The following is a 72,089-nucleotide window of genomic DNA, read 5'->3' on the forward strand; positions in this document are numbered from 1 at the left end:
TTTTTGGAACCGTAATAAAGTTAAACATTTTCCCAAAAGTGCAATTTGAAAATGGATGAGACATTTAAAAAATAGCGTGTTGTTATTATGCTCTGTGTAGATGGAGTTCAATAGATGCGCTGCTTATGTTGTGCTACTTGATTGCCACCTTTAAAATTAATTACTTTTTGTTTATACTTCTTCTTCTTAGATTACAATATATCGTGCCATTCATGAAAGTTCTTGCAGAGACTTAATTGCTTCTTTGAAAGGTTTGGCAGATACATCAAGCTAGTTCATTAATGCACAGATGATTCCTTCACATTAAGAAAGACACATTGGAGCACCATAAATGTCAAGGCAGTTATTATGCACAAAAAGCATAAAATGGCAGCCATCAGAAGGTGAGCCCTTATTCAGCTGGGATCAAAAATAAAACTGGAGTAATTCCTCAGTGTAATAAGGGAGAAATATTAGATTATTTTAAGGTCAAGCAAGGAGATTCTTTCATTTTTCAGCTCTGTCCCTTTCAGGAGAGGGTTGTTTCTGTCTCACGGGTCTCTTCACACATCAGCATAAAAGGAGCAGCAGATTTTACCAGTGTAGTGCTTGGATTTCTGTGACCAACATTTACTGACTCTGTATTCATTCTGAGCACATTTACATGTGTTTCAATCCTTTTAGTAATTTAGAGTTTAGTAGGAAGGATAAAAATTCAAATGTTATATATTTAAAAAGTAGACAAAATTTACCGATAGCAATTACAAAGGGTTAAACATAGGAGTTTGAAAATTCAGAATTACTTCTAGCTCTGAATTCTGAGTGGAGTCAATGTAACATATTTCATTAGTCATAAGAAAACTTTCCAATTATTTCTCAAGTGTTTAAGCTGTCACTTAATCATTGATGTGTATATCTGGGTATGTGATCCGCCTTTAACTGAATAAATAATGAATTTGATTTGCACGTAAATGGTTAATTAAAATGTGGATCCTTTTTTTTTTTTTTTTTTTTTGTAGAGACAGAGTCTCACGGTACCGCCCTCGGGTAGAGTGCCGTGGCGTCACACGGCTCACAGCAACCTCTAACTCTTGGGCTTACGCGATTCTCCTGCCTCAGCCTCCCGAGCTGCTGGGACTACAGGCGCCCGCCACAACACCCGGCTATTTTTCTGTTGCAGTTTGGCCGGGGCTGGGTTTGAACCCACCACCCTCGGCATATGGGGCCGGCGCCCTACTCACTGAGCCACAGGCGCCGCCCAAAATGTGGATCCTTTTAACAACTTTGAAAAAGATAGATGACTACCACAATATCACTTCAAACTTATTAATTATTATGTGTAAAACATTTATTTTTTTCATATACCCATCAGCCACATGACTGGAGTAAAATGATATCTCCTTGTGGTTCATTGCATTGCTCTGTAATTAATAATTATGATCATTTTTTAAAATATATCTCTTGGATTTTTACATGTATTCTTTCAGAAATTATCTATTCTCATCTTTTGCACACTTTTAATGGGATTATTTGGGTTTCTCTCTTTCTTTCCTTTTTTTTTTGAGTCAGAGTCTCATGTTGCCCTCAGCGGAGTGTTGTGGCGTAACAGCTCGCAGCAACCTCCAACTCTTGTGCTTAAGTGATTGTCTTGCCTCAGCCTCCCACGTAACTGAGACTACAGGCATCTGCCACAATACCTGGCAATTTTTTTGTTGTTATTGCAGTTGTCATTGTTGTTGCTGCACTGTAACCACTGTGCTATGGGTGCCGAGTCAGTATTTGGGGCTTTTTCTGTCACTATTGTTTGAGTTCTTTGAACATTTGGGATATTAATAACTGGTAAGATGCACAGTGTGCAAATATGCTCTCCCATTCTACAGCTTGTCCACTTTGTTGATTCTTTTACTGTACAGAAACTTTTACAACAAATTTATCTATTTTTGTTTTTTGTTTTTGATGCCTGTGCTTTTGAGGTCTTAGTCATAAAATCTTTACCTAGACATTTGCCCAGAAGAGATTTACATAGGTTTTATTCTAGTATTTTTATAGTTTTATGCCTTGTATTTAAGTGTTTAATCCATCTTTGGTGTACTTTTGTATATGGTAAGAAATAGTGATCCAGTTTCATTCTTTTGCACATAGCAATCCAATTTCCCTAGAATAATTTATTGAAAAGGGAATCCTCTCTCTAGTGTATATTCTTATGAATTTTGTCAAATATAAGTTGTCATAAATAAGGACTTTATTTCCAGGTTCTCTATTCTGTCCCTTTGATTTATGTGCCTATTTTTGAGTGAGTGGAGTAGAAGAAATATTAATCAAAATATCTTGATGACTTGTATGCCAAAGATACACCAGAAACACAGCTAGCAAAAGGCTTTTATTCCAGGTTGGAATAAAACTTGGATTTTTCTCACCTAGTGAGAATAGAAAGTAAACAGAATAAATATGGAAACTATAATTTAAGTTAGATTGGGATGTATTTTATAGAGAAAATAAATAAAAATGGCAAGAAAAAATGAGGGATTTTAAAGCAAATACAGTTTTATATCGAGTGGTATAGGACTACTTCCCTGAAATTGTGATCATTGAACATAGCCATAAAATTTCAAGTGGAAAATGATTCCAGAAAAAAAAAAAATCTTAGAGCTCCTGCAAAGATTCAGTGGTATCATAATTCTTATATTGTTCTATGAAAAATGATTAATTTTATTGGAGCAGCTTGAATGACATGCAGAATAATAGGATTAAGGTAAATAAATTAACTGAGAGACAATATCATGAGTTTTAATTCAAGCCATATTTTTGGATGGCAAGTTAATACTCACATATAACTCAATTATTTATGAGGTTTTATCAATTAATTCTTAAAAAGTATAAAGTAATAAAATTTGGGTAGAAGAGGAGAGGGCGAGTTGGCCAACTAGGGACATTGGTCACCACATCATGCCAAATTCATGAAAAAATTCTAGGTAAAAAAAAACAACATACCCCAGGTGAAGTATTGAGGAATGGTGCTAGAACATACCCTTACTAGAGACCCCACAGCAAGAAGTTACAGAGCAGAAGAAGACGTAACACGATTTTGGCAAAATCCCCCTGAGGGATTTGGAGTTGGGTGAAAGGTAGCTGGAGTGTTTGCTTTTCTGCCCTCTTACCTGTGCAATTTGTTGATTTCCTTTCTGCCTTGACAAATCCAGGTACATTGGCAAATTGAGAACTTCTTGGGAAGTCAGTAACATGTAGGGTCACTTCCACCACAGACCTGAGCAGAGATGGCAAGTGCCATATTGTCTGCTGGATGCCTCCGTCCTGCTGGTGAAGTCACAGCCTCCCATTCTCCATCCCACTGGATCCCACGTGAACATTCCTCAGTACTCATGTACACTGTGAACATCGCAAAAGATCAGGGAGCCACAGGAAAGCAGCCAGATTCCTGGTGTTCTGACCCACAGGCTAGGCTGTCTGAAGTGGACTCGAAAGAATACAAATGATTTATAGGACAGAGGAAAATGGATGTGCACTCTTCTGCACCAGAAAACTTGCAAAACTCCAGACTTGTGATCCGAAGTTGTCTGCACCACTCTCAAAAGAGACATGAATGCAGAGAAGTGTCCATAGGGTAGAAGAGTGTCCCCAAGGCAGAACAGATGCAACAGCAGAGCCCAGAAAAGGAAGGAAGAACGTGGAGACAAGAACACCCCTCTTCCAACCACGCAATGCTGCAGAGAGATAGCCTCCTCTGCTCCCAAGCAAGAGTGTTTGGTATGAGTGAGCTGCAGGTTGACCAGTTCTAGCCAGGTGGGGCTCAGAAGGAAGCACCCCCAATGGTACTCTGCTCACTGGTCCAGTGTTCTGCATGGAAAGTGTGGTGCATTTCCTTGTGTGCAGACAATCAAGATTTTTATTTTTATTTTTTGTAGCTTTACCAGCCCAGAAATCTTAGCCCTGAGTCCCTACATTGCTGTACCCACAGCAAACACCCAGCAGCGCCTACTTAGACCACAGGAGCCTTAGACTTCCAGTGGGCCACAGAGGAACTGCGAGTCTTTTAGTGTGGGCTTTCAAGGTGGAGCACTTGCTGTTGGGAATAGAATGAAACATACCAGAGGGACCTGTAGGACAAAGGGGACTAGAAAAACAGCTCCTCAGTATTCAGGGCCCTGTCCTTTTTACCACCACCAGCTGCTGCTGCAGCAGCCACTGCAGCAGCCACAGGTGAAATGCTCAGGGCGATAAACATATTGGTGCTGTCTGTGAAGAAACATCTCAATGATCTCAGGAGCACATCTGGCTTTATTGAAGTTAACAAATTCAACTTTTTAGCCAACTACAGGCAGAATACAAAAATAGGAAGGGACGAACTATCTCTAAAAGTAGGTGTCTGACTTTTGGGTGGGTGTTTTGTCAGGGTCTGGGAGGAGCAGTTGCTGATGGTGAAATTGGTTGGATCATTGTAGGCCTTTGACAAGTTCATCCCCCATATCCAGAAGGGTCTCAAAAACACACCGTGTTCGACTGCCACTGGGGCCTTGTATGGCCAAATTTGTAACCACGGGGAACTTCGATGGGGGCACCAGCTGAAGGATATCCTGCCTGGGGACCCAAAACTACTTTGAGAGGTGGGTGTCCAGTAGAGACAACACAGTTCTAGGATTTGGACTGCCATTAGGTGCAAGTGTGCATCCTGTGGTCTGCTTTCCTCTGCAAAGCCCCGTCTCAATTTAAATTTCCCTGAGCACTCATTTTCTTACTCCGTTTGTTTTCTCTAGCCAGCCACTCTACTCAGTGTTTCCAAACCTGTCTTGTTCTTCTCTTTCTTTCCTTATGTTGCTCATCACTCAGGTCCTAGTCACCTGTCGCTGTTGTAATGTTCAGTTCAGATTATGTGATATTGTGCCCTTCCTGGTTAGCACACAAAGCAAATTTACGTTACAGTCATATAGCCCTTATTATCTGCGCCAGATATAAACATTCTGTCCCATATATCTCTAACCAGATTGTGAGCTCCTGGAGTGTGAGGACAATGCCTTTCAGTAGTGTGGTTTATAAGAAGAATCCACTCAATAAATTACTTGTTAAAAAGACCAAAAAAAAAAAAAAAAGTAGTGATATAGATGTATGAATAATGTACTTCTGTGGTATCTGTTTTAATGTCTCCTTTTGAATTTCTTATTCTGTCAATTTTTTTTGTCTTTTTAAAATATCAACTCTTTGTTTTTTCTGTTCTTTATCTATAATCTCTATTTTCCAAATATTTCATACACTTTCATTATTGAAACTTGTGTCCTTCCCCTTCTCATACAAATTTCTATTTCTCTCTTAAAAACAAACCAGATATCTTCCTATGTGGCATTAACTCATCTCACCTCACATTGCACTTGTTTTTAAACCCTCATCTAATAAAATCAATGTAGTACATTCTGAATCATCCAATTTATAAGTGCCCACATATAAATTTGCTCTTGAATTGATAGTTACTTCTGAGTAAAGTAAATGTCAAATGAGGTCAAGAGTGACAACATAAAGGACATTTCACAGCAGTTTAAATAGGAACAAATATGGTGAAATTAAGTTATTGTAGGTCATGACTTAGAAGTACATTTGGAACAGGGCAAAATTATTTAAATGGTTTATTGATTGGTAAAGTCACAAGAAGAGTATATGTATTGCTTACTTTATGTTTTTATACAATTAGATTCAATCACAAATAATAATTAAAAACATTCTAAGAAATTTAAGCCCTTCATATTGTATTATTTGGTACTTTATTAAAGGCATTAATTCATCAAAGTGATTCACATGTAGTGAAGATACTTCACTAATATTTTTTTGACATGCTTATTTTCTTTATATACCTAGCCATGAGATGCTGGTTCTATTTTACTATTTTGAGAAACCTCCAAACTACTCTCTGTAGTGATTGCCTTAACTTACATTCCCACCAAGGGTACACAGGTATTCCGTCTTTTCCGTATCCTCTCACCATTTGGTATTGCATGTCTTTTTTATAAAAGCCATTTTAACTGGGGTGAAATGATATCTCCTTGTAATTTTGACACATACTTTTTGATGGCTAATGATGTTGAGCATTTTTCATATGCCTGCTGGAAATCTGTATGTCTTCTTTTAAGAAATATATATTCAGATCTTTTGCCCATTTTTAATCGCATTATTTGTTTTTTTTTCCCATTGAGTTGTTGGTGTTCTTTATATCGTAAGACCTTCAAATCTTGTTAGATGGGCAGTTTGTAAATATTTTTTCTCACATGTGATTTGGTTGTGATTTTGTACCTAGGAACTTTACTAAATTTGTTTATCAGTTCTAATTTTTTTTTTTAATGGAGTGTTTGGTTTCTTCAGATGTAAGATTTTATCATCTGCAAAAAAGATAACATGACTTATTTCTCAGTTCAGATCCTCTTAATTTCTTTCCTTAGTCCTATTGCTCTAACTAGAACTACCAATACCACATTGAATAACAGTGGTGAAACTGGGCATCCTTGTCTTATTTCAGAGGAATAGTTCTTTAGTAACCTGTTACTGGTTAATTTGGGCTTTGGATTTCTTCCTAGTTCAATATTTGTAGTTTGTATATCTCTAAGAATTTGTCCATTTTGTCTATGTTTTCTAATTTATTGGCTTGTAATCACTAACAATATTCTCTACTTTTGGATTTGTGCAGTATCAATTGTTTTCTCTTTTTTCATCTCTGATTTTGTAAGTTTTGGTCTCCCCTCCCACTTTTTTAGTCTGATTAAAATTGTTTATATTTTATTTATCTTTCCCAAATACCACCTTTTTCATTCATTGATCTTTTGTATTTTTTGTTTCCATTTAATTTATTTTTGCTCTGATTGTTATTATTTCTTTTATTCCACTAATTTTGTGTTTGGCTGGCTCTTGTTTTTCTCTGTCTTTGAAATGCATCCTTCTGTTGTTTATTTGAAGCTTTTTATATTTTTGATGTAGACGCTGACTGCTATAAACTCTTTTGTTACTGCCTGCCCTGTATTTCATATATTTTTATATGTTTTTTATCTTCATTTATTGTGATATATTTTTAAATTTCCTTCTTAACTTCTTCATTGATGCACTGGGCATTCACTAGCATATTGTTTAATTTCTAGGTATTAATATCCTATGTTTCTTTTATTATTGATTTTTTTTTATTTCAGATTAATATGAGGGCACAAATGTTTAGGTTACTTCGTTTTCATTTTCAAGGCAAAGTTCAAGTTGCAGTTGAGCCCCTCACCAAGGGGACCTGCTGTACATCCTCACATTGTGGACATTAGGTGGGATCTGCCAATCGTTCTTCCTCCTCCTAGCTCCCTCTCCCTCCATTCTCCTCCCCCTTGCTAGACTATGCTTGTGTTTTTTCTTTGTTGTGAATCTGTAGTTGTTTATATATTGATTTCATATTAGTATTGACTACACTGGATACTTCCCCCCTACCCCATTCTTGAGATACTTTACCAAGAAGAATATGTTTCAACTCCATCCAAGAAAACACAAAAGATGTAATGTCTTCATCTTTTCTTATAGCTGAATAGTACTCCATGGTAAACGTATACCAAAGTTTGTTAATCCATTCGTGGGTTGATGCACACTTTGGCTGCTTCCACGTCTTGGCAATTGTTATCATTGATTTCTAGTTTTATTCCCTTGTGATCAGAGAAAATACTTGGTATAACTTCAATTTTTTTTTAATTTTTGGAACTTGTTTTGTTTCTTGGCATATGTTCTTTGCTTGAATAATCCATGTGATGACATGAAGAATGTGTATTTTCTACCTTTTGGATGAAACATTCTCTAACTCTCTGTTAGGGCCACTTTGTCTACAGTGTAGATTAAGTCCAACATATCTTTCTTGATTTCTGTGTAGATTATCTATGCAATGCTGAAGGTGGGATGCTGAATTCTTTTTTTTGGCCGGGGCTGGGTTTGAACCCACCACCTCCAGCATATGGGACCGGCACCCTACTCCTTGAGCCACAGGCGTCACCCAGGATGCTGAGTTCTTAAATGACATCTCTCTCTTTAGCTGTGAAAATATTTGCTTTATATGTCTGAATGTTCCAGTGTTGAATGATATATGTTTAGAATTGTTATATCCTCTTACTGAATTGACAATCTAATCATTTGATAATGACGTTGTCTCCTTATACAGTTTTTGTCTTAAAATCTATTTTATCTGATAGTAGTACAGCTACTTCTGCTCATTTTAGTTTTATTTAGATGGAATATCTTTTTCCATTCCATTATTTTCCATCTGTATATGTCTGTGTAGGTGAAGTGAGTTTCTTGCAGACAGCACAAGATTGGGGTTTGTTTGTTTGTTCGTTTTTTACAATGCATATACTCTATTTCTTTTGATTGGTGAGTTTGTCTATTCACCTTCAATTTTATTATTGATAGATAAGAACATGCTATGGCCATGTTGTTACTTGACTTCTGGCTACTTTGTATTCCTCCCTTTCTCCCTTCTTTCCTTCCTTCCTTCCTTCTTCTCTTCTTTGTTAAAGGTAATTTTTAATGGTGTTATCATTTAATTTCTTTCTTTTTATTTTTTTGTGCCTCCATTGTAAGCTTTGAGTTGTGGTTATCATGAAGCTTGCAAAAAAATTTATGATCAACTACATTAAACATATTATTAGTTTATAATAAAAAGAAAAAGAAGCAAAGAAGAAACTACAAGAAATTTTACATTTTAACTCCATCCTCTTTCTTGCTTTTTAACTTTTTGTTGTTTTTATCTATATCTTTTTGTACTATATATCTCTCAAAAAGTTGTTGTAGTTATTTTTAAAACACAAAAGATAAGTGTTTTATACTCCACAATTACAGAAAGAGATTATTCTGTGTCCTTATTGTTTCCAGTGACTTTATACATTCACAATATTTTTTATTGTTCGTTAATGCCCTTTTCTTTCAGCTGGTAGAACTCTTTTTAGCATTTCTTGTAGGACGGTTATAGTATTGAAGAAATACCTCAGCTTTTGTTTGTTAGGAAAGTCTTTATTTATCCTTCATGTCGGAAAGATATTTTTATAGGATAAAATAATCTGGTGTTAAGTTTTTTGTCATTTAGCACTTTGAATATGTCATGCCACTGTCCTGACCTATAAGGTTTGCACTGAGAAGCCTGCTGCCAGAAGAATTGGAGCTCCTTTATATTTTTTTCTTTTATCTTGACCCTTTATACCCCTTTTTAAAATCCATAGCATTTGGGAGCTTGATTATTACAAAATTCTTTAATACAGTCTTTCTTTTAATTTTTAAATTATTTTTTCTTGATGTAGTCTTATTCAGGTTAAATCTACTTGGTGTTCCATGACCTTCTTGTATCTGAATGTTAATATCTTTCTCTATGGAAATTTCTCTGTGATTATTTATTTGAATTAGTTTTCTACCCAAATCTCTATCTCTTTATGGCCAATAACATTTTTTTAAATAAATCATAGCTGTGTACATTAGTGTGTTTATGGGGTACACTGTGCTAGTTTTATATACACTTTGAAATACTTACAACAAACTAGCTGACATAGCTTTCACCGCACTTTCTTAATTATTGTGTTAAGACATTTATACTCTACACTCAGTAGATTTGACATGTGCTTTTGTAAAATGCCATGTACTCTGATTGCTCATGTGATTTCTAGTTCTACTAAAGGTACTTCTTTAAGTGGATGGTTGTTGAATTTGATGTTTGTCCAGAGATGATCACCACAGGTTTCTATTTGGCCATCTTGCTCTTCCCCCTACTCAATTGTTTTAATTAAAATATAGCTTATAAATAAAAGATGTAAATCAAAATGGAAAAGAACCTATTATATTTAGAAAATGTTGAATTTTATATTTGTTTATAGTTTGAAACATATAGAGATCTATTGTCATTATTATTATTATCATATGTTTTCTCCATAACAAATAATATTGGATTAAGACTATTCCAAATCATTGTGAGCTCAATAGATATGGAAGATTGAGATTTTTTTCTTGATTGAATGTTCAAAAAGAGAAAAATGTTACAGTAAGTTGTAGCTACAATATAAACAGTATTGGGAGAACATAAATATAAAATTAGAATCACATTTAAAAGTCAACCTCTGGTAGCAATTATAATCAAAGTCTTTATGCCTATCTCTATAAATAATTACAACATTTATTTACTGATAAAGAGTACCATGATTTTAAACCAGGTAAGAAGAACATTTTCCTTACACTTCTGTCAAAACAGCAAGCACACAAATGCACACTACTTAGAAATAAGAACAAAAACTTAATGTAATCTGTGGTATCTCTTCATAAACTTGAGTGTAAATAAAATGAAAAAAATGCACTGCAGAGATTCATACAGAATACCATTATTTCCAGGAAAAAAATGATAGAGAATTTTCTAACATTCCTATCTTTCCCTAATTTAAAATTATTAAAATGAGTCAACAGAAAAGGAAGTAATTACAATAGTTACACATTCTTAGGTTGGAGATATTTGTCAAACCTTTGATTTATTTATTTATTTTTTAATTTTTTACATTACAGAGTTTATTCCACACAGTACTAAGATGGGAGATGAGAGGAATTTCTCAAATCCAATTCTCTGAGAATTAAGGAAACTGTTTTTTTCTTTTTAAATTTCAGATGAATATGAGAGTAAAAATGATTAAGTTGCGTTGTTCACATTACTAAGGTAAAGTTCAAGTTGCAGTTGAGCCCTTGACCCAGGGCATGTGCTTAATACCCTTACATTGCACACATTAGATGAAAGTTTACCAATCCTTCTCTCTCCTCCCTTTTCCCCTTTCCCTACTCTCTCCACTTGAATATAATTGTGTTTTTCACTCATGTGGGCATATAGTTATTTATCTATTGGTTTTATATCAGTATGGAGTACATTGTTTTTGGAGTGTATTGTGGGCATATAGTTATTTATCTATTGGCTTTATGTCAGTGTTGAGTACATTGCTTTTCCATTCTTGTAATACTTTGCTAAGCAGAATGTGCCTCAGCTATATCTAGAAAAATAAAAAGTATGTAAAGTCTCTATCCTTTTATGGCTGAATAGTATTCCATGGTCCACATATACCACTATTTGTTAATCAATTCATGGGTTGATGTGCACTTGGGTTGATTCAATATCTTGGTGATTGTGAATTGGGCTGTGGTAAACACCCTGGTGCAAATGTCCTTATGATAGAATGATTTTTTTTTTTTCTTCTGGGTAGATACTTAATAATGGGACTCCAGGATCAAATGGAAGGTTCACTTTTAACTCTTTTAAGATTCTCCATACTTCATTCCATAGAGGTTGTATTACTTTGCAATCCCACAAATGGTATAAAATATCCCCTTCTCTGCACATCCACACCACCTTCTGCAGCTTTGGAATTTTGTGATATGGGCTATTTTTACTGGGGTTAGGTGATATCTCAGAGTGTTTTTGATTTGCATTACTCTAATAATTATGGAGAATGAGCATTTTTTCATATATTTCTTGGTCATTCATCTATCTTCTTCAGAGTAGTTTACATTCAAGTCTCTTGCTTACTTATAAACAGGATTTCTTTACGGGATTTGCTGACTAGTTTGGGTTCTCTGTAGATTCCAGTTATCAGTCCCTTTTCATACTTATAGCAAGCAAATTTCTTCACCAATGCTGAAGGTTATCCATTTGTTTTAGTTGCTGTAACCTTAGCTGTACAGAAGCTTTTTAGTTTGGTCATGTTCCATGTATCTATTTTTGGTGTTGCTGCAATGTGAAGGGAATCTTCTCCATAAATTCTTTTCCCAAGGCAATAGCATCAAGAATCAAATCAAAGACACAATACTCTTCACAGTAGCTTCAAAGAAAATGAAATACTTGGAAATATACCTGAAAAAAGACTTGAAGGATCTCTACACAGAGAATTGTGAAACACTTTTAAGAAAAAAAATAGCAAATGGAAGAACATACCATGTTCATGGTGGGGAAGAATCAACATTATTAAAACGTTCATGTTACCAAAGCAATCTACAGAATCAATGCAATACCCATTAAAATGCCAATGTCATACTTTGAAGATCTTGAAAAAATTGTACTTAGTTTTGCATGAAATCAGGAAAAAAAACCTTAATAGTTAATGCAATCTTAAGAAATAACAACAAATCAGGCAGCACCTGTGGCTCAAAGGAGTAGGGCACTGGCCCCATAAACCAGAGGTGCAGGGTTCAAACCCAGCCCCAGCTAAAAACTGCAAAATAATAATAATAATAATAAATAAATAAAAGAAAGAAAGAAAAAACAACAAATCTGGAGGCATTATGTTCCCAGACTTGAGGTTATACTAAAAGTCTACAGTGATCAAAACAGCATGGTACTGGGACAAAAACAGAGATTTAGATCTATGGAATAGAATAGAGAACCTAGAGATGTACTCAGACACATATCACCATTTGAACTTTGATAAATCAAATAAAAGCATACATAAATGGTTCCGGAAGAACTGGTTAGACATACACAGAAGACTAAAACTGAACCCACACCTCCTAGCACTTATAAAAATTAACTCTCCTTGGATAAAAGATTTAAATTTAAGACACAAACAATATATTTATTGCTAGAAGAAAGAATGGGACAACTATCCAACCTTTTAATTCTTCAGCTGAATGTAGCAAAGCAAGTATACACGTACATGAAAGTGTGGAGTGGCACACAGTCTATAAATATAGAGAAACTGTATTCACAGTATCAGAATCACACCATACTGAAAATTATATTTCTTTAATATTGATTGTTATTGTTATAAAACAGACCTTAAATTCAAAGGATGGTACATGATTAAACACCTTGGAAACTAAATATTGATTTCTTGCTCTAGTCTCAACCTAAAGGATAACTTTGATTTAATTTGAGTAAATTCAATAGGTCATTCTTACATACCTAGCACATCATAACTTCACTGTAATAGACTTTTCATTGTTATGTTGAGAAAATTTTTCAACATAGATAGAAAAGAAGCTTCTTGCTTTTTTTTTTAGTTAATTTGCTTTAAGAATTGCATATGAGAGGAGAAGAAGAGTGAAAATAATACAGATGAGAGGCAGATGAAGTGATACACAGAAAGAACAAAAACAACCAGAAAAAAATTTGGTTAAAAAATTTGTCAGGCTTATTTGTATTATTGCAACTATATAAGAAAAAATAGTCTGTCTTAAGTAGTAAAAACTATTAAATTATATTCAAGTTATAAAGTTTTATAATTCTATACATTGCAAGTTCTTCCAAGAGGAAGCCAGAGCTCAGTTTAAGTTAAGGAATGGTGGATAAATGCTGTTAGTGTTCACATTTACCATAGGGTTAAGCTTTAGCTTGTTATAGGAATATTCATATTACAGGAAGTGTGACTTATAAAATTCATCTCACCTACTATAAGATTATAGCTGAATTTAGCAAAATGCACAGTTACCGTGTGCCATATAATTACCATTAAAATGATTGATGTAGGTCCAATTCATAATAAGATCTGTGTATAAACAAGAAGCCCTTCATCAAATATGTGTAATGGCAATTAGAGAACTTGGTCAATGGAGGCAGGTTGATTTTTTTTCATAATGTCATCTGATGTTTCTGTTTCAGTTTCGTGTAGTTAAATGTGAACTCACATAATCTAGTTAAAGGAAGCATAAAGAAAGGTAATAAGTTGCTCCTATTACTCTTAAATCAACCTTGAAAGAATGACCAAATAAGGAATAATCACTGTGATTTGATGTACAGGGTATTTTGAGAAATCAGCTTCTGATTTTGAGTTTAAGGGCATGAAGATAAAACAGAAGGACAATGAACTCTGTCCTCAAGGTAGTATTCATTCATATTTCAGTATAATTCCTTGTGTTTTAGGATGTTTTATTTTAAATGATAAAAGCAAATGTCTTGTGAACATTTTCAGTCATTAAGAACAGTAGGCTTGTTATTTTGGTTGAGCTTGTTTGATCTTTGTCCTCTCATTAACCTCTTTTCATAGTTACTCACTTGTGTTGCAACTGATGGTTTCATAATTTATTTTTCATTCTCTTTTATCTGGCCACTTGAGAAAAAATTAGGTCAGAGAAGAAAGTTAAGCTTTTGATGTTGTTATAATAGGATAGAGTTTGACAGGTGAAAAAACCAAAGGAGGTCTAATTCAAATTCATAGCGTATCTGACTAAAGCAAAATATAGGTTTAGCAGAGAAGAATTCAGACTAGTAACCAAATATCTTGGCAATGCATATTTTAGACTATGATTAAAAATGAAAATGCCCTGAAGGAATTAGATCATCAGTAAGTACTTGTTTTGCATACTGGTGAATCCATTTGATTCAACTTGTAGAATCAATTTTTGTGTATAATATTAAAATTATACAAAACATGAAAAATTCATGAGTTAAAATGTACTTTAAAATACTAAATTCTATCACAAAAATATGGAATTGACATAAGTGTCTGTCAATTGATGAGTGGATTACATACATGGAGTACTAGTTAGCAGTAAGAATGAAATAATGTCTTTTGCAGCACTTGGATAAAACTACAGGCCATTTTCCTACATGAAGAATCTCAGGAACGGAAGATTAAATGTCAGACATGTGGGAGCTAAACTATGGCTACACAAGGGCACATAGTTGTTATGAATGACATTGGAGACTCATAAAGGGGGAGGCTAAGAGGAGATGAAGGACGAAAAATTAAGAGTAGGGAACAATGTACACCTTCACTGTGTAATATATATCTATAACTGAATTCAACTTGTACTCCCTTAATCTATTAAAATTTTAAAAAATGTAGAAAACTGTTACAATTATCTATCTATCAGTTGATGATAGGAGTAACAATTTTTATACATATGTTTTATACATAGTTTATACATTATAACTATGTCTTTTATTTTTTCTACTTTTTGGCCTATTTAACACATACATGGGAATATCTATTCGTTTTTAGCTATTAAAAATGATGCTTAAAGGGTGACGCCTGTGGCTCAGTGAGTAGGGCGCCGGCCCCATATGCTGAGGGTGGCGGGTTCAAACCCAGCCCCGGCCAAACTGCAACAACAACAAAAAAAAATAGCCGGGCGTTGTGGTGGGTGCCTGTAGTCCCAGCTGCTCGGGAGGCTGAGGCAAGAGAATCGCGTAAGTGCAAGAGTTAGAGGTTGCTGTGAGCCGTGTGATGCCATGGCACTCTACCCGAGGGCAGTACAGTGAGACTCTGTCTCTACACAAAAAAAAAAAAAAAAAAAGAAAGAAAGAAAGAAGGAAAAAATGATGCTTAAAATTAGTGGCCCTAATGTTATAACAACTATTTTTATCCACAAATTTGTTGATCATTTGGGCACTCTTGACAAACAGTGATCAGGTCTAGGTGTTCTTGTTTGGGCTAACTTGTATGTCCATGGTAAGCTGTTGAGTTATTTGGAGTGAGGCTGTCTCCAACAGAGTCACTGGCATATCTGGTGGTTGCTCAAGCATTAGTTAACATGACGAAGTGGCTGGGTGCTGCATTTCTTATGATGGGATTCTTGCAGACCACTCTGGACTTGTTCCTGTGGTATAGCAGTTTCAAGATGGCTAGCAGAAGTGTGTAAACTGTGTTGATACCCAGGTTTAGAATTAACACACTGGTATTTTGGCTGCAATATATTGGCCAAACCTAGGCACACAATCAATGTGTGACTAGGAATTGCCAAGTTAAATGGCAATGTTCTTTCTGTTCTACAGACACAGAAAGGGGAATTGAGATGTGATTATATGTGTGGGCATGTTTTGTGCCTTTGTGATTCTATGTGAATACATGTGTTAGGGCTCCTGTGAATAAGTGAATAATTGTATAGGATAGGAGGAGGGAAAAGGCCTTCTTCTCTCTCATTGATATTCAACTTTAAACTTCCACCCAGGACACAACTATGCCAGTTAATGTCACATGACCCAGTATTTATGAGCAGATACTAAAGGTTATACCATCAGAAATTAACTAAGATAATATTAATAGAAATCTCTCAGGATACCCAAGTGGCTCCTGTGGCTCAGTGAGTAGGGCACCGGCCCCATATGCTGAGGGTGGCGGGTTCAAACCCAGCCCCGGCCAAAGAGCAACAAAAAAATAGCCGGGCGTTGTGGCGGGCACCTGTAGTCCCAGCTGCTTGGGAGGCTGAGGCAAGAGAATCACCTAAGCCCAAGAGTTACAGGTTGCTGTGAGCCATGTGACGTCATGACACTCTACCAGAGGTGGTACAGTGAGACTCTGTCTCTACAAAAAAAAAAAAAAAAAAGAAAGAAAGAAATCTCTCAAGATAAAGATTTCCAGTGATAGAAATGTTTATTCTTGGGGATGGGTCCCTCTAAATCTCTCTGCCATCTAACATATGTGTTTTTGATATAGTGCCTATTTTGGGGAAAAGAAGATACCAAGAGACATGAAAATTTGAGCGTTATTATAATTTGGAAACTTAGGAGACTTCTTTGAAGTCTCAGAGTCAGGTTTTGGCCTTAGGGTAGACTGAGTACCACAGTGTTATAATTTCTCCAACCCTTCCTGTATTTACACATTACAATTTTACCCTGCAGTTTCTGCTTTCAAGTGGTGGACTTTATTTCTATACTCTTGGGTCTTGTGACATTTTTCTACAATAAAATGTGGCAGAAGTTACACTGCCCCAATTCTGAATCCAATGTTCATATGCTATGAACATTTGCTTTCTTTTACTACCTCGCGTCCTCTATGTGAACAATTTAAACTAGACTGCTTGAAGATGGGAAATCACAGGGATGAGAGCCCAGTCAGTCCAGCTTGGTGTAGACAGGACCAAAACTTATGAAAGACCAAGTAAAGATTAGCATAACTAACTATACATGCACAAAGAATCCCAGCCAGCTACAGAACTATGAGTTAAGGAATTGGTGTTAAGTAAGTAGGTGTCGGATGTATTTATGAGTAGCAATGCCTAACTAATAAATACATTTAGGAACAGTGATCTACTTTAACTTATTTTCAGAAGTTATATCAACCAAATTATCTCTTTATATTCTTAGGTTCTTCAATTACAGGATGATAAAATTATGACAACATTAATAAAAATATGATCTCATAATTATATGTTTATATATGGTCAATTTAAAAGAAAATTAGGGCCTAAGGAAATATTTTTATTAAGTGATTGCTAATGAACTAATACATATTAATTAAATACAAAATAGCCAACCTGTCTCTGATTCTGTGACGAAGATAATGAAAATACACTTTATGGTTTCATACAGATATAACATATCCTTAAAATGTTGTCACCAAATTAATTTTATACAAGGCAGTATGTCTTCTGAATTTTTTATCAATATTAATTTAAATTTAGAACTTCTATCATTAATTCTATTTTAATTTAAATAAACTTGCTATCATCTTGATACTGCTAAGGGCTTGTGAATAATTCTTTGTGAAGTATCTAATTTTATTACAGTACATGATTTTTTTGTTATTAAAATAAACTTAATCTATGTCACTGAATTTTTTAAGAATTATGAGACCAATTTGGTGACATGGATTTTAAATAGTTCTAGTAGTTTTAAAACAGTTAGAAAATAGTCTAGGTACAGACAAACATTTCAATAAGAAATAAGGATATAAAATTGGAATGATAATATTTTCATAAAATATATATTGTCGATGTATATTCAATATTAGAAGTTTATATTTCAAGGAGGTGGTTATTTTGAACTATTTACTACTCTCACTGGAATGCCTATCAACCAGGAAAAGAACACGTTTGGTGAAAGTATAACTACCCAATTCTAGGTAGAATAATTCCCATCGTAAAGACTAACTTAAGTGTATTCGGCACGTGAAATTTATCTGCACTTTTGAATCCTATTAATCAAATGAAGTTACTAATTCTCTCCAGGATTACTTTTGACTCCCAAAGTTTATTATGAAATGTTTTAAATTTTGATACAAAAAAATTTAGATAATCCAATAATGTGTCAAATATTATAAGCACCTTTCAAAATTTACAAATTCAATTTGTGGCCCAAAACAACATTCAATAGTGTGGGCATGGCTTAGAGTGCATACTCTGCCTACCTCTTTTTTTTTTTTTTTTTTTTTAAGACATAGCCTCAAGCTCTCGCCCTGGGTAGAGTGCCATGGCTTCACAGCTTACAGCAACCTCCAACTCTTGGGCTCAAGCGATTCTCCTGCCTCTGCCTCCCAAGTAGCTGGGACTATAGGCGCCCGCCACAACGCCCGGCTATATTTTGGCTGCAGCCGTCATTGTTGTTTGGCAGGCCCGGGCTGGATTTGAACCCACCAGCTCAGGTGTATGTGGCTGGCGCCTTAGCCACTTGAGCCACAGGCACCCAGCCTCTGCCTACCTCTTTTACAGAAATTTCCCCCTTGGTCTTCTGAGTGACATTCCACTCTTTCATTTTATCATGGGAAATTTAATCAAATCGGTCACATCTAATTTTCTTTCCTAAACAATTTGTCAGTTACATAGAACAAGATTGTGTTTATAAAGCCAAAAATCAAAATGCTGAATTCAACAGAAGTTATGTTCAAATGGCTTATATAGCATGGGAAAAATAATGAAATTGGGTGAATTAATGTTTTCACCTTCAGATGTGTTTTATTATTGTACATATGGAGTAACATACAACATGCCTTTATGTAACAGTCACATTGATTCACGATCTAATTTACAAACTTCATTTAATGTTTTTCTTTCTTTCATTATTCAGTATCTCACTGATACAAAATTATGTCTCTGCCCTGCATTGTATCTTCAATGGTCATCAGAGACCATTATCATTTCTCTCTCCAATGCCTTTTCTGACCCTTTTCCAGCTGGCCATCTCCAAGGCCATCTTCAAGATTTTCATCAAGAGGATCGTTCTAAACTCCAACTTCATGAGAATGGCTTGGTAAGGGACATATTTTGGCTGCACTGCAGGATTTTTTTCCATGGGATCATGGTGTCTTTTATGGGCTTTCAGAATGGCGCTTAAACATTTAGTTTGGGCAAAGTAAATTATTTATAGATGGCAAGCATCTATAGGAAAATTTGCTACCAACTCAAAGCACAGCCTAGGGAATACTATGTTATCAATTTTGCACATTTTCAGCCATGAATTTTGGTAGAGAAGTGAATTTTACAAATATAAAATGAGTAAAATAATGACAGAAAATAGCAAAACGGTGAATCATTTTAAAGTGATTTTGGAGATGCAGGGCTAAAGCGATAATGAGATAGAATTCAAGTGTATTTGAGTTCAGGGAACCAAACACCACTGAAAGTCACTTGCTGCCTCATATCCTTACTTCTATCTGCGTATTTGTCTGATCCGTTATATCCTCTCCAGTGCAGACAGAACTATGCGCATTTAAGGTTCACACATGTAAAGTTTTCCATCAGAAAAAGAAAGAGGCCCTACCCTCATTGTATAACTCATTTTGACTTGTGTATATTCCTTTTGTGTTCGATCACTGAGAAAAGGCTCCTGCAATCAGAATGTGTGATACTGAATTTGCTAGGAAGTGGGAAGAAGGGGCTGACTGGGACTTCCCTCTTAAGGCTCTTCACATCCTCCTAGTTTATGAAGAGACTTCAACACAACTTGGGATCGTTAGAATCAAATTGGAAGCCTTAAAACCATTTAGTTTTTATTTCTAAATATATGAGCAAATCCTCTCTACTGTTGCTCCAAACCAGATTATAGTGATAGAAATTGAAATCTGCTAAAGACCTAATAAAAACGGCATATAACTTGAAAAATAAAACGATTGAATGGATTTTTATATCATGCTGTTTGTGAAAGGAGACAACAAATGTTTATGAAAATTCTTCGGTTATTTCTTTGTGGTTTGACACATTATTTTTAATTGACAAATCATATTGCATTATATTTAGGGCATACAATATGGTGTTTTGATACACATATAAAATGTCAAATGAGTAAATCAAGCTAATTAACATATTCATCATCTCACTTCCTTGCCATTTTTTGTAGTGATACATTTGAAATTTATTCTTCTAGTTATTTGGAAATATACAGTACATTATTTTTGACTGTAGTCACCCTGCTATATAATAGATCTCAAAACTTATTCCTCCCATATAGATAAAACATTGTAGCTCTTGACCAGTAACTTGATATGTTTTTAGGTTTCACACATCAGTGAAACATGCAGTAATTGTCTTGATTGTCTTTCTGTGCCTGGCTTGTTTCACTTAGTATATATCCTCCAGATTCATCCTTGGTATCTCAAATGATAAAATTTCATTCTTTTTTAGGTTCAGTCGTGTTTCATTATTATCCACTGATGGACACTTAGGTTGATTCCATATCTTGGCTGTTGTAAATCATACTGCAGTGAAAAGGGAAGCACATGTGTCGTTCAACATATTAATTTCAATTCCTTTGGGTTTATTTTCTGGAGTGGAATTGCTGAATAGCATGGTAGTTCCTATTTTAGACTCCATACTGTTTTCCATGAGGGGTGTATTACTTTACATTGCCACCATGGGAGGACAAGGCTTGCCTCTCCTTTGCATCCTGTCCAGACCTCATTATTTTTCATCTTTTTGATAAAAGCCATTCTTCCAGGTGTTAGGTGACATGTGGTATCTCATTTATTTTTAAATTTGCATCGCCTTAATGATTAGTGATGTTGAGTATTTTTTCATGAAACTATTGGCCATTTGCATGTCTTCCTTTGAGAAGTATGTTTCATCACATTAACAAAAAGAAGAATAAAAGCTTTATGAAGCAGAAACCAATAAATTCAGGAAGATCATTCAACAAGATTCAACACATTTTCATGACAAAAATCTTTCAACAGACTAGGTATAGAAAGAACTTAAATGAAACTTTACCTTGGAAGTGAGAACAATGCAACCTAAATATTGTACCCTCATATAAAATTGAGTAAAGCTGACAAAAAAAAGAAAGAAAGAATGTATCTCAACATAATAAAGGACATGTATAACAAATATAATTAGCATCATACTCGGTGGCGAACAGTCAAAAGCTTTCCCTTTAAGATCAGGAATTAGACAAGGATGTTCACCCTCATCACTTCTTTTCTACATAATTTTAGAAGTCCTAGCCAGTACAATGTGGTAAGTTAAAGAAATAAAAAGCATAGTAACAAGAAAGGAAAAAGTGAAATTGTCTCTGCTTGCTGATGTTATGATCTTATTATATGGAAAATTCTAAATACTCTACCAAATCGCTGTTACAATTGATAAATTCAATAAACTTTTGGGATACAAAATCAACATACTAAAATCAATAATATAAAATATTTGCGAACCAATACATCTGATAAGAAATTAAAATACAAAATACAGATGTGAGGAACTCACATAACTCAATAGCAAGAAAACCGCCCACGTAAACATGGGCAAAAGACCTGAACAGACATTTCTCAAAAGTCAAAACTGCAAATGAATTTCTAATACTGTGTAGCGATAGCTACTAAGAAACCATTTATAAAACATTTTTTATATATGTAACACGTTTATTGATACATTCACATCCATTCAATTCATCCATGTAATGTTTACGATCCAACAGATTTTAGTATTTTCAGGGTTGTAAAAAGCGTCGGTACAATTAATTTTAGATTTTGTTCTATAGATACTACCTGGTGGAGTCTAGGTGTGTTGATTGTAGTCATTACTATACACATGGATCATAGCTGTTATTAATAAATGAAACTGGTTTGCCAAATACACATGACTATGAATTACTAGCAACAAAGTCTTTTACTGTAGTAATATGTGTGTGCAGGTTTATATTTGTAGGATGTAGATATAAGAAATGATTAGTTTAGTTTAATTCTGCAACTTGATTTTCTATAGATATTAACTTTCAATTCTTCAGAAGCCCAAATTCTGAAGCTAGTCTGGAATTTTTAGAATAAGTAGGCTCCCTGCTTCTTCTCCTATTTTAGATACTGCCCCTCACTGCACTCAGTAATGAACACTATCTATTTGAATCAAGTTTTAACAGTAGAGTTAATATTTATAGGGAGAGATAGAGAACAAATTTCCAAATGAATGTTGTGACTAATATTTACATTGTTACCCCATATTTTTAGATATTATTACTCATAAGAAAAACATGATTTACTAAGTTAACATAGCTACTAAGTGGGATAGGTTGGAATTTACCATACAATTCTTAACACATATAATTTTTTAAAAAATTATCATAATTATATTATTTTACAGACATTCATAGATGTTACTATCTTTCATATTAATGTTTAAATCTTAAAAAAAAAAACTCAGCAAAGGGACATGGAAGTTCTATGCATTTTTTCAATTTTAAAATCCTCAATTTTTATACATTCTGCCAATTTAGTTGTAGCTTTCTGTAGTACATACACAGTAGTAAATAAAATGTAAATATGAATTCAATACAATAAGAAAAGAAAGTATTGATTAAAATTCAACAAATATTGTAATCTCTAGCAACTGAGTGAGAATTCCAATTTCAAAAGAGTTACATAGACTCTAAAAGATTTTAAGAACAGACTTTATATCATAAAAATCCCTTCTTCCTCAACTAAACAAATTAACTCCGGAAGAAATGAAGCATATTACTAGCCTATCATTTCATGTAACAACTCTGATTAGAAAACAAATCTATTTAGTTCTAATACAGTGGTCTGGTTGTTGTTGTTGTTGTTATGCAGGAGACATAGAGGAAATGCAAGGTTAGGCAAAAGTATACAATTTTAATCTCCTCTGGGTCTTTTACTATGCAAATATACCATTGTATTTTCTCTTTCAGGTCAGCCTTCTTCTATAATTAATGCATTAAGGTAACTTTCCTAGAAATCACACTTTTATCAAAACACACCTGCCTTTCAGAATGTTTACCTCTAAATATGAGATAAGTAATCATACTAAAACAAACAGTCATCTAACACATTGTAATTTGAAAGATAGATGGCTAATGGTCTGTTTTTCTAGAGAAAGGCAATAAAAATGATCTTTTATCCTAAAAATAAATTTAATAAACTCTACATTTATTTGCTCAAATACAGCAAATTTCAATAGGTTATCTCTGAACTTCATACCAATTTTAATGTTATACAACATGAATAAAAGTCTACAAAGATAATCTAAGAAATTATGCCGGATGAATATAATATTGATTCATGAACTACTGGCAGGTATTTCAATGTTTGAAACACCTAAATCCATTAAGCCAGTACGTCTACTTTACTTTCATTAATGAGTAAGAATTTTTCAGTTCTTCTTTATTTATAGAACTCTAGAAATCAAAAATATTAAAAATAAAAACAGAGTGGTGCCTGTGGCTCAAAGGAGTAGGGTGCCGGCCCCATATACTGGAGGTAGCAGGTTCAAACCCGGCCCCGCCAAAAAACTGCAAAAAGATAATAATAATATTAATAAATAAATAAAATTAAACAAAAAAATTAAAACAAACATCCTCCAGGTAACAAGAAAAATATTATTAGAGTGGTCCTTTCATTTACATTTTACTCAACTACTTTCTTTTTTTCTTTTTCTTTCTTTTTTTTTGAGACAGAATCTCACTTTGTCACCCCTGATAGAGTTCCATGATGTCATAGTTCACAGCAACCTCAAACCCTTGGGCTCAAGCAATTCTCTTGCCTCAGTCTCCCAAGTAGCTGGGATGACAGGCACCCACCACAATGCCCACCTAGTTTAGAGACAAGGTTTCTACTTAACTACTTTTGACTAATTTGAACTAACAAGATTCAATAAATGTAGTCATTAAATTTAGTATTGCTATTTTGTTTAGGATTCTAAATCTTTTGGGTCATATCATAAATTATCATATATAAATTAGAATATATTCTATAGATTTATTTTTAATTTAAAAGAGCAGTGTATTTTTCTTATTGTGACAGAAATTTTGTTGTGATAGAATATTGAAAAAAAATAGCCAATGTTGTTCTTTGAATAAAATTTATTTTACATAGTGTTATTTTCCTTGTAAAATAAGATCTGATCTTTAATGTTTAGCTGAAAGAAGACCCAGTAAGAAATTTATAATATCGGTAAAGGCAGTTTAAGGGTTATCTTTTTTTTTCTAACAAGTCATAACTTTTATCTTAACACTTTCAGAAAATTGGTAAGTCCAGTCGATTTTTATGATTCTAATTCTAGAAAATGGTCATTGATCAAATATTTCTTAAGCCAAATAGGCTATATGTTTAATAATATTGGATATTTTTACATTGCAGTGCCCAGCACCACAAACCATTGTTAACTGAGAAATATCATCTGAAATCTTCAAAAATGCCAAATGGTTTAGTTGCATGTTTTTTATTATTGTTTTTAATTTTTAGTAAAATTTTACTTCATAATTATATGTTTGCTTATAGGAACGAAGGCTGCATTATTCCGGAAAATTTGTAGAGTAACTATTAACAAAGAGAGTTAGCTTTGAGGAATGTTTTAACATGGTCTTATTTCTTCAAAGCTCTGTCACTTGTCACATGGCAATACATCATTTCAGTGAAATGTTATTATAGAAGATATTTTCAACAATATTTTCCCCCAAATGTTGAAATTCCTCCAGTCTTTGGTTATCATAGCTTGAACTAGAAACAAAATCCTACCCATCCTCTCCCAACCTCTGCTGATGAAACTTTGGCCAAAAGGACTCCAATGAAACCTTACAATTGAGTTTTCAGCCACGACAGTAGAGGAGATCAGAGGCATCACTTTCTCTCTTCCTAATGGTCATTTCTAAGAGCCAGATGGTGGCTTCCCAATAAAAGACCACCATCCATGAACTGGTTTTAATAGTCTACAGAACAGGTGCAAAAGGTGTTGCCACCAATCAGGAACACCTTCATTCCTCTTCCTGTAATCTCAATGTATTGCAACAAAGATCAAGAAGAGTTTACAATTGAGAAAGAGTTGATTCCACATAGCATTATGCAAGGAGGTGGGAGGTGGGTTCATTTCTCAAATACACTCCTCCCCCAGAATTTGGGTAGCAGGGTTTTTAAAGACAGTTTCACATAGAAGTTGCTAATTTTTATTAATGCTATAATATTTGTAAATACTTTATTATAACTGTAGACTTGTTTTCCCTCACACAATGCCAAATAGGAATATAGTTTAAATGAACTTTTCAGAAGCTTACCTCTGCTTCAGAAACTCAGTTAAGACGCACCATATCCATCACAGGCTTTCCTTGTATGAATATAGTTTACTTTTTAAGGAATATAGTTTACTTTTTAATGGATTTTCCTTTTGTATATAAATTATGGTACTATCTGAATATATTTAAAGTTTTTTATATTTAACCATACACTTAAATTTGCACTTCAAGGGAATTTGAAGTTCTCAGACGGTTCTCTTCCATATAATAGTTTTAAGTGTATTTTAAAGGACCTTTGGATTATCTCAGTCTCTCTCTCTCTCTCTGTCTCTCTCTCCATATATATGAAAGAGCTCAGGAAATTTCACCCCAAAATATGACCGCTTGGTATAAAGAATATTTTTAATTAAAAGCCATTGGCAATCACCTTGAAAGGGACTGTCCCTTATCTGCATGAAACCAAAGGAACCTTCAAAAGAACAATTGCCTTTGATTCCTCTCCCTGCAATCTCAATATATTGCAATAAAGATCAAGAATGCAATCAGACTTGGCTCAACCAATTTTAAAGATAATATCTTGTCTCTCAGATTAATTTAATTTCCAAAGAGAATCATTTACTAGTGAATCTGTTTCTTCCCAACCATTCACCCTCCCCAGTATTCATGTATTGCCACTCAGCAGAATTACCTCTATTCCTTATCATCCCTCTCCTCTAAAATGAGGGTGTGTAAACTTCTGGACACCATTGGCAAATTGAGTAATCACACTGTGATTCTCCTCATGTGCACAGTAAATAAATCTTTCTCTTATTAATTGGCCTTAGTATGAGGGGATATTTCGGTAAAACTTTTGTTAGGTAGTTAGTTAGGAATGGATCTCCTGGGGAAGGAGGGCAAGGGCTGAGCCCACAGGCTGCCATCTTGATGCCATCCACCTTAATTTTGCACCAAGCAATTATTCACACGTGGGGAGGGGGAAGCACCCTACCGATCTACCAATCAGAAGAACTTAGCATGCCAACTGCAAAAGAATATAGATGACTCTCTAGCCTAATGACAGGTACAATAGAGTCTTGAAAGCGACCTAAAACAGCCTTAAGACAAATTACCACGTGGTCCATCCCCATCCCCCATGGGTTCTCAGGAGGTTCACATGCACAGTAAGAAGTTGGTTCTACGGCAACCTCTGAACCATGAGACAGGCCTATATAGAAGAAAATCACCAGCTATCATCCTCACCTCTGCTTCTTTGCCTACTTTAAAAGAAATGACTTTGGCAATGAAGGCCCATTTGCTGTCTATGATGAATGTATCTTGATTTATAAACCTATATCTTGCTCTTACTCTGTGAATCTACTTTTCTCTTCCCCAATAAACTTTGTCTCATTCTTGCTTTACTTTGGGATGTCTGGGGATTTTTTAACTAAGAGTACTCCAAGAACCAAGGACTCAGGTGGCTGCCTGAAACCTCAACATTTTATGATGCAGTCAGCTGGCCTTGACACCCAACATGTTCAGAGTGAAGGGGAAATTTCTCCACACCCTCACAACAAAGGTACAACTCTCTCTCCTTCCACTGTCTTAGAGTTAATGGAGCCAGAAGCAGATCACCATGACATTGTGACTACCCTCAAGTAACTTTCTCTGCTTAAAGAGTATACACAATTATTTAATGTTTTTTTTCCCCCTAAAACACATTATTAGAAATTTTAGTCTGCTCAGATGGCATGGAACTCCTTGAGCATTTTTAAACAATTTATCAAAATGTTGCCTAGGTGGGGTGTGACCAAACAGGACTTAAGCATTCCCACCACTTTACTAACTTTCACGAAACATCTTTCAGTTCCCTGGCCCTGAGCACCCCCATTCCAGCCCTGACAAAATCCAGATAAACTAGGTACCTGAGGTTACTTACTTCCCTCCCTTAACTTAGAGCATTGCAAGTTCTCCATCTTCACCTTAGATATGCAAATGTTCTTAAAAACTTCCTCCAGTTTTACAACCTAAGAATGTCTTTTTTTTCTTTTTTTGAGAGTCTAATTTTCTCCAAAACTTGGAAGTCATTTCATTTTAATGTAACTATAAAAGAAGATCCCCTCTTATCTAGGTCTCTATCAAAGGGTAGGCACCTAACTTCCAACTGCCCTCAGCATTTTGCTCAACTTGTAAAACTGCCTCCTGTTTTGAAGGTAATAGTTTACTTATCTTTTGTGAAGTCAAGTAGAAAATACAGAAGATCTATGATACTCTCAGCCAATTTCTCCCATAATTTATCCCTTAATAAATTCCTTTTTATGTATAAATGATTGGGTTCATGAGTTCAGACAGAGTTCTGGTCTCTCCCTCCCATTGCAAGAGTTTTGAATAAAGACTGCCTTGTCTATTTAACTTTGGCACCTTTTTATTTACTTATTTATTTATTTATTTGCATTAACAGCTGCATAATAATGCCTTCACTATCACTGGCAGAGAATTAGAGTAGCATGTTGCATAATAATCAACAATCTGCATTTTTTCAGCTTCATCAATTTGTAAGTAAAGAGTTGTTATAGCATGTTTGTAAGATTAGATATGAAATATGTAGAAATATGTAGGAATAATCTTACATATTCTTGTATATTTTCTGTTCTTGTTTCTTATATTGCAAAATGAATATTGATCTTCAGTTTTCTATGGTAGTGTTCATCTAGACTAATTATAATTTGTTCTTCACCCAGTATGTGTCCCAATTTTTATCATCAATTGTAAGTATTTCCCCAATTTTTTCTAGAACTTTTATTTGTAAGTTGTATTATAGCATAGAAGATAACATAAGTTTTTCTCTTTTTTGCAAAACTAAAATGTGCCTTCTTATCTGTTTTTCTATTTGTATAACTTACTCTTGACATTTTAGTTTCATTTTATCATATTTACATTAATTGTGCCAATATAAACTAAATTTTAATATTAGCTGAGCTATTTCAATTGACTGTCTTTCCTATGGCCTGGCTTCCTCTTCACTGATGGCTTAATAATTATTCATTAAAATGGATAGTCTTTACCTCTTAATAAATTTTGTAATTTGTTTTCATTATATTCCTGCATTTGTATTTTTTTTTTTTTTTTTTTTTTGTAGAGACAGAGTTTCACTTTATTACCCTCAGTAGAGTGCCATGGCATCACACAGCTCACAGCAACCTCCAATTCCTGGGCTTAGGCAATTCTCTTGTCTTAGTCTCCAAAGTAGATAGGACTAAAGGTGCCCGCCACAACGCCCGGCTATTTCTTTTGTTGCAGTTTGGCAGGAGTGGATTTGACCCTGCCACCCTTGGTATATGGGGCCAGCGCCATACTCACTGAGCCACAGATGCCGCCCTGCATTTGTATTTTTTATGTTTAGTACATGTGTTACTTTACTATTTAGAGAAAGTGTGTGTGTGTGACACAGAGAGAGAAAGGGTGTGTTTCCCTCAGGGGAAACTGTATTAAAATGTAAGCATTGTTAAAAGACTAATGCAAATTTTTAATCATACTGAGAAATGATTTGTTACTCTATCTTTATTTTTATAAAGTATGAAATGAAGTCATAAATTCAAATAATTACCTATCTTAGTATTTAAAATTAAATTTTATAGTAGTAGTAATAGTAGATTTATTTGTCTATATTCTCAGAATTCTATAGCATAGTCTCTATTTTGGTATTAAAATTATTTAATGTTTAATATTTTACTGTCATTTAATTTACTCTTAATAGCCACATTAGTTTGCATTTATTTTTAACTATTTCTTCTAGGCTTAACATTTTTAACATACATACTAAATTCCTGAAGGAATTTGCAAAGATTTTAAATTGTTATTATTTTACTTTATTATTGATATTATTGGAAGAAATTCTGTTTCAGAATAACATACTATTACCAGTTTTTTAAAATACAAATAATAAGTTTTGTTTTATTATGATATTCTTCTAATAAATCTTTAGATCATAAGGATTAGTGTAATGTTCTGGTTTTGTGTTATGCAGGCAACATTTTGCCAATTATATAACTATAATTGAAGAATTAGTAATATTTTTATTTTGCACCTTACAATGAATATATGACATTAAGTTTTTATACTATCTTCCTTCATGTGTAATGGATATTTCTAAGGCTAATTACTTCTCTATATTTAGGGAGAAGGAGAATATAAGAAGATAAAAGTGCAATGTGATATTTATGAGATGTCAGTACACTATAAATATAGATATTCTCTAATTATCCCAGAAATATTCATGAAAATTTCAATGCTTTTCTAAGTATTTGGCTTAATTGAACAAAAGCTGATTACCCTTGCCATAAATTAATATTTGAAAGAGTTGAATACGCCTCAGCAGCAAAGTAATATCAACTTTATATTAATGTCCTATGAGAAGTGTTTTACTATTAGTTATTTAATATGTGGTTGACTCATGGAATTGCTTACGAGGGAGTGGGAGTAATGTCTTTGGGTGCACAATGTTTTCATTGCATAATTTGTATGTTACCACGGTTAATCATGTAACTGAAAGTTTGAAACTAAATTCGTATACAAAATATTGTTTTAATGCAAGTACATTTATAGGTTTTTACAGTGGATTATAGTTTAAGTCCTTAACAGAGTCAGATATCTTGTGTGTAGAGCATCATAGGAAGATTGTGTTTTCCACAAAAATGCAAATGTATACTGCGCAGAGAGAATTCTACATTTTCAAAATAGTTCCAAATGTAGGCAGATTGTCTTTCTGAGCACACATCATTTTCCTGTAAATACCAGGACAACTGAAAGTTTCATCATTAGCAGCATTTATTGGGGATGAGGCTCCCTTGTAAATGTTTACAGCTCGTGAAAGTTTACAGCTATTTTGACAGCCTGTAAATGCATCATTTTCCTTGGAATTAAATTATTGCAGGGCATTGAAGTCACTACCTCTTATGCTTTATATACTACTAACTAAATTTGTTGGCAGACATAATTTCAGAAGACAAATAGAAAACAAGCAATTATTTTTTTCTTTCCCATCTCTCCAGTATGCCTACATGAGGCTAGTAACAATGCCAGCGGGGACGAATCCTACAGGGCCATCCATGAAGAAATCTGAGAAGCAATTTTCTAAGCCTATACAATTTCATTATCATAAGGTTCTACTGAAATGAGTCTGACATAGAAGATAACATATGAGATAAGAACAAAATAGGGGATAAAGAAGCTCATGTAATGAGATACTAAATTTGGAACACAATGGAAGCGAAGTCAATTGCAGAATGAAAAAAATGGGCAAGGAAAAATTGCAGAGAGAAGATAAAACAGAGACAAAAAGAGAGATGGGACCAATTCAAGAAAAGTATCGGGACTTGCATGTGATATGTCCCATCATGTTGAAAAGATCTGAATGAGGTGATTCTTTTTCTGCAAGTAAAGGTTTGTCATGCCTTTCTTCTGTTCCGTCCCACCCACCCCATTCTCGGAGCTTTTGTGTTCTGAGTCATCTACCCAGGCAGAGCAGCTGCAGCCCATCGTCCTCCCTCCCTGCTTGTTTCTAATTATTTCCAGTTCTCTTTTGCCTTTGCATTCTACTTACTTCATTTCTTAGAGGTTCCCTTTTCCCAAGTTTCCCGGCTTCAGACTCAAAGATATTGTCCTGGAGATAACATCGGTCAATAAGAGTGTTCTTTTTCTTTCCATTTAATGAACTAATGAATCACTGCATGCCGGGCTTTGTTTCTTCCAGTTTGGACTGTTTATATTATTCCCAGATCTGCTTTTTGCAGAAGAGCTGCTTTGTGTGAGCTCCACCTTTCCTTACTGCTAGGTATTTTGCATGTAAGAACAAATTATATATACACACATATAACTGGTATCCAATGTTTTACTTTCTATGCTAGCTAGTATGCCTAATTATTCAGAGCATAATTTTAACGTTAAGACATATCTGTGTTGAAATTAATGCTCAATCATTTGAACTGTGTAACTAACACCGGTCATATCTCAGAGGCTCAGTTTATCTGGCTGCTTAATGAAATACCAATAGACAACTCACACAGTGATGATTCAAACAATGTACACCATAGGGAAAAATTTTTTTTTTTTTTGAGACAGAGTTTCACTATGTCACCCTCAATAGGGTGCCGTGGCGTCACAGCTCACAGGAACCTCAAACTCTTGGACTTAAGCGATTCTCTTGACTCAGCCTCCCAAGTAGCTGGGACTACAGGCACCCACCGCAACACTCAGCTATTTTTTGTTGCTGTGGTCATTGTTGTTTATCTGGCTCCAGCCGGGTTCGAACCTGTGAGTCAAAAAAATATCCTGAAGGTTTTAATGAAATAATTCCTGAACCCCACTTCAAAGATTCTAATTTCGGAGATAAGAAACACTTCTCTAAATTTGTACTTTTAAGATCATTTTAGGTGATTCTAATGTAGATGATGTTCAGACTCCACTTTAAAGAAATGTCAGGTATTTTCACTTAAAGGCATTTAGAAGAACAGTATGTAAAAACTTCTAAGATTAACATAACTATTAATATACAGTAATAACCTACAAAGTTAGAGTATCAGTATGTATTTGTATTAATATTATATATATACATATTACATATGTATTTTATCAATTTGATTGTGACTTTTAACTAATATTCTTTCCCCCTATAATTCCATATCCTAGATGTAAGATTTGGCCTTCTTTTGCTTTATTAGTCAAAAATATTTCTAGTAATTCTGATTTATTTCCACACTTTAAAACATTACCAACAATGATAGTAGATATTTATTGTTAATTCATATTTGATAAATTTAAGTCCTATAAAAAACATTTTGATGTCATGATTATAAAATGATGGAAGAATTTCAACACCAAAACAATGACTCAGCAATTTTGTATGACATAAATAAATCTAAAGTTTGTGAGTACCAGTTGAAAAAAAAAAGGCAAGTAAGTCTAAACAGAAGCACTGATCTCTTCTCATTGGATAAAATCCATGATTTTCAAAATAGAAGAAAATAGGAGAGGCTTATAACATGGAGATTAATAATGGACTTTGAATTTTTGGAAGTTGATTATGAAGATAATTACAGAAAGAGTATTTTAATTTTTACCCCATAGTCCTTAACATAGAAACTTTTCATTTATGATTTCTTTTTTCTCTTAATTTTTTTATTAAATCATAACTGTGTACATTAATGCATTTATGGGGTACAATGTGCTGATTTTATGTACAATATGGAATGTTTACATCAAACTGGTTAACATAGCCTTCACCTCACACAATTATTATATTAAAGTATTTATATTCTACTCTTAATAGATTTGACATGTACCCTTGGTATTTCAAAGTAAGCTTTATAACAAAGCTTCCTATGCTGTTAGGAATTCTTCTTTAACATTTATAAATGACATTGGCCTGTAGTTTTCTTTTTGGTATAATCTTGATTCTGTTTTTTAAATAGCTTTGACATTGCACCTTTTAAAATATTTAGAAATTTGTTAAAATTTATGGGTTAGGTTTCATTTCTTTAATGGTACATCTTTAATATCATTTCCTGTATCTTATGGAACAATATAGCTTTGAGAGGGAGATAAGCTTTGACAAGTTTTTCTGGTCACCTGAAGAACAGATTTTCCACTTCTAATTAATCACACGTCAGCTGAAAGGCATATGTAATTAATGGCACATACCCCCAAGGCTGTAATGTATAAATACCTTGCTTATCTGGTTAGAGAAATATTAGCATGCTGATGATCACTGCAAATGAGCGGACTTTGCTAATTCTCTCTTTAACCTTTGAAGGCAGTATTACTAACCCTTGTCATATGAAAATAAAGGGATTATTTGGAAATAAAAAATACATGTATAATTTGATGCAGCATAATTGCATTAGCATACATATGTATATTATATTTATTTACAAAGAACCTAACTGAATTTATGCTTTGATTTACTATTATCATGGCATCAGCAAATGAAATGAAAGCAGAGAAATATCTGGGATCAAATAGCTGCTATAATTTCTTCTAGCTACAGAGTTGAAGAAAACTTCTATTTTTTTCTGAATCACCTTTCTTTCACAACTGCAAAAGAAGGAAGTATAATTCTAATGATAAAGATAGTTAGAAATATGTTTAACAAGCTTCTTAGTTGTCAATTAACCTGAGGCAGAGATAATATTGATAAGAATAGCACAGTTGATTGCCAAAAAGAAAAAAAAAAATCCAAACCAAAAAAACATGTAAAAGCAACAGCTGCAAAATAGGTGCCGCACTCTTAAAACTATAAGTCACACTGCAGATGCAAATAAAAGTTACTGCAGGACATGAAAGGTAATTTACACAGAGTTGTTGATCTATAATTTCTACCCTCTACAATTTTAGAAGGTGGAGAATTTGCTCCCAGACTCAAAACTGTGGTGAGGAGCTTCCAATGTCCCCGTCAGAAAAAGGCTGCATTTGAGCTTAAGGGAGCTGTCGTTTAACACATGACAGACAGGTCGTAAATTTTAAAATTTCAGAAAGAGCATATTTCTTAAGAAAAGACTTGGGGAAGGAAGTGGCAACAGTAGAAGAAGAAATTTCTATACTTTGTGACTTAACCTACCACTGCCACTGTGCTTGTGAAATACACTCATTGAATTTAAATGGTGTTATGTTTTTAAAACAAGGTTTTCATTCTTGCGTTTTGAACCACCCAACTGGGCCCTGAAAATTTTGCTCCAAGGAAATTTTAATCCTGTAGTTTTAGTTTTGCTCAGTGGAAAAAACAGAAGCTCCTAATAAATGATAGCATTGGAATTATACAGTAAAACCAGTTTCTATTTATGATTTATGTTGCTGAAAGTCAAACTTTTAAATGTAATTATTTCTGAACTCTATACTTAGAAATTCTGTTATATCTGACATAGAACAAGATAGGAAGGAATTGGTGGATCGTAGAGAAAACAGCTTTCCTCTCTATAACATCATAGAATTCTGTTTGTTCCATTTAAATGTTTGGAATATAGCTTTCTTGTATTTTTTGCTTGTTTGTTTGTAACTCACTTTTTTATTTTAAGGGTCAAAAGATCATCTGCACTTACTGTAGGGCTGATAAAGTTCTTTCTACACTATTATACGACTTTTTAAAATATATACTTTTATGAAAAGAAAGTATTATTTGCTAATAGTTCAGGGTTTTGATGATTATTACGATAATATACCAATAAACAAAATCATTTTATAATACCGGAGTTAATATTTCTCCACCTACAGTAAATTTCCTTCTCCATTTTTCTATTTTATTTACGAGTTTTATACCAACATTGAATGGTTTACCCCCTTGTTCAGGGAAAGGTTCAGCAGGAATCTTGTTTTACATAAACTTTTGCCTCAAAATTTGGAAACCCAATCTGGATCTCTACAGAGTGTGTATGGACAATGAAAAAAATTATGAAATCAAGTACTGAAATGTACTTCTTCCTATGACAACTGGTAGTGAAGGGATTCTCTGAAATAAAAACTAGAAAATATCCCAGAAATAAACAGTTTAAAAATTAACAGAACACTATAGAGCTGACAAGCAAGAGAGAACTGGTATTTCAATATAGGGAAGAACTTGTCTAAGAAAGGAGAAAAGCAGGAGGATCCACAGGTCAGATGGTGCAAGCACTGACGACTCCCTACAAGAATTGATTAAGATGTAAAGTAGAGATCAAGAATGCTACATGAGAAGTTAAAAATAGATGCGACTTATAGGATACATAAGAAGTAAGAGTTTATGCAGGAGATGGGGAGCTGTTTCTACTACCCCTCTACTGTCGAGCTTTGTCTTAACTTTGTAGAGCTTTTCTTTGTCTTTCAAGAAACTCTGAGTGTTTTAATGTAGGTGTGGTCTCTTCTTTTTCATCCTGGGTATCCTATCTACTCAGAAGAGGAATTCCAACTGAGGGACACTTGGCCAGTGTAATCACCCCCAACCCCCAAGCTTCCTGTTTGTCTCAAAGGGTGCTTCTCCTATGGCAGGTGGTCAATAGCCTGGTAGTGTTACCAGAATTTCTTCCTTTTTTTATTTTTTTCTATTGTTGGGGATTCATTGAAGGCACAAAGAACCAGGTTATATTGATTGTTTATATTAGATAAAGACTGTCTTATAATAGTGTTCTGCCCCAAAAGAAATTCTTTCTTCGGTAGGTCCTTGGTCTGAGGGATTTGAAGAATGAACTCACAGAACACAGATGAGTGGTAAGATAGGATTTACTATACAGAAAAGATACAGAAATGCTCCAGAGTTTCTGGCAGAAGGAAAAATTCCAGTTGGAAAATCTCCACCTGGGTCTTTTGTCTATAGGTATACATATCTTGAGACTTACATTTGGCCAGGACTTGGTAGAAGGAAAAACATTTTTTCTAAGTGAATGAGCACAGTAATAAATGGACACATTCCCTTCCTCTTGGGGCAAGGTGAATGTCAGGGTGTTCCCTTCATAAATTGCGCCTTCCTAGGTAACTGGGGTCCCTTGTCCAGTCTCGAATGGGGGGACCCTGTATCAGCATGGCTGCAACTGAGGTTTTTTGTACACTTTTTCCTATGGGAGGCAGTCACTTTGTTGTAACTGGGAGCCATCCTAGCTAGAGGCTTATTCTGGCCTGGCCTCAGAATAAGTTTCAGGGTTTGTCGTTTGTTGTGTCTTCAATTCTTTGTTTGACCACCCATGAACCCATGGTTTAAAGTTCCAGCATGCTTTCAGTAGCATCAGCATCACAGGTGATGATTTAGACCCTAAAGAATATCTATCTAAAGTGATCAACATCTGGCTTAATAGACATAATTAATTCCTAAGTGTAAACATAACTATTTTATTCTGCTTGCCAATCGGTAGACATCTTCACCCAAGGAAATAAATATACAAAGAAATGTAATTAGCATAGAGGAAAAAGTCAGAATTTAATTTTTTAAATAAAATTAAAATATTATAATTGTAAATAAAAATCCACATTCATGGTAAAGAAAAGTAATTCAGATGCATTTTAAGTAAGTGAAAATTCATCCTTATTGTCCAAGAACACCAAGTAATACCTTCAAAAGGTAAGTAAATAAATACAAAGCTCCTATAGCAAATTACCTGGTCAACTGCTCTATTTTATTTCCCAATTTATTTATCACATTTTATTTATTTTTATTTTTAAAAATGGGGGATTCATTGAGGGTACAAAGAATTAGGTTACATTGATTGTGGTTGTTAGGTAAAGTCCCTCTTGTAATTGTGTCCTGCCCCCAAGGGGTGTACCATACACCCTGACCTCCCACCCCCATTTCTAATTAACATGGTACTGGAAGTCCAAGCCAGAGTAATCTGGCAATAGAAAGAAATGAAAGGCATCATTTCAGAAATTATTTTGGATAATATAATATTAATATAAAAATATACAAAATGCTATAAAATACTGAAGACTCTGTCAAAAGACTTAGAGTTCATAAATTCAGTAAAATATTAGATTATGAAGTCTATGTATTCTAATCAATAGCATTTCTTTACACTAATTACAATCAGGCTCACAGTCAAATCGATAACTCAACATACTTACAATATTTGCAAAGAAAATAAAAATCCACAGGGATATATTTCACAAAGGAAATGTAAGATCTCTACCAGGAGAACTACAATACAATAACAAAGAAATGGGAAATAACACAAACAAATGGCAAGACATCCCATGCTCATGGGTTGGGAAAAAAATGTTAAAATAGCTAGATTGCTCAATATGATTTATAGATTCAACACAATTCCCACAAAATACCATTGTCATTATTCACAGAGCTAGAAAAAAAGCAATTCTAAAGTTCATATAGAGTTAGAAAAGACCCCCAAAAGCTAAAAGTGATCCTAATTAAAAATAAAAAGTCTGGCAGCATCACTTTACCTAACTTCAAATTATACCACAAGCCTACAATAAACAATACAGCAGGTTACTGGTACAGAGGTAGGCATACAGACCAATGCAACAGAATAGAGAACCCAGAAGTAACGTTACAGAGCTGTTGATACAATCAATTGATTTTTCACCAAAGGTGACAAAAACATGCACTGATAAAATTACACCCTACTCCCTAAAAGATGCTGGGAACACTGGATAGACACATGCAGAAGAATAAAAGATGATCTATGTCACTCATCAAACACAAACATTAACTCATGATGGATCGAAGACTTAAATGTAAGACCTGAAACCAGAAAAATTCTACAAGAAAACGTAAGAAAATCTCTTCTAGACATCAGCCTTGGCAAAGAATTTATGACTAAATCTCCCAAAGCAAATACAACAAAAAACGTAAATAATAAATGAGACTTAATTATACTACAAAGCTTCTTCGCAAGAAAAAATAATCAACATAGCATATAGACGAACTATAGAATAGGAGAAAATATTCACAAACTATGTGCCAAATAAAGAACTAATATCCATAATCTAGAATGAACTCAAATAAATGAGCGAGGAAAACAAAGTCCCCACAAAAGTGGACATAAGACATGAAGATTTTTTTTCAAAAGAAGATAGACAAATGGACAACAAACACATAAAAATATGCTCAATATCACTAATCATCAGGGGAGTGCAAATTAAAACCAAATTGAGCTATCAACTTCCCTTGATGAGAACGGCCATTATAAAAAATTCAAATAAAACAATAGATGCTGCCATGAATGCAGATAGAACAACATGATTATGCACTGTTGTTGGGAATGTAAAGTAGTACATCTGTGAAAAACAGTGTGGAGATTCTTTAAAGAACTAAAAGCAGACCTACCATTCCATCCAGCCATCTCGCTACTGAGTAACTACCCAAAGGTAAAGGAGGCACCCAAATGTTTATTGCAGCACAATTTAGTATTGGAAAGATATGGAATTACCCTAAGTGCCTATCAAATGAAGAGTCGATAAAGAAAATGTATATAACATGGAATTACTACTAAGCCTGAAAAAGAAATGAAATAATGGTGTTTGCAACAACTGGGATAGAACTTGAGACCATTATCCTAAGTGAAGTACCTGTGAAATGGAAAAGCAAACTCTGCACGTTCTCACTTGTAAGTGGGAGCACAAGCAAGGAGTAAGTATACTTGGTCATAAAGTGCTGTAATGGACATTAGAATCTTAAAAGGGAGGAGGATGGAAGAGGGGTGAGGAATAAAAATTTATCTACTACTATCGTACACTATTCTGGTGTTGGGTTCACTAAAAGTCCTGACAGCATTATAGAATTCATCCATGTAACAAAAAAATTCTTGTACTAAGTCTATTGAAATTAAAAAAAAAGAGCAAAAACTATCTCAACTTGCTCAGCAATTTATTCCCAAACCTAACACAGTGGGAGATACAGAGTGAACACTCCATATATATTTGTGGAATTAATTATTTGTTGAGGAAAAAAAATCACAATATAAAACTTAATGTATAGTGATGATATGACAACCCTATATTTCATAACCAGGGAAACCTTATTTTAAATTAGATAATAACAATTTGTATTCCAAAATTTGTATTACTGTACTGATTTACATATTATTTTTTGATTAGAGGGTACTTAGAACTCTCTTTCTAGACTATTCTGAATCTGATCACTGTATGAAAAGAAAGAGTATTGGTTGGTTAGAAAAAAAAAAATAACAACTAACAAACAAAACTTATATCTACCAGAAAATCTCCTTATCTACAAGGGACATTTTATAGAAATATCTTGAGTTGGTGTTAAATCTATATTTTTCATGTTCTCCAGGATAAATCCCTTTGAGTTTTCTCTATCCTTAATGAATGCTGGCAATCATCTCTGATTTCAGCCAATTGTTTTCAAGCTTCTCAGGTAGACACTGCCTAACATACCAAACACATCATTTGTATCAACCTCTAACGTACATGGAATTCACCTTAAATGGAATTTTTTTTTTTTTTTTTGAGACAGAGTCTCAGTCATCCTGGGGTTAAGTGCCGTGGGTTATAGTTCACAGCAACCGCAAACTCTTGGGCTCAAGTGATTCTCTTGCCTTAGCCTCCTTAGTAGCTGGGACTACAGGAGCCCTGAATTTTTATTCAATTTAAGTTTTGATTTTGCAAATCTAGATCTGTCTCAATTTTCTGTATTTCTCATAAAATTTCAAGTGATGTGAATGCTTCATGGCCACGGATCGTATTATGAGTAGCAAGCCTTTAAATTATTGTATCTTTTCTGCTCAACAGTAACATGTTTCTCATATTTGTTTCCTGGTATTCTAGTATATTCTTCATAAACTTCCCCCTTACAGAATTCTCTTTTGTCCAGCCTCCTCAGTCTTCCTGATAATTCTCATATTTTCTATAAAGCCTCATTCATCTTTTCTTTAAGCTCATTTTTATCTTTGTGTAGTAGGATTCTTCTTAAAAAACGGGGGGATTTCCTAACCATTACCGACCTAAACTGTCATTTATATGTGTATTTATGTTTGCCTAGAATGCTGTACATCATTTTTATCTTCATGCTTTGTAGTAATTTCTTGTCCAGGCATGTTGGAATTAATTGCTGTGTTTCCCAAATTTATCAAAGTATCTAAGATAAGCCAGGCTAACATAAATATTTACCAAATAAAAAAAGAAAAGGTAGAGAGAAAATAGAAAAGGCATTATATAAATTAAAAAAAAAATGGATCTGTTACTTTCAAAGTCGACTATACAAATACTCAATTACAATTTTACCTAAAATGTCTAAGTCTATTTTTTTATCCTGAGTTGTCTATGTATTTTGTAATAATAATCTTCATAGTTAAGTTTTACCCTGATTCTACAATTCAACTCTTTTTTCTATTAGCTAGGGAAATTTCCAAGCTCTCTTATGGAATAGAGATAGATGAATTAAAGACACCTGAGGACATTGATAACAAAGAATAGTAACAAGCTTGCACTAGAATAATAATAGGCTTGCCCAAAATCAACTTTGCATTTTAATAAGGGCCTCCTTATATCCCCATCTGATGTGAATTGAAGTTGATGGTGACAGCCAATCATTTTATGATCGTTGTTCATCTTTCACAATTTCAATAATCTCTCAGTTTTAGGAAATGAAGAAAAATGCCTCTTGGGAAGATGTGAAGAAATTCACCCAGTGAAATAGGCTGAAATGGAGAAAATAGAAGGAATGTAGAATTTCCATATGTCTAAAAATAATCACACACCATTGCCAGGCTAAACTGCATGGTTACCGTCTATGCATCTAAATGTCAGTTTAGTTTGCAACCATAACATTTCCCTTTATCTCCCCAAACGATTTTGTTGGCTGGTGTCTTATATTATTAAAAGTGACATTTTGAAAATCAGGCTAAAACTGCAGAATGGAGCACATTATGGTAAACTGACACTGCTCTTTCCAGAAGTGTTTGCCTCTTGCCTGGTGTTTAAAACACCTGGCCCAACTCTGTTCTTTATAAAAAGAAAGAATGTAGAGTGAAATCACCTGCAGAGTATAATAAATAAGAAAATGTTTAAATGCACGCAAACACCCAGTGAGCTTTGTTTCTCATGGCTGCTGTAGGGAAGCTATTAACTGGCAAAGAAGTATACGGAGACCTTTAAAATAGATGCCACTGAGCACCAGGTGCTTAGATACTTTGACTTGATGTCAATTTACTGCTCTTTCAAATTATTCTCCAGTTTACAACAAAACATAGAATTGAAAAACAATGACTTAGCCATAACCTTAACTGCATTCTTACAGAGTAAATGACACAAAAATTTACATAATAACAAAAAAATAATTCTGTCTTGGTAAGAATAAAATATGCTTTTTTACCAAGCAAATAATGTCGATGTTTGGTTTAAAAACATTAAATTATTTCTCGCTAATCAGTAGGATGGAGGATTGGAACATGAGCTCGCTTTTTAATAATTTTGTCAAGTATTTTGTAATATAGAATTCATGGAACAAAAAAATAAAATATACCATTTAATTCATTTCCTGTGTGTATACTTAATTTTGAAAATCTCACAATTCATAAAAAGGTTGTATTGAATGTTTTACCCTATTTTCTGCTCGCATGAAAGGACGAAGAATGAAATTTAGCCCTTCATATTTAAGGCATATTTAAGTCATGGCTTTGCCCACTTATGCTTGGGAAACTCAGTTTTCATGTATGATTCTCATTTTACTCATCTCTGAAATAATGAGTAAAATATTTGGTTTTCTTTGGGTTATGAAAAGCTAATTAATGTAAAATTCCTAGTAAGATGTTATTCCATAGGTGTTCAATAAATGGCAGTTTGTGTTTTTGCTGTTTTACTACTAAATTAATACAGTTTCATGGTTATTGCTATAAATTTGCAAGCATTCTTCAAGGCCTTTCAGAAAGTATCAAAATATAATAATAAAGATCAATGAGCTTACATCCCAGTACATTAACTCTTCAAAGTCAAAACACAATGGTAGTTTAAAAAATGGATATTAATAGCAAGCGTATGTTCAAATTTTAGGACCTTTACTTGTTGGTTCAATTTTATAGTTTATATTTTTTCAACTACATGCATTTACATGTATGTATTTACCTTTTTTACATGAAGTTAATTTGAAATAAACCCATGCAAAGTATTTTTCAGAGAATATGAAATAATATTTCTTTTGCTTCGTTCTCCCTAGGTAATTTCTATGTAATCCTTATTCAAAAACTGGGAATAATGGGTATATTTTCCCCAGCATTTTTCATACAGTACATTGTCCTTCCAGGCAGATAAAAAACATGGATTAGACCTCCTCAGGTAAAGTGATTTCTGACTTTTAGATGAAGAAATTCAAAATCTCCAGAAATGTGGCAAGTTGAAGTCTGGATTACAGCAATGGGAATTATACATTCGAGTATAATTGAATGGACTGCATGTTTGTCCAGGTACACTAGGGACAGAAAACCTATGAAAAAACTTCTGATGTGAGGACTGAGGTGTTATCTGGCAAATCCTTCTATGCAGTTGACACAATCCTGGGCAATCAACAAGTGTCTCATAAAATGCCAGCTCCTTGATTCATGGGAACCATTTGTACAGCATCTCATTCCTGGACCATCTTCAGAATCAAAGATTATCCCTGCTTTCCCTTTCCTTCTGGAAATGGTTGGATGGTTACAGAATGCTAGCTAGAATGTTAGCTATAATTCATTTACTCTTCTCCACAAAAGCCTTTTGCTAATCTTTCCTCTCTCATCTGCCTGATACACAATCAGGCAACATTTAACATATTAATTTAGAGTCTAATTATAGCTAATTAACAACCAGTATACTGATGGTACTAGATGTTTACGTATCTGGTGTTGGCATTACTAGACATTAAAATGTTGACATTCCTATATATCAAGATATCAAACACTTCCGCACTTGTTGCTGTGCTTCTGTAGCCCTTACCCAGGTCATACTGCCTGGGTCTTCTGCTGTAGAATTTCACCTTGAAATTTCCCCTTTCTCTAGTATTCCCAAGAACCAGAAAGAAAATGCTCAATTCATGGCACAGTAGAGGCTCTCTGGTATTTTATGCCAATAAAAAGACAAATATCTATGATTGGCTATTTCATGCCCTCTAGGTGGTATCATTTTTTGTTTTAAGAAGGATGCAAATGAGATGTGGAAAGGTTACCTTAGTTGCAGAGCTTTGCTTCAAACGCGTTAGCCCTGTATGCCTCGCACCCACACGACAGCACTTCCTGTCTGGCCTGAAGGGTTAGGTTTGCTCTAATTAAATATGACATCCTTATCATCATTTTTGTGACTTACTTCACAATAAAAACATGGAATATATAAAAACTTTAAACATTATTTTAAGTGTTAAAATACTTTTATGGAATTGCTGGTTAGCTTAGGAGCCAATTAGAAAAGCTTTAGTACAACAAACAAAATCATTGATGTTAGAAGTAATTCTCTACATAATAGAAAGTAAAAGAAAAGACATTCCTTTACTAATATCTTTTAGTAAGGAGTCATTGCAAGTGTTTAATGTTATTTTCTAAAAAACTCTGTTCTCCAGATGGATACATAGTTCAGAAAGGGGCAATCATTTAAAAACAAAACAAAGCAAAACAAAAATCTTGATAGACATTTCTAAGACTATCTAAAATTTTTTGAAATATTTTTGAATGATTTAATAAATAGTTTTAGCTAAACATGCATTATTGGATAAGCACCTTTATATAGATTTACTTGGTATGTAACATAAAAACAAATCTGCTGCCCATGCAAGGAGAATTCCACTCGGAGTAGGAGTGGCCTACACTCTCCTCCTGAAAAAGATTGGAATGCAGCTGTCCATAGATTATGCTGCACCACTTTTTAGAATATATATATAATATATACACATTATTAGATATATCAATGTTTAATAATATATCAATGAAGACATTGTTTTCTAACAATAAGAATTTGAATATGGGTGGCGCCTGTGGCTCAGTCCGTAAGGCACCGGCCCCATATACCGAGGGTGGCGGGTTCAAACCCAGCCCCGGCCAAACTGCAACAAAAAAATAGCCAGGCATTGTGGCGGGCGCCTGTAGTCCCAGCTGCTCGGGAGGCTGAGGCAGGAGAACCGCCTAAGCCCAGGAGTTGGAGGTTGCTGTGAGCTGTGTGACGCCATAGCACTCTACCAAGGGCAATAAAGTGAGACTCTGTCTCTACAAAAAAAGAAAAAAAAAAGAATTTGAATATGCTTTGCTGCATGTATTTTATTGCTTCTTCTTTACCGATGCTATGATCTGAATGTTTGTAACCCCCTCAACATTCAAATGTTGAAAACTAACACCCGATATAATAGTATTAAGAGATAAGGTAAGGTTTAGGAGATAGTTAGGGTGTCAAGAATGGAATTTGTACTTTTACACAAAGGGCCCAAGGGAGCTTTTTGCTCCTTCCACCACATGAAGATACAGCAAGAAAGTGTCATCTGTGAGAAAAGAGCCCTCAGCAGACATCAAATGTGACAATACTTTTATCTTGGATTTCCCAGGCTTCGGAAGGGTAAGAAATAAATATTTACTGTTGATAAGGCACCTACTATCTGGTATTTTTGTCATAATAACCCAGAAGGGCTAGAACAACTCATAATCCATAAATGAACTGAAAATAACCCTGTGACTCCACACATCTGTCCACCCTTGTCGAGTTGCTTCATACCATGTTCCTCCTTACCGTGTGTTCCACATCCATACTCCCAAAACTATGATTGCCACACCCCAATCCCTCCCGTCCTCGTCCTCTCATTCAAACGCCTTCATTGATTCTAAAAACTCTAACCTTTGAGTCTTTATTAGTTGACATGTGACTACAGTGACACCAGTAATTTGAGCTATTTAGTAACTGTTAATAAAACACTGTCCTTGCTAACTCTCTCAGCTCATTCATCTATTTTCCACATTCACATCGCCACTTACATCAGTTTTGCAAACACTAAAAAACTGTACATTTTCTATAGGGAAAACTTGTTTGAACCTTGGAAAAATATTTTACCTAGAAGTAAGATGGTCCTTGGCCTAGAGAGAAAGTAGAGATGGAGTCCAAGAGCCCTCAAATCTCAGATGTTTGGCTCTAAATTGGTTCATGCTGGGGCCTGATCACCTAATGTTCACATGTTGAAGTCCTAACCCCCTACTCCCAGACCATACAGTGTGACTGGAAATAGTGTCTTTAATGAAATAATTAAGTTAGAGTGAGGCATATTACCAGGCCCTAGTCCAATACAGTTTGTATCTTATTAGAAGAAAAGATTAGGACACAGACCGGTTCACAGAGAAGACAATGTCAGTTCAGCCTGCCACAACAGAATCCACAGACTGGGGGGCTCAAACAACTGAACAGTACTTTCTCATTGTTTTGAAGGCAACAGGTCCACAATCAAGGAGCCACTAGTGCTGGTTTCTGGATTGTAGACGATCATTTTTCTCACTGTCCTCCCCTGGCTTCTTCTCCGCTTGTACGCATGCAGAGAGGTGTTGATACCTCCTCTTCTTGTAAGACACCATTCTGATCAGAGTCGAACTTTATCTTTATGACTTCATTAACCTTAATTACCTCCCTAAAACCCTGTCTCAAAATAAAGTCACATTGATGTGTAGTGCTTCGACGTATAAATTTTTGGGGGACATAATTGAGTCTGTGGCACTATGTGGATACATAGGGAAGGAAGAAGAAACCAACACCATTGCCATTTTAACCTTGGACTTCTACTCTATAGAATAGTAAAAAAATATATAAATTGCCAGGAATTTTTTAGCCATGTTAATATATTATTTTAACATTTTATATAGCTTATTATATTTGACATCATATAATTCTTGCTGGCTGGGAAGATACTTCCCTTCCTAGGCGTAGTCATTTCTTTTTTTCTTTTCTTTTTCTTTTTTTTTTTTGTGGTTTTTGGCGGGGGCTGGGTTTGAACCTGCCACCTCCAGCATATGGGGCTGGCGCCCTACCCCTTTGAGCCACAGGCACCACCCAGTGTAGTTATTTCTTAAAGACAGCAAAGGACTTGGCGAAGGTCATTTCATCTCATACAAACAAATCAATCCCAAATGCATTCCCTCATTCCAAATTCATTCTATGAATCCCAAATGTATTCTAAATCTCATATACAAATCCAATATTTCTTCTGCCTTAAATTATCCCAGAAAAAAAAAAAAGCCAGACAAATAGAGACCACTTTTATAGTCCAAAGTTTCCATTTGGGGCCTTCCTATCAGGGTCCCCTCAGATAAGGCCTGCCCCAGGCATCAAAGCCAAATTGTTTCCGGGGAAGGAGCTGTAAGGACACTTCACCTGTGACCAGCTTTGCCTTCTCTCTTTCTCTGGTCCCCAGCATCAATAAACTGGCTGCAGCTCTTTGTCCGGAGATTCTTCGAGATTAAGACAATTTTCCCTGTCTGCACTGAGACCTCTGACTTTCTCCCAGTGAAGTACTATCATGAAAAATGGCACATCTGGGGATGCAAAAATTTTCCTGTTTGTCCTCTTGCTTATATTATTACAAGAAGCAGTTAAAGCTTTTGTAGTTGCCTTAATTTGGATTTATTATCTTAATCGACCGACAACTTGTCATGATTTGACAATTGTCATGGTTAGACAATTTCCTGATACCTGAATTGTCAGCTTTTTCCAGCTCATCTTGGCTCTTGACACTAAGAAGGCAGTGTGTACCTTAAATTTAGGCTTACTTTTCATTCTTGGTACAAATAAAGAGTCACAGTTTGGAAAAAGGCATGGAAGGTAATCATCTAAACTTTCTATTCATGAAGTTGCTTACTTTACTCTGAAACAGTTGCCTTAAAAATTATGAGTGAATTTAGTCAGTATAACTGGTTGAAAGTAATATATGCAACTCTGGCTGATAATCTAGCATTTTATTACATTTGCTAAGGCATTACAGGAAGCTTACAAAACATTGAGGAAAGCTAATTTAGTAGCAACTTTCCAAAGTCAACATTCAAGATCTTATTGTAAGACAGATCAGATGAGGCGGCCCCTGTGGCTCAAGGAGTAGGGTGCCGGTCCCATATGCCAGAGGTGGCGGGTTCAAACCCAGCCCCAGCCAAAAAAAAAAAAAAGACAGATCAGATGAGGAAATGTCCTTGCTACTACCAAGCACTAGATGCAAAGAGTGGGCACCACTGTCTCCCCTGCTCCAGAAGTTATGCCTTGTAATTGTTATCATCACCATATTCACCAGGCAGGGAGAGAAAGAGAGAGAGGCAGGAGCTGTCAGTACTTTCCTGCTTCTATCATGAGCTTTTTGGTCAAAGTTAAAAGGGAAAATGTCTGATCGGTGGAATCTTAAGACACACTTAAGAATCTTAAGGCAATTTTAGCATTCAGAAGCTGTTCAATGGTGTAGCTAAGACCACGGGGTCTGATGCTGTTCTTCCCATCTACCACACTAAAAAACTGTGTGACCTTCTTCAAGTTTCTTAACCTCTCTGAATACCATGGAATCATCATCTGTAAAACTGGAATATAGTAGTAACTTCATAATTTTTTTTAAGGAATAGTGTTGAATGAATAAAACACTTCCAACAATGCCATTCCTATCAAAATACCAACATCATACTTTCAAGATTTGGAAAAAATGATTCTGCGTTTTGTATGGAACCAGAGAAAACCCCGTATAGCTAAGGCAGTTCTTAGTAACAAAAATAAAGCTGGGGGCATCAGCATACCAGATTTTAGTCTTTACTACAAAGCCATAGTGGTCAAGACAGCATGGTACTGGCACAAAAACAGAGACATAGACACTTGGAATCGAATTGAAAACCAAGAAATGAAACTAACATCTTACAACCACCTAATCTTTGATAAACCAAACAAGAACATACCTTGGTGGAAAGACTCCCTATTCAATAAATGGTGTTGGGAGAACTGGATATCCACATGTAAAAGACTGAAACTGGACCCACACCTTTCCCCACTCACAAAAATTGATTCGAGATGGATAAAGGACTTAAATTTAAGGCATGAAACAATAAAAATCCTCCAAGAAAGCATAGGAAAAACACTGGAAGATATTGGCCTGAGGAAAGACTTCATGAAGAAGACTGCCATGGCAATTATAACAACAACAAAAATAAACAAATGGGACTTCATTAAACTGAAAAGCTTCTGTACAGCTAAGGAGACGACAACCAAAGCAAAGAGACAACTTACACAATGGGAAAGGATATTTGCATATTTTCAATCAGACAAAAGCTTGATAACTAGGATCTATAGAGAACTCAAATTAATCCACATGAAAAAAGCCAACAATCCCATATATCAGTGGGCAAGAGACATGAATAGAACCTTCTCTAAAGATGACAGACGAATGGCTAACAAACATATGAACAAATGTTCATCATCTCTATATATTAGAGAAATGCAAATCAAAACAACCCTGAGATATCATCTAACCCCAGTGAGAATGGCCCACATCACAAAATCTCAAAACTGCAGATGCTGGCGTGGATGTGGAGAGAAGGGAACACTTTTACACTGCTGGTGGGACTGCAAACTAGTACAACCTTCCTGGAAGGAAGTATGGAGAAACCTCAAAGCACTCAAGCTAGACCTCCCGTTTGATCCTGCAATCCCATTACTTGGGCATCTACCCAGAAGGAAAGAAATCCTTTTATCATAAGGACACTTGTACTAGACTGTTTATTGCAGCTCAATTTACAATCGCCAAAATGTGGAAACAGCCTAAATGCCCACCAACCTAAGAATGGATTAACAAGCTGTGGTATATGTACACCATGGAATACTATTCAGCTATTAAAAAAAATGGAGACTTTACATCCTTCGTATTAACCTGGATGGACATGGAAGACATTATTCTTAGTAAAGCATCACAAGAATGGAGAAGCATGAATCCTATGTACTCAATTTTGATATGAGGACAATTAATGACAATTAAGGTTATGGGGGAGAGGAAAAGCAGAGAGAGGGACGGAGGGAGGGCGGTGGAGCCTTGGTGTGTGTCACACTTTGTGGGGGCAAGACATGATTGCAAGAGGGACTTTGCCTAACAATTGCAATCAGTGTAACCTGGCTTATTGTACCCTCAATGAATCCCCAACAATAAAAAATAAATAAATAAATAAATAAAAGAAAAATATACACACATAAAAAAAAAACAACCACTTCCAACAATGTATAAAACACTGTAAGCATTATTTTCAATCCTTAATTTGTACTTGTAAGAAAGACAAGGAGAAGTGATGATCAAAAGCATTTTTTGTCCCTAGGGATGAAGAGTGGAATTTCAAACTAAACAAAAGACAAAATATATAAGAAACTCTCCCTGCACAAAGAGATGGCATTTTGCTTCCAGGTACCTTTTCTATAAGAGGCCAGGAAATAGCTACTTCCTAGTCTTTAATATAGTACAAATATTTGAGTTAATACAGAAAATTTTGTGATTGTCTACATAGTCCAGAGGTAATCACTGTGCGGGGAGGGATTGCTTGTGACTCATTCTCTGAGGATACTAAAGATGGGACAGATAAGTGGAGGTCTCACGAACCATCACACCTCACAATCTAATTTGTGCAATCTTCCATGTCAACGGTCAAAAATCCATCCTTGATAAACCAGGGAAATGTATTGAAACCAGATGATTCTGGCATGGAGTAAGGTATCACAAAGAAATGGATCTGGGGAAAGGTGTTAAAACCAAAATCAACCCAGATAAGTAAGAGGAAGGGAATCTGAAATCCCAGAGCAGGAAAATCTACCCCTAGCAATGCTTCAGAGCCACCACTTTGCTTCTGGTTCTGTCTCTGGATCAATGTCCTTCACTCTTCACTTCTGTTAGAGCTTTGTCTGTAGAATAGAGAAAAATTTTCTGCTCTTTGGGTCTTGGGGTGGATCACTGTTTCGTACTAGTAAATGAAGTCATACAGTGTAGAAACCACTGTATTATATTTCTTTTATTTAAATTCAATGTGAAAATAGACAAGCAGAGAATGTGTCTTTCCTTAGCATGTGTCTTAGTCTATTTGGGTAGCTACAACCACAGATTGAGTGGCTTATAATCAATAGATACTTATTTCTCATGGTTCTGAAGACTGGGGAGTCTGACTTAGGGCACCAGAAGATTTGGTGCCTGGTGGGAGCCTATTTTCTGGTTCTGAGGCTTCACATGCTGAAGAGATGAGGAGTTTTTTCCAGGCATCTTTTATAGAACACCAAACTTTCTTACGAGGGCTCCACCCACTTGACCTAATCACCCTCTGAACGGGGGTCCACTTCCTAATAGCATCATATTGGGGGTAAGGATCTCAATATATAAATCGGAGAGGGGGGATAAACTTTCAAATTATAGTGATGTGTATAGTAAAAGTTGAGGAAAATATTAGATAAAATAGCTCATGATACAATGTTATTTAAGAGATAATGATGTAAAACTTGTTACTATTTTTGTTTTAGTCAACAACTATAAGATGTGCTAAGTATGTAGACATGATTGAATATATTCATATTTTTAGTGATAATGTGAACTTTTGTCTATAAACCTAGCACAGAAATCGATCACAGTCAGCCATAATTTCTTAAACATACTGACCTTGTAAAGCTCAGCAAGATAAAATAAACAATAATATGTTGATACTGGTAAATTTCCTCTGGATTTTCTCAAGGAACTCCAAAATTGAATAGAGAGACATTTAACAAAATTTGAGCATGCTAAAAGCATGATGAAACTTTAAGGGCACAAACATTTGTATACTGTATTTAAAATGTCATTCAATGCAAATTATAATGCAAATATCAACAGAGAATAGCTGTGAAATGCCTTCAAAACAGTAAAATGCCTTCAAATGAAAGTTTAACTCTGTTGTGTCTTTAACAAGTATCGCACTATTCTTGATAAGTTACTAGAAAAAGAATACTGTTGGAAAATTTATTCAGAATAAATTTCAACTCACATTACCTGATAATAAGCTGTCCAACATAAAAACATATATATGTGCGTGAGTGTGTATATATGAGTGTATGTGTTTATAATTATAGATACAAAATAAACTATATTTATGCATTTATATAAAGGAGGAAAATTATGCTTAAAAGGAATTAAAAATAAAGAAGCAGATAAAAGATGATAATGAAAATGAGAAACATTGTAAGGTTGTTGAGTTCCAAAAAAATTGCATAATTTATTTTTTATCCTATATGGACAATTCTGCACAACTCAATTACACTGGTAATTTAAAGTCAGTAGTAAATTTAGAAAATAGAGAAGATTAAAAAAACTATGATTTGACAACAAAAACAATAGCTTTGTGCTTTTGTTTTTTTACATTCAATTATCTTTGTGTTAGCTCTTTCCTTATATTTATTAATAATGCTTTATCTGGATTTTTCTTCTAAAATTCTGCAAAACTGTTACATGTTTTATGTGGATTAAAAACACATAATTTCACCCTACACACAAAATTTTATTGAGTTATAATTTTCTTCAGCATAATCAATTGCTAAGTATCCTTTATGTATATCTTTCTTATAGCTATATTTATATTTTGGACACAGTGTGACTATAATTAATTTGATATATATTTACTTACAGTTTGCAAATTTATCTTTTTAAAAGATAACTTCGAGAAATCTGAGATTACTGTGATGATGGAAATAACTTTTAACTCTAGTTGAAAAATATGGGGCAATATATAAATAAGAAAGTAATTCCCATTTTAACAAAAAACAAAACAAAGAGACAAAAATTGGTAAGAGTCCAGTAACAGTTAATATTGAATGTTCTGGGAAAAGTGGATTGGAGAACTCTTTTTAGTGCAGTAGATCTGAGAGCTGGCATTTTCCTCTGCTCCATTCAAATCTCAACTGCCTGGTGGGATTACACCAGCGGTGCATCTTGCAAGGGTATATGTGAAACTTGGTAAACGGTCTGTAAAGCTAGTGAATGATGCCCCATGATCATATCAATGTACACAGCTATGATTTAATAAAAAAAAAAAAAATCTCAACTGCTTCATCCAGCTGTAGCACAAATCATGAAAAAGAGAGAAGACTCTGCCTTAGTCTCACACAAAGACACATCACTCTCAATCAGGTTAGTTTAATACATAGAAATAAGGAGGAAAACAGAGATGGTACACCCAGAACTGATACTTTAATACAATCCGACTTTCTAGTAAAATGTAGCCTAATAAAACTTGCCTCTTTTCCTCCCTCATGGGTCAGTAACCAAGTGATATGCTGGAAAGAATGGAATGACTTTTTAGGTTTCTGTCTTTCATGAACAAATCCGATGCATAAGATTCATGTATCTGCTACTACAATTACAGATCACATATTTTTTCAATGTCTCCTATGCATAACTGGTAATTTATGATTTGTTTCTTTGTGTAAAAATTGTTGGTAAATAAAAATTATTTTTGCTCATGTTATAGCGATTTTCATTTAGTGAATTAGCATCCCAGTAATTGGCCTATTTACCTATAAGGACTTAGTGGGATTTTGTTTGTTTGTTTATTTTCTCTATTTTTAAGTATTCTTTGGAAAGATAATAATGTTCTTTTCTTGGTAATATTTATTATTAATAAATTTGGCTCAAATATGTTTGCTAACATTTGCCTTTCCATGTGAAAATTTATGTCTTCAAAAAGAAATGGCTTCTTTGGAGAGTCTAAAGTGAAAAGCTATAACAGATTTTCATAAGAAAATGTCTTACTTTGATTTCATTTCTGGAATAACAAACCTGTCAATTGAGGCATTTTTAACCCTGGGGATATAGGAAGACTTTACAAAGTGCATGTGTTAGCAACAATAAATTTTAGAGAATTCATTTATTCATTTCTAGAATTGATTGGAATGTACCTAAGATCAAGCCAAAGTATATTTATATTCAACATTATAATCTATTTTCTCCATAGTCATGCTTTTATTACATTGCAAACAAATGATACATAGTCCACCTAAAATGTTAAAAGGGATGGTTTCTTAGCAGAAAATTTCTATGGATGCTCAAAATAGAGACAATTCAAAAGATTTACGTCCAAAGAAAATTAATTTAATAAGGCAATATTCCATTTCACCAAGGGAAAGACAAAAAAGAAACAAAAAACCCTTTTTTTAAGTCAATTTTATATTATGATTTTAATGTGTTTTCCAAAAGTGTGGTGCTTTTGATTAGTTTTTTACTACTAATCACTGTAAGAATGATTAATTCCAGAATAAATGTTTTGTAATTCTAGGCACCACAATAAATTGCTTTTAAATAATAAAAAAGCAAATTTCTATTCATAAGTGTTTGAGGAGACTATGGTAGCATGATTAGAAAAGCATCTACTAAAATATATTGCATTAGAGTGAAATATTATAGGAAAGATAATGCAAATGTAACAGAGGAGAGAAAATGAAAACATTCTGTTTAAAAGGAATAAATGCATGCAACTTTAAGTCAGATCACATAGAATACATTTAAAACAGTGATACAAAGATTTTAACATGACTTTTCTTAGTTTGCAGGAAATTGTATCTGCATTTCAGTTAAAAAAAATCTAGAAGGAATTCCAAAAATGTGTGTGAAGTGCTGTCTGGATTAAATCATTTTTAATAAAACTAATTAATGGGTGGCACCTGTGACTCAGGGAGTAGGGCGCCAGCCCCATATATCAAGGGTAGGGAGTTGGAACCCAGACCCGGCCAAACTGCAACAAAAAAATAGCCAGGTGTTGTGGCGGGCGCCTGTAGTCCCAGCTACTCGAGAGGCTGAGGCAAGAGAGTCACCTACGCCCAAGAGCTGCAGATTGCTATGAGCTGTGACGCTAAGGCATTCTACCAAGGGCAACGGAGTGAGACTCTGTCTCTAAAAAATAAAATTAAAAATAAAATTAAATGTATTCAATTTGATAATATTCATAAGCAACGTGAGTAATCAAAGATTTGGGTGATCCTTATTTTTAATTTGCCAAAATAGATATTCAAATAATAGCGAAGAGCAAATATGCCTATAACTTCTATGTTAATTATATGTTAATTATAATGTGTAAGAATTCTTTAATAGCACTACCTAATGTATTCAGATGAAATACTATTATAATCCTACACACAAACACATACACACCCCAACATGCAAAAGACCAGGAAAATTACTGTTACAAAGTTCAAAAAGATAATTCATGCTTCAAAAGCTCAAAATTGCTGTTTTTTATTGAGAGCTACAATAAGTATGCAACTATAAGTATAAATTTAGAATGTTTTAGTAAAAATACATAGATTCAGAATATTGCATATGCTTAGTTGATAAAGGAACAGTAATTGACTCAAATTTGAAAGATGTTCTGTTGTGGGAAAAAAGTTACAAAACATTGTTGCTGGGCATAGTGGCTCATGCCTGTAATCCTAGCACTTTGAGAAGGTAGGTGGATTGCTTGAGCTCACAGGTTCAAAATGAGCCTGAGCAAGTGAGAGACCACTGTCTGTAAAAAAAAAAAAAAAAAAACCCGGGCATTGTGGCAGGTGCCTATAATCCCATCTACTTGGAAGGCTGAGAAAGAGAATCTCTTGAGCCCAAGAGTTCAATGTTGCTATGAGCTATGACGCCATGGCACTGTACCGATGGCTACAAAATGAAACTGTCTGAAAAAAAAAAAGAAAAAGAAACAGCATTGCATTCTACAAAGAAATTTCATGAAAAGAAGAGTCCACAAATGTAGCAAACTTCACTGTGGTCTTATTTTAGGGAATGGTTATTACCACCCCAATCTCTCGAAACCACCATTCCAATCAGTCAGCAGCCACCAAAACTGAAGTAAGAAACTACACCAGGCTCAGATGATTCTCAGCATTTTTTAGGAATAAATTGTTTTTTAAATCAAGGTAGGTATATTGTTGTTTTAGATTTTATGCCATTGCACACTTAATAGCCTACAACTACTAAAGTAGACATAACTTTTATATGCATGAGACCCCCCAAATTTGTGTGACATGCTTTTTTTAGGGTATGTTCTTCCTTTTAGCAGTCTAGAACTCAATCCACAATATCTCCATCATATCACCATATTTTCCTCATTTTATCTTCATCAAAGAGGCAGCCCAGGTGGCTTGAAAGGAAATCTGACAACTTGAAAATTGCAAAGAGATAATACAGCATTCAAAGATAATCATAAAATTTTTACTGAAGTAACATTACAGTAGTATGCAATGATCCTGTTTAGATAATTTACACAATAAAGGAAGGAAGGAAGAAAAGAAGGTGAAAAAGAAGAAGGAGAGATGGCAAAAAACCAAGAGTGGGAGGGAAGAGAAAAAGAAGGTGAGGGAGGGAGTGAGAGAGAGAGGAAGGTATTTACTTGCTGCAGACTGAGTGGTGTCCCCTTAAACTCTGGTGCTGAAGTCTGAACTCTCGGGGTAATTATATTGGGAGAGGAGATGTTTGGGAGGTATTTGATTCTGATGAGATTAGTACACCTCTTACCAAGACCCAGGAGAGCTTGAGATGTGTGAATTCTCTCAAGCTCTCTCTCTTTCTCTCCCCTATTTGCAGGCACAGTGAGAAGGTGGCTACCGGGAGGAGATACTTCAGCAAAATCCAACTTTCTTGGAATCTGATCTCACTTACAGCCTCCAGAACAGTGAGAAATAATTTTTTATTTTTTAAGCCACCCAGTTAAGTCACATGGTATTTTGTGATGGCATCTGAACGAAGATACGCTCAAACAGTGGTTTTAGTATCTAAAATATTGAGTGAATCTTCAGGCTTTGGGTTTCAAAATTGACTTTCTTTATTTCCTAATGAACATAAGAATATTAACATGAAATAAAAAATAGGCCCCAAAGCATCTGTTCAAACCTCATTTTAAGGTGGTTAATGGAGAAATATAATAATGAATTTCAATGAAAATGGAGTAATTAAAATTAGTAGACGTAAGAAAAATGCACCATATCTGCAGACACAATGGAAATGGAGAATTGATGTAGAGAAAAGCAGGGACATACTCTTTACAGTGCTTGCAAATAAATTTGTCTCATGTGAAAATATTTACTTGTTCTCACCACTTATAATCATAATAGAACCAAAGATCTTTGCCTAAATATATGAAAGGAAACAAAATGAATCAAATTAAGAATATTGCATCAAAAAGAAAAGAAAATTTTCATTATATCCAGATAATTAATTCTGCATATAAAAATTAAAAGTAACCTATAGATTAAGTTTAGCAAAATTGCTAACAGACAGAATGACATGATGCTGAAATTCATATTCTCACCAAGTAAATATGTAATACACTAAAATTAACTATATGCTACTAAAGTATGTATTATTTTATCATCTTAAAATTGGAGCACATCCTCCATGATTCAAAAATGATTCTTCTTTAGATTAAATATACCTATGAGTTTGGCATCTAGATGTGTTTATATGCACTGTAACCTGGGAAAAGCATACATAATGTGTATGTATGTTTATAACTAAGTTGTTTATAGCAATACTATTCATGACACATCATAACAAATTTAAACTTAGAAAATGAAGTGTCCAGCAGCAAGAGAATGAACAAAATAAACGTAGTGTGTTTATAAGAATAGAACCATGAAATCAATGAAGTGCAGTTCCATGCAACAGCCTGCATGATTCTGCAATATACATTGTTCTGCAAAAGAAGTCAGATAGAAAATAATATGTACTACAGTATTATAGTTCTATGAAGCTTAAAAACTTGAAAAAAAATCATTCAGTGGATTTCTCAAGAGAAGCAGTGACTGATTCTCATACTTTGAGGGCAGAACACATCAATTGTGATGCCAAAATAAGAACATGTGATCCAAAGGAATGATCAGGAGAATTCTTGGATGCTAGCTATGTTTTATGGGCTTTTTGAAGATGTGTTATATTTCAAAAGAGAAATAAGTTTTGAAAAGCTGCAGACAAGAATATGTCATAAGCTATATTTAAATTTTGTTGGCACTAATAAAATTCACTGAGTATGGTAGAATGCTGTAAAAATGATCTCCAATTAAACACACCTCCCAGTAATTCATGCCTCTATGTATACCCTGTGGTATATTTTGACCAATGAATGGTATATCCATCAATGTTAAAGAATCACTTGTATACTGGGTCTTAGCCTCTTGGAATATTGCCACCTCTGTGTAAGAAATCTAAGCTGATCTGCTGAACAGCCTACAGAGATACGTGCCAAGGAGTCTCAGCCAACACACTAGCTCACTGCCAGGCCTGGGAAAGAGGTGATTGCAGCCCCGCGAGCCCCAGTTAACTTGCCAGATGAGAACAATCATACGAGTTGGAAGCCCTGCAGCCAACATTGTAGGGACATGAGCAAAATAAATCAACGTGTTATCAACTATGTTTTGGAATGGTTGGTTATACAGCAATAGATAACTAACTCCCCATGCAATTATAATAGTTTTCAATACTTTATTATCATTTGAGTAAAAATTTACTTATAAACTAATATCTAATTGAAATATTTTTTAAAATAAATGTTATGTACACTAGAAAAACGTCATCCAGAATTATTAACTATGACCCGTAGTCCTCAAACTTTACTGCCAATTTAAATCATCAAGGGAAATTTTAAAGTTAGGAATACTTCTTCTCATCTCTAGAGATTCTAATTTAAATGTCTCGGCAGGAGAGGGCTGGTGTAGTTATCCATCTCTCTATCTTTCGTGTGTTTTTCTATCTTGCTATATAATCTATTTAGCTCCAGAGGAAATTCAAATGTAAAGTGGAACATTGACATATTGATGGTTAAGATAAATAATTTATTTATATTCTAACATACAAAAAATAAAACATTGTGTCAATGAAATATATATAACCACAAACAATGGAACAACAGAAAGGTTATGCAAATTAAAACATCAAGTCTAATGATCCTGATAATGTTCTGAAATTCTATTTGCAACTTTCATTTACCAGGAATTGTTTGTGTGACTCATCTTTCCTCAAAGGAAGCACATGTGAAACCATTTGGACCAGCATTTTAATCCCAAATAACAAAATGGCTTTTGTATCTTCTAAGCACTGGAAGGGAGGCAAAGCATTCTATTCAAAAGATTGGTCATAAAGGCGATTGGTGTGGAGGCACTATGAACGTGGCAACATGCAAGAACTAAAAAGGCGAATGAGGGAAGAAAACTTTAGAAAGAACTTTGTACAAGTCGGGGGCTGATGTAGAAAAATACATTTTTAAAGTCATCATTGGTTACATAGTACAGAGGGCCAAAAGTCAGAAACTGGATATAATGTGAATAACAATGAAGTAAAACAAGAAGGATAGCACAGGATAACTGTCTTAAACAAAGTGAGGATGACCACCACTCACTTCTTTGTCATGAGATTCATTTGTGTTAGGCAGAAACAGGTGGTGAAGCTGCATCAAGAGAGAGTCCTTCTTCCCCCTATTCTTAGGTTGTGAAGGGGGAAAGGGAGGGGAGGGAGGAGGAAGGTAAGTAGAGGGAAGGGGATTGGTGGGATTACACCAGTGGTGCATCTTACAAGGGTATATGTGAAACTTGGTAAACAGTCTGTAAAGCTAGTGAATGATGCCCCATGATTATATCAATGTACACAGCTCTGATTTAATAATAAAAAAAAGAAATTAGTAGTTTTAGTTTCTATTAATTTAAATCTGGATCTATGATCCATTTTGCATTAATTTTTACGTATGGCATAAAGTATTTATTTTTTGAATGTTTATACTCTATTGTTAAAAAGACTATACTTTTTACATTGAATGAGTATGCTGGCCCAGCATGTACTATCTGAAGAATGTTCCAATTGTGGTTAAAAACAATGCATGTCCTGTAGTCATCCAATTGACTATTCCGTATAAGTCAAGTTGAGTTGGTACTTGGCACTTTTGTCAAAAATAAATCGACCATAAATTAATAAAGAAAAAAAAAGAGAGAGAGAGAGTCCTTGCGAACCAGGCTACGCTGTGAGAACAGGAGGCGCTGCTGCCCGGGGCCTGACCTTCCCCCTACACAGAGACTGTACAAAGGTCGGTAGGGGTAATGAGCCCTTGCTAGATGTTCCGCGAACAATACGTGTGGTGAGCTCACCACAAAAGGGGAGCAATCTCTTGGGGTCCAGAAACGAGGAACAACTTCTTTCTCCATACCTCCTGATATAGATATGGCATCAATCTCTCTGCCCACAGAGACCAGGAGACTTAATTGCCTCCATTGGAACCTGTGTGCGTGGTCAAACCTGCTGTCTACTCTGGCACCCTGCTTCTAAGCCTTGTTCTTTGTTCCATAGCCTGGATTTCAGTTCTTTGTTTTACAAATTGAATTTGGTTCATGAGTAGCTTAGTTGAAGTCGTAAGGACCACAAAAGTGATGCCATAAGGTGTTTTTTGCTTTTCTCAGTGATTGCTTATTGGTTGAGTTGAGGATAATGTAGATAATAAATATTGAGTTAACCCAGAATAAGGGGCCTTTGCTTTCCTTGCATTAGGTAGTGATGCAAGAGACAAGACCTACCTTGTCTCTTGTCTTTATTTCTTTCCTTCTGTGGTCACTGCCAAGCTCAGAGGGATCCCCACAGGTTGTGTGGGGGCTGCTATCCCAACAGATAATTGATGATCTCATGTTTAAGTTAAATGTTTATTCAGGTAAACAAACTGTTATAACAAATAAGTTCCAAATATATGTGTCTTGATACATTAGAAAGCTGACAAATTTGTTCAAAAGTAGTTCAGTCCATTGCTCAATGGGTAGCATTCTCTGTACGTTGACCAACCTTTCCAGTTTTCCTATGACCGAAGGGTTTCCCAGGCAGCAGGACATTCAGTTCTGAAGCTGGGACACCTCAACTTTCCGTATTCATTCTTCTTAATTGCTCTGAAATGAAGGATTTTTTCTTCACTCTCCCTTTTCTAGTATTTGTGAGCCTTTTACTGGAACCTCTGAGATTAACCAGTTGGAAAACAAATAGAGAAAGCTTGGAATACTAAAAAAGAAGTTTTATAAAACTTCAGCCCTAAAAGTGACATAAATCTCATGACTTAATTGGGTCTAGTTCAACCATTGTACCTGTACTGGTACCAGGAAGTCTGGGGAATAGTGTCTGGGACTGCAAACTAAGGTAAGCGACTAACATGTATATTGACGACATGGTTACTAAAAAATTCATTGTTCAGGAAGGTGGAGGTCATTAGGAACTGAAAAGAAACAGTTCATGTAAAATGGAAAAAAGTCGAAAGTAGGATATAGTTTTAGAAAATAATTACAAAGTTAAGAAATAGAAGTAGTAAAAATAGGGAACTCTTTCTAGATCACTTATTTTAAAAGGGAAAAAGACACATCCAGTATATCTGGAAAAGAGCAGAACCAGAATGAATATAACTTTTCATTTATTTATTTTAACCTTTTGAATGGCAGAAGCTTGACGTTTATGTGCAGCTCGAGGGAGCCAATGGAAACAAGGCCAATGAAGACACAGGAAACACCCTGGGATAATGGACAGAGCACATTCCCACAGGACACTGAAAGAGATCAAATTTTGAGCTTATATCAACAAATTCATCTTGGAAAAGAAAAAAGAAACATCTGTCTAGACAATGGAAGCAAGAAAGCTTTTGTAGACTCAATTTTTAGTGAAAACATCACATGTCACTTCAGTTGTCAACACAAAAGAACAGGTTAGTTGGGATATCCCATTATTCTTCCTATGGCAAATATATGGCTCCAAGTAAAATTTTTGGAAACATGTACAGAACTCAAATGTGAGAGACTAGAGTGAAACTATGAGACTTACCGTTGATCTTGATTCCTTAGTAATTGGATCCACTCGATTTCCTGGTTATGGTTGAAAATACAAATTAAGAGAAAGAAAATATTGGTTTATAAAGCAAAGAAAAACAAATTTAAAAGTGAATTTGTCTTACAGAAAATGAATATTTAAAAAGGTTTCCTTTTTTAACTAAGCAAGAAGAGTCTTAATATGAGTCAGAACTTAAAATTTCAGTAGAATAAGTATCTGAATATATGCTTGACACAGAATTTTCCCCATGTCAGTACTCAGTGCAAATAAGTATTAATTACATGCCATCAACACTGTGGAAGTGGTTAGGTAGCAGCAGAAGGATAAAAGCAAACAGGTCAGCTTGAAACATTGCGTTTTATAAACAAGCATTCTCAAGACACCTGGATCTTCATTAGCTGTCAAACTTGATCTAAATGAGAATGTTTTAAATGGGTGGATATCAGATGCTTATATGGTAGGTAATGTTTCTGAATTTCAGTTGTAACTAAACAAATTGCACTTACATAAGTAATAGAAGAAAGAGAAAACTAAATATGTTATCTATTTAATCGATACAGACACAAGGAAGACAAAAGAAAACAACTCATACATGTTAAAATATTTTTACATGATTGATATACCTACTGCCTAATGAATGATTTCAAATGTGTCTTTTTTTTCAATTCTATTTTTACCAGCTTTATTTTGAACTCTCTTTGGTCTCAAGTTACTTGAACAAGGGCACTAAATATATCACTGCAGTGAACTTTTCAAAATTACTCCCTAATAATTTTTTGGTAAATATTATTTACCCAAAAATACACCTGGACACCTGGAAAGTGCCACAACAACATCTCAGATTGGCCAAGCCTCTCTGCTGTTCCTAGTGCTGCTGAGAGCTGAGATGCTTACAGAAAGAAAGCCACATGTTGCCCTTAAATTATATTTTTATAATGGAAGGCACAGATTTTTTTCTATTTATTATCTATTCAGTAAATAATCAAAAGAATGGCATTTTAGTAATAATAATATGAGGGATAGAGTGTATATTATAGCATATCGGTTTTAAAGAAAACTTCTAGAATTATTTCAGTGTCACACTTTAAAATACACACACACACAAACACAAAGAGAGAGACACACACATAAGTATATACCTAACACCAGGGAGTTTGTATTTAACCATAGTGTCATCAGTATTTAATAATTCATTTCCATCAAAATAATACAGAGAGACACGTTTTTCAAGTGTCTCTCTAAATAACAGATTTCAGATTTTAATGCAATAAAATCAAGTATTCAGAGAGCCATCTAAGATTTTGTTGGTATAATCAGTGCATGTACCAGAAACCAGATATGACAGTAGTGAACTTGAAGAAATTGGATTGACTCCCGCACTAAATTGGTACAATTGCTCTGCAGTGTTTTCATACCATCGCTAAAATAAAAAAAAATCCCAAATCTGAAAAGTCACACTGACTGACCTCAAAATGGCCCCAACTAAAATTAAATTAAAAGATAAAATCTGCTCAGTGTTATTTTTTCCCTCTATGGTCACCAGCAACTGAATAAAAATAAAATCATTTAATGCATTGAATAATACTCTCCAGTATAGGAAGTGCTCAAAGTTTCAAAGAAATCTTTTTCATTAGATAATTTACAAAGAAATCTTTTTAATTAGATAATTTATCTAATTCATTAGATAATTTCATAGACATGAAAAAATAACTGACAATAAAAAACAAAACAAAAACAAAAGGAACACAAGGAGACTTTGAGAGGTATTGGTTATATCTATAACCTTGATTGCTACCACTTCTGCTGAGAGGCTGTTACCTGAGTGATGGATAGATATAAAACAAAGAAAAACAAACAGAGAAAACTTGGAGTACTATGACAGGGGTTTTATGAGGCAGGCTTGAAGGTGACATACATCTGACTGTGATGCATATTATAGAGTCACAGGTATTTGCATATGTTGAAGCTCATCAAATTGTACATATTAAATATGTGCAGTTGTTTGTATATTGATGATACTGCTATAAAGCTGTTTTAAAAATACCCACCAATGTATTAACTTTTACTGTATTAGTTTTATTCAAAGAAATAAAGTGAATAAGATGTAGATAGTTTGTTTACACACACACATGCACAGATTTATTTTAAAAGAATTTGTTCACAGGATTTCAGAGCCTGGCAAGTAAAATCTACAGTGCATACTAGCTGGCTAGAGACCAAGGGAGATGCTACGGTTATTCGGTGTGCAGAGAGATTGGAGGCAGAATTTCCTCTCTGTGATGACCTTGATGTGGTTTTGATAAAGCTCTTCACTGATTAGATGAGGCCCAGGCACTTTATGAAGTATAATGTTTTTTTTACGCAAAGCCTACTGACTTAAATGTTAATCTTATCTAAAAAACATCTTCATGGGAGTATACAGACTAGTATTTCTGGGCACCGTGTTCCAGCCATCCCTATATATAAAATTAACCATCACAATCGTTACCTCAAACTGTGGTTATTTATGCCTGGTAAAAACAGTGTTGCCTTTTTAATGGTGACTCAATAGGGAGGCAGATAAAAGTAAAATGTTAACTGCTAAAAGGACTTGTATGGAATGGTACTTTACGTTAATAAATAATGTCAGAGAAATACTATTGATTTATAAATAATTTATAAGTTATTTTATAGTTATTATTTAATTTATCCTCCTTCCTGTAGTCAAATAAACATAGCCAACACCATCAGTAAATATTTGTTGATATTCAGTGGAATATATCGAAATAGGCATATAATCAAATAAATGGCATTCGCTGTAAGTTTAGTATTTGGTGTTTTAGTTAGTATTTTCATTTTGAAGACAGTTGAGAATTTTACTGATGATTATTGTGCATTAAATCATTTTTATATTTCCCTCCCACAGATTTTGAATGGCTGATTCATAAAAAAGAGCCTCAAAGATTATTAACAAATGTTGTTAAATAATGACAAATGCATATCTTTGTTCAAAAGATTTTGTAACAATAATGGCGTTTCCATTCACTTTTCCTAAGATAGCCAACTTTAACATGAAGGTAATTTGATTAGAAAGGTAGAGTGTGCCAATTTTATATTAGAATTGTTGCCAATTAAATGTCTGCATGTATATACACACGCAGAGAGTTAAATACACACTAATACCTTGAATGAACAAGGTTATGTTAATATATGTTCCAATAAAGAATTCATTAATGGGTTGTGAAAGAGTAAAATTATTTATTATAACTATGAATGGTGATTACTCCTATTTGAGCTAATGTCTCTATAGCCTTACATTCAATAAGGCAAAGTCTAGTATAATCCTAAGGAATCACCAGATACGTTGACCTGGGTAAGTGAGCCTACACATTAAGATTGCTGCTGCAAACAGGTTTCATGAATGAACATCAAGCAATCAGGTTTACAACTAAAATTTAAAAATATAAACAAATACTTTACTTTTAGCTTTATTTTGCTTTAATTTGACATGTAATACTAGTATTTATATATGAGTAGGGTGTGATATTTTAATGCATATGTATCGTATAATGAGCAAATCAAGATAATTGGCATATCAATCATCCCTAACACTTGTCTTTTCTTTGAGAACATTCAAAATCCTATTTTCTAGTTATTTTGAAATCTATATGTTATTGTTAACTGTAGTCACCCTAAATGCAATAGAACACCAGAGCTTACTGTGAACAAATTTTTAAACACGTGTTACCGTAGTTAAAAAAAAAAGTGAAATTGTCATGTGCATTCCCTGACTCTCAGGCACAAATGCTAGATATTCATGAATGTTTGACGGATCTACTGACAATTCCTGGATAGAAGGATGAATAATAGGATGATAAGATTATTCTGAGTTAGAATCTTACTTTATTAGGAAGTGAGAATTCATTACCTGAAGCTGAATTAACACCTGTCACCTCGTTAAACAACATCTTCTGTTTATTTCACAGATTCATTGGCTAATTTCTCAGAATGGCTCTCTTTGGACATTCATGTTGCCATGTTCACACCAACATGGTAAACTGGTAAATTGTCGCTCACCCTCTCAGTGTTAATTACTGATTTAAATTCTTCTCCACTACTCTGTGAATATTCCTAGTTTCCCTGTCCTTTCTTGTTGTGTCTCCTTTTATGTTATTGCTGCTGAAGGCTTGCCTTGCTCCGGTGCTTCTGTCCATCACTCTTGCTTTCTGCACATCCTCTGAACTTTGCTGCACCAGGCTGCCACATTCCTTGGTTTAGTAGTTTCTCTTTTTCTTTACTTCACAGACCCTCTCCTGCAATTGCTGACCTCGGAGATAAAGCTATTTATTTCCTAAACTCTCTGCTACAGTACTCTCTGTCTTTGGTTTTGGGTACATTTCAAATAGTTTTACTACAGCAAAAATGATTCAGATGGGAATTAGATTAGAGTAGAACCTCCACAGCTGATCACCTTCCTACACTGACCCACCTCCTTAAGTGGATGTGATTTTCATAGACCAGACATGCACCACATGTACGTATCAGTACAGCAGGCCTAGTTCCTTATGTTGACCATGTCCGTATATTGGCCAGCTTGTGACAGTCCCTCATGTAGTCAACTTACAGAGGGTCTAACGTATTTTGGAGTGAAAACATCTACTCAGTGGAACAACATAGCCCCCAATGGTTCCATCAAAGCAATGCCTGCCATCTCAGCACTTTTCCTTGCGGAGTTTATCTAGGGAAAGTAACCCAGGATTCATTTGTGTGCACCTCTATGAACTGGCTCCACTGCTAATTTTTTATTGCCTGGATTTTATTACCAGCAGTTAGTGACATTTAACATAAGCTTCACTTTGAGTTGAGTTCTTTAATCAATGAAGTGAAAATAAATGTATTGCTACATGTTATCGATGCTGGAGAAGAAAAACCATGTATTATGTAATACTTTCTTCATTTTTATATTCTACTATGGTAATCAAATAAAATATTGGTATTCCTTTCCTTAAAAACTATCAAATTTAGGAAATAATAGCAAAATTAACATGTATTCCTAATATTAATAAAGTAATATTTACTTTCTGATTTATGAAAGTATAAATTCCACTTATTAACAACTACATTTATGAATTTTATAACAAATTTCTAGGTGCTAGCCACCATCTAATCAATTTATAATCAATGCATCATTTAATCCCTATTTCGATGAGACTTTATTAAAAATATTTACTATCCTCACTATACAGATAAGAAAACTGTGCCTTCGAGGAAAAAATTACTCAAGTTCATATAGCTCTTAAAGGTGGAGAAAAAAAAACAGAAGTTCGGAAGGCCACTTCCAGACCAATCATCCTTAAGCCTATGAGAAACAGAAGTTCCCTTGTTTAGAGAAATTAAAAAAAAGTTAAGCATTTTATTTGTCTTGCAATCTCTGATGGAAATCTAATGCACAAAGATTAGTCAGAAATCCAAAAAGGTTTAGATTCACTGCTTGAATGGCAACCTGGTTGATAATTAGGAGGTAGATGACTTAGATGCACATGGTAACTCACTTTAAAAATCGACCACATTTGGTGAACAGAATCATCAATTTGCCAGGAAAACAGTGCATTTATTATGCTGCTGCTAAGACTAAGGAGAGTACATAAATTATTCAGGGTGGGGAGAAACATTAATTTTTTTACAATGCAAAAAAGATGACTCACAGAATAGCAGTGATCAGAATTTATTAATATATTATTCTATTTAAGATGAATAATTTATTTCATCTACCTTGGAAGGATAAGGCATTTAACAAATCTATTTTTATTTCCTATAGCAAGGGAGTGCTTAAAAATAAAAACTTTATATATGTTACAATAAATAACTTACTCATTGAGGGATTATCTAAGGTTCAACGATCCTGGAAATTTTCTGTTAACAATGAATAAACTGGTAAACTGGTATATTAAGATGCCTGGTCTTTCATTTTCCAACTTTTGCCTTTTTCATAAATATGATAAAATCATCTTTTGTTTTATTTATCCCACCTGTTCCTTTTTCAATTCTAGATTTGAAATAGTATAACGATAAATAGTTTTGATATTATGTGAAATGAAAAATTACCGTATAGTTCATGAATCTACATGGAACCGTTGAGCAAAGGTAAACTGGGCACCTACTATGTGCCACGAACTACATCTTCGCTGGAGCCATAATGACAAGTAAGAGTCAGAATTTGCTTTCTTCTCTGGAAAGATGGTCAATGAGCATAAATAAAACAAAAGCATAAACAATAATTCAGGCTTCTGAATTATTCAGGCTCCACACTCACGCTATTATCATTTTATTAAATATTCTCACTAGAGTATTAAATATACCAGTTAGAATATTAAACTATACAGTAACTTTTCAATTCTGGTTAGAGTATTAAATAAAATGATAGTAGAGTGAATGTGGAGAGATGGTATTTAGAGATCAACATTCCTTAATTCTGTGATGGCCTTGTGATCTGCTCTGACCTGTAGAATGTAGCAGAACTGATACTGGACTGACCTTGGGTCTGGCTTCAAGACTCTTGTGTTCTGTTCTCTCCTGGAATTCTGCCCATGAGATACAAACCAAGAGATAACTGGCAAGAAGAAGAAACATGCATGGGGAAAGGCTATAGGGCCCTAAACAAGACCATTCTAAATTATCTGAACCCGAAGACCCAGAAAAACATCAAATCCAGTCTAATCAGTAAAACTGCATATCTGACCCAAAGTTGACTATAAACATGTGTGAGCCCAGCTAAGATTAGGAGGCAGGCCCATCTATCCCACAATCTTGTGAGCAATCAGGACTGTTTTTGTTTAAGTCTGCTCACCCAACATGTACATGCATGTGTACATACATGTAAATCTATGTGTCTATGTGTTAAGGCTGTACCCTTACTGTGTGCAGCCTCAGTTTCCCAGAGATAGCTCCCCACCCTTGGAAGCTGTAATGGGTGTGAACGTAGCACTTCCCTCCCGTCTCAGTCAAGGTAACACACCCAACACTTGGTCTGAGCACAGGGCTCATAGTTTCTTTCTAATCCTAAACCCAGTTTCTGTATAGCTGAAGAACTCATCTTGAAAATGAAAGATTACCTTTAAAGAGAGATGAACTTTTTGGACCAGAGGTAATTGAACTTTGTTAAGTCAGGTTCCTCAGCATAATGGTGATGGTTCAGGCCTTGTCCTTTCTTTGTGAATTCCTATGCCTGGCAGTTCTTATTTATTGCTGCTCAAAGAGCTACTGGGATGCATACTGTGCATATTGTGGACTTACTTCCTCTAAGCATTTTTATACTGAGAATAAACTCTGCCCAGTTCACACCCTCCTCTTAAAATTGAAGATTACACTATTACCTCCCTCATAAGGAATTTTAGGCATATACCTGGCTATTCCATGCACACTTTAACACATCAGGTATATTCTAAAAAGGTTAACTGTACTAGACATGTCCTCACTCACCTCTGAGAACCAATTAGTTTTTTCATTACAATAAAAGATTATCTTTTAGGATATGCAGTATTAAAATTTCCTTTCTAATTAAGAATATATATCCTAACCAATCAAATTAGTTTTTTGATTCTTAGATTAAGAGTATTTGTACTTTAGATAATATAGCATCTAGTGTGACTTTTCTTGTTAGGATTACTTCTTTATTATTAAGATTTTTAATTGACACAAAAAGATTATAAATGTACGGCATACAATAGGATGGGTAAATATATGCATATAGTTCAATCAAGCTATTCAACATCTGCATTACCTCAAATACTTATCACTCTTTATAGTGAGAATACTCAGAGTGTACTTTATTAGCAATTTTCAAGTGTATAATTCATTGTTATTAACTACAGTCTCAATGTTGTACCATAGATCTTTTGCCCTTATTCTTTTTATCTAACTGAAATTTTGTATCTTTTGATCAGTATCTTCCTAACTCCTAAGAATTACCTCTTGAAGCACCACTTTTCATAAGTAGGTCATTAAATATGAAATGTTTCATTTAAAATCAGAAGTTTGGATTATTGACTGGGCGTCGTGGCTCAATTCTGTAATCCTAAGAATTCTGGGAGACTCAGGCGGGTGGATCCCTTAAGCTCAGGAGTTTGATGGCAGCCTGAGTAAGAGTGAGACCCTGTATTTATGAAAAATAGAAAAGATTGGCCGGCCTTGGGACAGGTGCCCCTAATTCCAGCTACTCTGAGACTGAGGCAGGAGGAGAGCCTGAATCTGGGATTTGGAGTTTCTGTGAGCTATACTGATGCCACTGCACTCTAGCATGGGAACAGAGTGGGACTCTAACTCAAAAAAAGAAAAAAAAGTTGAGCTCATTATATCTCAAATGAGAAGCAGAGCAATTAATGAAAGCACATACCTAAACTCTCCATGCAGTTTTGCCGTCTTAACGGTAGATGGAAACAAAGAAAACTGGAGAATGAGTGGTAATGAACTCACAAAAGGATTGTTGAGAATATAATATTTTTCCTTGCCAGGAGTGTTCCAAAGCCTGGAAGAAGTGGTACTCAGTTGATTCAGGGTCTGGTGAATATGGTGGATGACAGAGTTTCCAAGATCAGCATCTGTAGTTGAGCAGCATTGTTTGTGTGACAGCATTGTCTTGCAAGAGGGTTCACCTGACTCTGTTGACTCATCTCTACTCTGTAATCAAAAACATCCTCATCATGTGGTCCATGGGGTTTCAGTAGACATCCGCTGTAATGGATCAACCAGGTTTCATGAAGCTGTAGTGGATAATACCAGCACTGGACCACCAAACAGACACTGTTAGCTGTTTTGATGAATATTCGGTTTTGAACTGTGTTTCAGCATTTCATCTTTATCTAGACATTGTGCTGAACCATCATCACAAAGACTTGTCTGTTTTGTGTGAACGCTAGTTCTTGTTTATCATGGCTTAAAGAGCTACTAGGATCCTTTTTTTTTTTTTAATCATACATAATGATATAGTGTAGAAATGGCTTGCCTTTATGCTATGACAGCAAAGAAAGGGGTAAGCTTCTCTTTTTTGAAATTTCAGAATATTACCAGGGGACACAAGTTTGGTTACACAGTTGGCTTTGTATGGATTGTTTCCCATGCCCACTGATACATGATTTCTGTACTGATGTTTATTTAATTCTTGTGGAACCCATCTACACAGCTTCTTTACCTTGCCAATTTCTTACAAATGGCCCAATATTGTTAAAATAGTATTGTGAAAACTTACTGCTCATTCATGCATTGGTTGAGATGGATCCTTCCACTACAGCTTTCAGCTCATTATCCACCTTGGTCTCAGGCTGCCCATATGGCTCAATTTCAAGTTTAAAATCACCAAAATAGAACTTCTCAAACTATTGAGGTACTGTGCTTTCCTTAAACACATTATTCCTCAACACTTTATTGGTATTTCAAGCTATATATGATATATGGGATCCATAGGAACTAATATTAAAGAAAAGTATAACTTTTTGACTTATCCATGTTTCATAAAAATTGCTCTAAAAAATATTTGAAATATAATTACAAGCCGAAGTGTGTGTTTGAAAGAAGGAGGATGCACCTTCACAGTAAAAAATAAAAGGAAGTGTCAAAGTGAAATGTCAGAGATACTGTTAAACTTACTACTTTAGGAAATATGATTTTTTTTTTACCTAATAACCTTAAATATTTTAATCCACGTTGACTAACCTGTGTATCAATGGCATGCTCACCAAAATTTATCTTTTATTTTTTCTATTCCATACCAGGAACATACAATAAGAAAAGGATAAATTATTTAATGAATAGCATTGAAAAGTGATTATTCACATGCCAGAAATGAAATTGGACACTTCTCTCAGAATATACACAAAAATTAATTCGCAGTGAATTAGGGACTTAAACATAAAAACTGTAAAATTCTCAGAAGATTATGCGGAGGGGGGCTGATATTGGTCTAGGCAATGATATTTTGGATTTGATATTAAAAGCACTGGAAAAAAAAGGAAAAATAAACAAACAGGACTCCATAAAATGTCTGAATGCGTTATCAAATCCATGGGTTTTTAAGACAGTAACCTCCTTCGGACATGAAGGGTGTTTCTCTTGCTTACTAAAATTTCCTTCATATTTAGCTGTTTGTAAGCCAAATTTAGTGAAGTTAAAAAATATGTCACAATTGTTCTTCCAAGAGTACTGAAATCCATTAATTTGCTAGTCAGATGTCTGATGTCTATTATGTTCACACAAATATATGTATTTTTGACTAAAAATGCCCTCTTGAGGTTGGGTCTTACTTTATTCTTATCCAGACATCATAGCCAGGTTTCTGGCTTTTGGGTTTTGTTTCTTGTACTTTGAACACCTGAAAAGTGAGAAAAAATGGTAAAATACTTGTTACATTTTATGCCCGCTTCTCAGCAGTACTTCACATGCTTTAAGGGAAGGAGAGCAGAAACCTCCGGGAGAATAAAATCACTAAATTCATCTATTTACTACTTCCAGAAAATCAATGATTTCTGAGAGACAAACCAATATACAAATAAAAGCTTTTATTCAAAATTATAAAACCTTTTCTTCAACATTATTTTATTCAAGATTATAATCTTTTTTATTTGAGATTCATATGTAATTGGTCATTTTTCACTTTCACTGTATTGATCCATTCTAGATAAAGCTTAAAATATAACAAAGTGGTCACTGCTATTATGTATAGAAAGTTTATTTCAGGTATGGGTAGAAGCGACTTTCATGAATTATTTTACTCTATGACAGATATCAAACAAAAATATGAATAGATCTTAAACTAAAATTTGGTTATTGAGCACTTAGGCAACATTCTAGGATTGGATCAATAGCAAAGAACAAATTGTGCCCCATTGTGTATATGCACCATAGTTAATTTAGCCAATCTCCTATGCTTGAGTATTTAGTTTGGTTCCAATATTTTACAATCATCACTAATGTTGCAATGAGTAAGTTTGTTCATACGTGTCACAGTTTTTGAGAACGATTTTCACAGTAAATTTCTAAAGTGAACTTCGAGAGTGAAGAGTTATACCTGCGCAGTTTTATAGATATGGTCAAGGTGCCAGGAAAAATGAAGATGGAAGATTGGCCATTGGATTTAGAAATCTGGTGGTCAGTGATAGTTTCTATAGGATGCTCAGACTAAAAGCCTGATTAAAATATGTTTAAAAGATATTGATAACAAAGGCTTATGAATAAGTCCTTTATCTATTTCTGCCAAAAAGGGGAACAGAATATTATGAGTTAGACAAAGGAATAGCACAAATAATATGAAGAAATTCTAGAGTAGAACTTTTTTACTCAACAGTTGATTATATTCTGATTTTTTATAATGCGAACATATTTTTAAGTTTGAGTCTTAACGAAAAGTCTGAGAGTTTACAAAAACCCTCCATCATGGCAGCTTCTGAATGACAATTGCCCCACCTACAGCAGATTTTTCAGACACTTAGCCACAAACTTTGAAGAATGAAAATCACATGGAAGAGCAAATTTGCACTAAAAGCCATTCTCATGTCTCTTCCTTTATTTCTCTAATTTCTAAGACCTTAAGTCACAAAACTTCACAGATTGTTAAGGGTATGATTGGGTAGAACACAGCGGTCAGTATTTCATTGCTACTATTTTACTTTCTTGTAAAAACATCTTGTGGAATATTTTATGCAAAAAAAATAACAGAATATATATATATATATACATAAAAACTGCCTACTATTTTTATAGTATGTTAAAACTTTATTATATCAG

This window comes from Nycticebus coucang, chromosome 1, assembly GCF_027406575.1.
Source record: "Nycticebus coucang isolate mNycCou1 chromosome 1, mNycCou1.pri, whole genome shotgun sequence".
NCBI classification, from domain to species: Eukaryota; Metazoa; Chordata; class Mammalia; order Primates; family Lorisidae; genus Nycticebus; species Nycticebus coucang.